We start from the raw sequence: 72089 nt of genomic DNA, 5'->3' as shown, positions 1-72089 counted from the left end.
TGAGACAGCCATTCACCGCCTTTGTTCACAGTGGGACAAGTGGCTCAACAACCAGGATCTGTACTTCTAACACACAGGTACTGATTTGTGTAATTATATCTCCAGCTCGTTTCTTTTTGAACACGTAGATGGGTACGAGGATTAGTCATACAGTTTTAGTATCACCTCAAAGCAATGAAATTACATAATTAATTTTTAGTTCGTTTACAAGATCATGTATGCAGCTGTGGTGAGTACTGAAATACCCGTGGCGCAGTACCGCAGCCTTCCGCTAGAGTGATCAAAACGTAACGATGCAGTCGATTTCTAAAGTGGAGGTCGTTTCCTGCGTTTGAAGGGGAATAACACTGCATCAGTCCATCCTGAACTGGAGGAACTGCTCGGGACCAAAGCACCGTCACGCGCACGGCGCTTACGAGGGAAACTCACAGTCGTACCATCCTCAGATTTACGGGTCAGATGCTCCAGAACTAATAGCCCGTCAAGAAACGAACACAGAAAGTATGGAAGTATGAAAAGTATGAAAACATGAGGATTTATTGAAGTGTGAAAAAATGCGAAATAGAACCAGTAAACGGTTTAACTTTAAGAAGTGTAATATCGAGAGAGAGTGAACAGCCGCTGTGTCTTGGTCGAGTGGTCATGGTGCTGGACGGTAAACCGGACGATCGGTTTTCAAAACTCCCTCGTGCCATTTTACTTTCTTCACAACATTATGAACTGTTCGTCCGCTCATTGAAATGTTTATTTTTCTATAGTTGTCATACTATACATTGGTTATAGAATATTAGTCACGTGGTACGAATACGTTACCGTCGCAAGTAAACGTGATGAACAGTGAGAGCAGGCGAGATACCACATAGACGTCTCGCAGAAATGATAAGAACAAATAATCGGGTGTGAACTGTGTTACAGCAAAGGAATTCAAGAATCAAGAGTTCCAAAACGGGGCGCAACTTCCGAAACGGGGCGCAACTTCCGAAACGGGGCGCAACTTCCGAAACGGGGCGCAACTTCCGAAACGGGGCGCAACTTCCGAATGTTTTGACAGAGCACGGAGAAACTATGACTGTGAAACTGTTGCGTTCATTCGTTGAAACGTTCCTTGGGAGTAATCACATTCACACCCATCTGAACACCTAAATCGGGCAAGGAGACATATCTCACTCGCCGTACAAATTAGGTGCGTCGACAAGAGATTCCTATAATTTGACACACGTACTGTCACTAATGCCTTGCATGACAGACATGCTTTCCTGTGGAGGATTCAGTAGACTTGACGCCTTGTCATCAAACATTTGCGATTCCCATTCCAAAGCCACTTCCTTTCGGTTGCTAATAGAGTAGTTGTGCAGAATCAACTCGTTTCAAACGGACGTTAGACCACGACGCGCGCGCGGGCGCGCGTACACACACACACACACACACACACACACACACACACACACACACACACAGCCGGCCCTAGTGGCCGAGCGGTTAAAGGCGCTACAGTCTGGAACCGCAAGACCGCTACGGTCGCAGGTTCGAATCCTGCCTCAGGCATGGATGTGTGTGATATCCTTAGGTTAGTTAGGTTTAAGTAGTTCTAAGTTCTAGGGGACTTATGACCACAACAGTTGAGTCCCATAGTGCTCAGAGCCATTTGAACCATTTTGAACACACACACACACACACACACACACACACACACACACACACACACACACACACACACACAAATTTGAATATAAGGACGAAAAATGAGGCACGACGGAGGTTTGAACACAACTCGCCCGCTTCTAGTGCAACACCGTAACCACTTGTCTAAGACGCCACTGATCTTTCAGACTGCTCTATATCGCACTTTCTATCCTTGCAGCGTTCACAATTCCTATTTTGCTTGGATCAGTTTTCAATATCGTCCACGACGTTTTGGAACACAAGAGTCGCTCTCCGCTAGGGAGTGCTTCTGTTCACACCTGTTCAGCAAGCCCGCCGAACTAAGGCTGCAGTGTTGTCCGTACTACTAGACTGGCCATGACGTCATTGTCTCGGCTCCAACATCTGTTCCGCTGTTGTCATGAGACTATTTGTGAAACAACTGTGCTATCGTGTTACGCTTTCGGCTACACAATGTGAGGCACCTGAGACAGGCCAACCCCGGTATACACAGTGTATCCCAGTTCCGTTATGACTGCGCCTCTGAAAAATAAGTCGTGGAAGATGTTCATACTGTATTCAATGAAAATAGCTATAATGAATTCTACTCTGCTTTTGTAAATGATGAAAGTCTATGTGAATGCAGCTTGCCGCTAACTTGGTGTAATGTTTTGTCTGTACAGAAGTGTATCTGTCGCCTTTATCGCTCTTTCCCTCTCACACATAAATCGGTACAATAAAGTCAGGGCTTCGTGTTTTCTAGTTAGGCTGATCCGTGAAAAGACAGAGAAACAATTATGCTAATGGAGGATTCTCTCACTCTCTCTCTCTCTGTCCTTTGTGTACAGTTTAAATATATTATTTACGTGAAATCAGCCTAGTAGAATCTCTGGTGGAGCCCTTCGTCTTAATATTCAGCGGCTGGCTTGCTAGAAAAGATCTTTACATTTGTTATTATTATTAAGCGCTGCATTCAGTTGGGAAAATCGATCGTTTGAACAATTCATTCAGATTACGACAGATCTAAAATTTCAGATGTGGACGAAGCCTTTTTGGACGATTTCAAAAAAACTCAGAGATTGCAGGCTCTCTTCGTCACAGCTGAAACTTCCCAATTAATTACAGGGCCCAGACAATCATCAATGGTTCAGACAGAGAACTCATTCGTCATTCACTCTAGAATAAAATGGTCACAAACCTTATTTCTGAGGAAAATTGTATATTGAATCCATTTCCGTACATGTTCCGTTTTCTGTTGGTTCCAAGTCTCATGTAATTTTCTTTTACAGGTTTTTCTTTCTCTTTATCTATCACGCTAGCGGCACAAACTTTCCTAGCTCGCTTTAGCGCGAAGAAGAGTAAATAAATCTCCTTTAGCAATCCGACAATCTTCCAACCGATACTTCCGAAGCTGTTCCTCTCTCTCTCTCTCTCTCTCTCTCTCTCTCTCTCTCTCTCTCTCTCTCTAATAACCATGGAGCATACGTTTCTGTACCTCTGTTGTTCCAAAGAATAAACGTACTAGAAAAATACCTTGGCGTCGACGAGCTGTCGGCGTATATATTACTAGAAAATCTGATCAGATACTTTTCAAACGTAAATACATGTGGATGATTTGATTGACCATTATTAATTATTGCGTGGTAGAGGGTAATTTTCCGTGGGGAGATTACAATGCCCCTCGCAGCGAGCGAAGTTTGTGAGCTCAATTTTGATTCACCGAACACACTTCGCGAGCTATCTATTAGCGTGGATAACCCGGAAGTGATGATTGTCAGTCCTCTGACTGAAAAAGAATATTATATTTGAGACAGACGAAGAAAAGAAATGTTGAAGACAGAAGAAATGAAGAGACCGGTACCGCGGCTGCATTGCTTTTACGTGCATCTAGGTGTTATATTTGCTGTGCACAACCAAGGAAGATGATCTTTCATGAACTGATGTCAGGGTCTACCCATTCGGGAACTTTCTTAAGCAGGGAAACCTTGGAAAACCTCTTAAGCCTAGACCCCCAGCCTACGGTACATAGAAGATAGGAAAGCCTATAGAAGAAAAAAAAAATTTTTTGAAATAGATCTCTAAAGGAAAGAGAGGGATCAATTTGTATCACGATTTGGAGAAGAGTGGTTTGTGCCTCTAGCAAAAAAAAAAAAAAAAAAAAAACGTTTTACAATAAATAACGTGAATTCTCGTTTTACAATCTTGCTCCTGGTACAATATCTTGCGGTGCTAAACTCCCCTGGGTCTTGCATGTCCCCGACGTCCACATTTGTAGTCGGTCTTCTACGCGGCCCCCTCTGTAGTTGATCTTCTACGCGGCCCACAATGGGAAGAGTAGAAGGAACAGGGGTACTCGAATTCACATGCAACATTCATTCCAAAAGAATTAGCAATGACCAAAAGGAAAACTCTTCCTGTAAGAGAACTGATTAGGTTGCACCGTCCAAGATTCTCCTTTTTGAAAGCAAAATCCTTATGGCTTCATGGATCCTTTTTGTTACGACGTACTTCAAGGAATTCAACCATTAACTAATGATGTTGCCAAAAGCATCATCCGATTTACTCCCTTTTGAATACTCCTTTTGACTTTGCCTCCTCACTTGTGCTTATAAGTCCAAAAGTTCTAACACATTTTCTATCAATGATTTGTTCTTCGTAATTTAAAGGATTCATGTAACTTACTATAGATTTTGGATTCAAATCATCGAATAATGGAAAGTGTAGTTCATTTTATACCAAGACATCATCCATATTTCCTTGATAAGTCATATAATTTAGCTATACTTAAAACTTTTTATTCTAAATACATATATTTCTTCGCTTGAGTGCTGAAATGTAAAAGTTATTAGCATTGAGGAATGCGGATTCGCTTCTTTCAATTACTCTCTGATTCATACGGTGTTCATCCATGCCCATATATGGAAATGGATTTTTCACACAAAATTCCCAAACGAACACGAACCATTAAATTACTACTGAATCTATGAATATTACTTTCTTTAATCATTCATTAATAAATTAAAAACTCTTAACTTCTAATTATAACACCTATTCCTTTTAGAGTTCAACATGAATCAGTTTATCCTCGCGTTTGGTGCGAGTCTCTTACAAAGCATATCTGTATGGTCTATATCGATTTTAATTCTCGCGCCGACGTCAACTGTCTTGCGCGGGAAATTATCTTTGCGGCGTTAACCGTCACTCACGATTCACTACCACAACACATCCCTTCACACGTTTACACATGTAAGCGTTCACATGAGATTATATATGAATATTCACTCGGAACCTCGTTTGATTATTCCGCGTCATTTGCGGGAAACATTTCATTCTTCTTGGAGGTCAGTTAGATCCTTAATCATTCTTGATGACATTAGCAATGCTAAAGTTCTATGTTCACCCAAACCACAGGTGAAGCCTATCTCCACTATCTTCTTTACAACACTCGATAATAATAGTTAGTCACTATTTCTATACTCTATGTCACTGATTAACTATTTCAGTTTAAAGGTTTCTATCACTACACACACAGTTTATTGTTATGTTTTTTACGATCGTTCATTTCTGTCACTCGGAACACCATTCCTCCCTATCTTCTAATCTTCATTGTACTTTTTTAAGTCGTTATGAGAAAATAACCCTTTTATTTTGTTCGATCCCGGGTATGCTAACAGATAAGCCCCCGGATTCGGAATTTGTAGGATAATGTATGGTCCAGTATATAGTAACTCCCTTTTCTTTATACTTTTCTTTATTACGGATGATTTGGTATGTCGTTTAACTAGTACCTTCTCTCCGACATGGTATGTCTGTACCCTTTTGATTAATTTGTCATATCGTTGTTTTCTTTGATCAGCCTTTTTCGTCATATTTATGATAGCTTGTCTTATTTTTTCTTCCCAAGGCATCTCAGTTTCCTGAGTTTTGGGGATATGGTCAGTCCAGAAGTTTTCCTCTTTTGCTCCGAACATCAATTCACAAGGTGTATATCCAGTTGAGGAGTGAGGCATGTTATTGTATATCTGCTCAAACTCTTCCACATAATTTGCCCACGCAGTTTGCTTATTATGGCAATACGTCCTCATAAATCGATTGAATTCTCTAAAAATCCTCTCAACCAAATTGCCTTGTGGGTGGTAAAATGATGTTAGTATATGTTTCACACCGACTTGAGACAAAGTCTGCTTCCATCGGAGTCCCGTGAATATTTTAGCATTGTCTGTTATGATCGCCTTAGGTGTACCAACATGTGGAAGATAATCCCTTATCAATCTTAATACAATTACTTTGGCTGTAGCCGCCTTTATCGGGTATAGCTTTACGTATTTCGTACACACATCGAGAAATGCCAACACATATTTAACACCACCTCTTGAAGTAGGTAACGGTCCACACAGATCGCATGAAATTAATTCTTTTGGTTCTTGTACTAATATTGAGCATAATGGGTGCTTAGTCCCTTTTGAATCCGGCTTTGTTTTTTGACATATTATGCATCTCTTTAAGACCTCATGCACTCTGCGCTTTATGTTGGGAAAATAACAGTACCCACTTATTTTGTCTGCACATTTTGTCGCACCGAAATGTCCCCAGGTTAAATGAGTGAACCATACAAGTTTCTCTATTTGTGCCTCAGGTATACAAACACACCAACGGACTTTGTTGGGCCTTCCACAGCGGAAAAATAATACGCCATTTACCAGCTTGTAATAGTTTGCCATCTGATCCGAAGGTTGCTGTTGTAACCTTTGAATGACACTTCCCCATTGAGCATCCTTTTTCTGTAACTGGGCCATATGCACACACAAATTGATGTAGTACGTCTTAAATGGATTTTCCTGCAGCAGCAATACAGGGAATTCTGAGGAATTATTTACTTCAATCTCTTTTGTTAAACCCTGCGGTGACCTTGATAGAGCGTCAGCAATAATGTTTTGCTGCCCTGAGACATGTACGATCTTAAACTGGTATTGTTGCAGAGCGAGCGTCCATCTAGCCAGCCTGGGGTGTAACAGTTTACACGTTTGTAAAAACGTTAATGATTGGTGATCGCAATATACGATACTCTTCGACCCATATAAATAATAATGAAATTTTTTAAATCCCCAGACGACCGCAAGAGCCTCTAATTCTGTCGTCGTGTACGTTCGTTCACAGTTGGACAAAACACGACTAGCAAACGCAATAGGACAAAAGGTAAGCTGTCCATTTATCTTGCGTACTTGGAAAAGGCACACTCCAAGACCCACATTTGACGAATCTGTTGACAAGTAGAATTCCTCTTGCATGTCCGGATGGTACAAAAGCGGTGCATTTACTAATTGCTTCTGTATCTCTTCAAATGCTTCTTGACACTCTAATGTCCAGAGCCAGGGCACATCCTTCTTCAGCAAACTATTTAGAGCTGCTGCATTCATGGCCTGATTCGTTATAAATCTTCTAAAAAATGAGGCAAGACCCATAAACCCTTTTAATTGCCTCCTATTTCTCGGTGTTGGAAACTTACTAATCGCAATTAGCTTCTCCTTGGTCGGTAAAATTCCCTTTGCGTCAACTATATGCTCCAGGAACTTGATTCTGTTTAGTGCAAAATGGGATTTCCGTAGGTTAGCAGTTATTCCCATGGTTTTTAACACGTCCAACACCCGACTCAGTAAGGTAATATGCTCCTCCCAGGTCTTCGATGCAATAAGCGTATCATCAACAAATACTGTTATCCTGCTTCTTAGTTCTGGGCCTAGAGCATAATCTAGAGCTGCTATAAAGATTCCAGCACTAATGTTGAGTCCGAAAGGAACTACAGTAAATTGGTAACTTCTTCCGGCATAAATGAAAGCTGTATATTTCCTTGATAACTCATCCAGCTTGACCTGCCAATACGAACTCCGCAAATCGATGCTCGTCAAATATTGGACATCCTGGAACCGTTGTATCAGTTCGTCTATGTTTTCCGGATGTGTTCTCACTGGAATTATGATTTTATTTATTTCCCTGGCGTCGAGTACCAGTCTCACAGTTCCATTTGCTTTTGGCACGACCAACAATGGGGAGCAGTATGGGCTTGTAGAGGGTTCGATCAAACCCCATTTCAACATGCGATCTATTTCTTTTTGAACTTGAGCCTTTAACCTCCAGGGAACAGGATAGAAAGTTCTACAATACGTTTCGTGTGGCTTAACGTAGAGATGGCATATGTATCCCTTAATAACTCCTGGCCTTTCGTCAAACACGTTTTCATACACTAATAATAATTCTTTGAGCTGCTTCTTCTGCTCTTCAATAATGCAGTCGGATTCATTTAACTTCTCATACACTAATTGACCGAAGTCTCCTTTGACTTGGAACTCATTATTTACGTGCTGTTTAGAATTTTGTGCAGTCCTGATTACTTGCACACTGATCCCACTATTATATTTTCTGGTAAGGCTTTCCCTTTTCAACAAGTCCAACTCAATTTCTTGTTTATTTACATTTAACCAAATTTTTCCTGTTTTAAAATCTATTCTGCATCCGTATTGACGTAGGCTGTCGACTCCTATAATGTAGTCTACCACCAAATTTTTTACAACAAGGAATGTGCTTAATATTGCTACATTTCCGACTTCTACACTAAGTAGTGACTGCACTTTTACATTAGCCGATCTAGCCCCAACGGCGCCTATTATTCTGCAATTTTGAACTGGAAAAATTGGTACTCGTCTTATATTTCTGATCTTGTTGAATAGAGCCTCCGAAATAACATTCGTGGTTGCAGCTGTGTCCAAAACCGCCACTATAGGTACAGTCTCCAAAATGACTTGCACTTCGGCTACTGCCACCTGTTCCTTATCCTCATCTTGGAGTTCTAAGTCCCCGGTCAGTTCATCTGCCAGTAATCGTCCATCATTATACGTTAGCATGGGTACACATATCCTGTTGCCCCTCAACCAATTGTTGACCGCTCCTCCGGGGCACGAGTGGGTCCTTACAAGTTTGTTGGATTTTGATTCGCCTGGTGGTTGACATCGTCCGTCACTTCGGTAATTACCGGTTGATTCACCGGGTGATTCGTAGATGTCCGTCCCCACTGATGTTAGTTATTTGAATCTATTCCCCCCGGTTGATTCCACTTTCTATTACTGTTATTGTTCCAGGCTTGCGGTCTGAAATTCCTTTCGTTCCCCCATACGGGATTGTATCGTTTCCCATTCCTGTTGTTCCTTGGATAGCCCCTCGCAAGACTATTGCCGGTATTATTATTGAGATTTTGAGGGGTTTCTCCACTATTTATCGATCTCTGTGCGTTCCCTTGCCTACCATTTGGCGGAGGTTCTATCTCCCTATATTGGAATCTGTTGTTACGGGCTTTCTGGTTGCTCTCTTCTATAACGTCTATATGATCTAACGTCGTGAGGAACGACTCCAGGTCTTTATCGTTGCTGTAAATTAATTGATTCCGTATACTAGTTGGTAGTCTTGCCTTAAGTATGTTTATTATGTCTGCCCGCATCTCGTGGTCGTGCGGTAGCGTTCTCGCTTCCCACGCCCGGGTTCCCGGGTTCGATTCCCGGCGGGGTCAGGGATTTTCTCTACCTCGTGATGGCTGGGTGTTGTGTGCTGTCCTTAGGTTAGTTAGGTTTAAGTAGTTCTAAGTTTTAGGGGACTGATGACCATAGATGTTAAGTCCCATAGTGTTCAGAACCATTTGAACCATTTTTTGTTTTGTTTATTATGTCTGGCAAAGGCATAGATCTGTCCCAATATCTAATTTTGTTTATATATATTTCAAAATACTTCCTAAGGCTTCCTTTTGAAAAAGAGAAAGGCTCTGGGTAGAGCACCTCCTGCCTTAGGCGTTCCTGTACCCCTTCTGACCAGAATTGTGCTAAAAACGCTTTCTCAAAATCGTCATATGTCGAGCAAACAGAAGTCATGTCCGAGGCCCAGATCGCCCCCGAACCTTGTATATACCCAGTCACGAAACTGATTTTCTGCCACTCCGACCAATTTCTGGGTAGCACTCCTCTAAAACTTCGGATAAAAACAATCGGATGGACCCCCCTTTTGTCAGTGTTAAAAATCTGGAATTGCCGATGCTTTATCATTTTTTCTTCGGCATGGCAAAGGCTTTCGTAATCTCCGTCAGATAAAACTTCACGCGAACAACTAGCTCGTGGCAATTTAATATTCGAGTTACTCACACAAGTCGGTATCGTGTGCGAATGTGCAGTAACTGGCTCTACAGACGCTGCCAACTTCTGCTGCTGGCCGGTATTCATTTGTTCTGAGCCTTGTTGTGAAACGCGTATCGACTCTTCTATCGTTTGTTTCCAATGCTCGAAATCAGCACCTAACTGCTGTCGCACTTCCTCAAGTCCTTTCGCAAACAAATACTCTTCCTGTTTGCCGCATAGACTCTGGAATGCTGCTTCAACATTTTGCTCAACGTTTTCACACATTAGCCTTTTGTTTTCTAATGTGATTTCGGATAATTTACCCGTTAATACATTAATTTGGTGGTCTATAACGTCTTGACGTTCGGTCAGATGTTCAACACTTTCCTTTAGGTTCGTCTGCGTACGTGCCAATTCGGGAAGTTGCGCAATTGCACATGACATGGCATCTTGCTTTTGTACTAATTGCGGAACCATTTCCACCTGTTCCCGTACGGTATCTATCTTAATAGCCACATACTCCTTCATTTCTACACGTACGCGTTGAGTAGATTCCTCACATTGAGCTTTAACCAATTCTATTTGTGCAGTTAATTTTCGTTCCGTCTCTTCGGCCTGATCTTTAAGTTCCTTTGTCTTCGCCTCTATCCGCTGCTCTAATTCGGAAAAACTGTCATGTAACTGCTGCTTAATCTCAGCTTTCAGATTTTCCTGCCCCTCAGTAACTGAGGCTAATTTCGCATTCAAATCACTTTGCCCCTCGGTAACTGAGGCTAACTTCGCATTAATGTCGGTTTTCATATTATTCATGCTCTCGGTTATCATCTGCATCTGTCTCATGATAATTACTAATGGATCTAATCCATGTTGCCTACTTGCTGTTACATCTCCAGCCGTGTCTACCGGGCGTTCTATTGCGCTATCTGTGGCGATCGGTTCTACAACACTTCTTACTACATCACTATTGTCCGTGCTCACAGCTGAGGGCTGTTGCGTGTTGCTCTGCTCTGCTTGACTCATCTTAAACATTGCCCTAGTTAAAGCCATATAAATGTTCTACAGTCAATATATATATATATATCTCCCTTCACACAAGAATACTTCTGTGGCTACTTTCTTATAGTGTATCCAGGTAAATGCAACTACAGCAGATCAATCAAACTACATGCAGCATGAACAGAATTAGTAAATGTTCAAATCCACGTCTACTTCCTCAATAATAGCAAACTTTAATAGAAAATTATAGATCTGGCATTTTTTCTGCGCCCAGCGTGCTGATTTTATTTGTAGATCCACTTAATTTGCCTGCGAGTATTTCTTCTCTTTTCCAAGTTAAGTTGTCTCGTCGTAGTTCACATGAAACAGAGAACAAAATTATTTTAACAACGTCCAAAAACGTGTCCTGTCACGGATTGGCCATTATAATGAATTCTATTCTGCTTTTGTAAATGATGAAAGTCTATGTGAATGCAGCTTGCCGCTAACTTGGTGTAATGTTTTGTCTGTACAGAAGTGTATCTGTCGCCTTTATCGCTCTTTCCCTCTCACACACAAATCGGTACAATAAAGTCAGGGCTTCGTGTTTTCTAGTTAGGCTGATCCGTGAAAAGACGGAGAAACAATTATGCTAATGGAGGATTCTCTCACTCTCTCTCTCTCTCTCTGTCCTTTATCTGTGTACAGTTTAAATATATTATTTACGTGAAATCAGCCTAGTAGAATCTCTGGTGGAGCCCTTCGTCTTAACATTCAGCGACTGGCTTGCTAGAAAAGATCTTTACATTTGTTATTATTATTAAGCGCTGCATTCAGTTGGGAAAATCGATCGTTTGAACAATTCGTTCAGTTTACGACAGATCTAAAATTTCAGATGTGGACGAAGCCTTTTTGGACGATTTCAAAAAAACTCAGAGATTGCAGGCTCTCTTCGTCACAGCTGAAACTTCCCAATTAATTACAGGGCCCAGACAATCATCAATGGTTCAGACAGAGAACTCATTCGTCATTCACTCTAGAATAAAATGGTCACAAACCTTATTTCTGAGGAAAATTGTATATTGAATCCATTTCCGTACATGTTCCGTTTTCTGTTGGTTCCAAGTCTCATGTAATTTTCTTTTACAGGTTTTTCTTTCTCTTTATCTATCACGCTAGCGGCACAAACTTTCCTAGCTCGCTTTAGCGCGAAGAAGAGTAAATAAATCTCCTTTAGCAATCCGACAATCTTCCAACCGATACTTCCGAAGCTGTTCCTCTCTCTCTCTCTATAATAACCATGGAGCATACATTTCTGTACCTCTGTTGTTCCAAAGAATAAACGTACTAGAAAAATACCTTGGCGTCGACGAGCTGTCGGCGCATATATTACTAGAAAATCTGATCAGATACTTTTCAAACGTAAATACATGTGGATGATTTGGTTGACCATTATTAATTATTGCGTGGTAGAGGGTAATTTTCCGTGGGGAGATTACATAGTCTCTCCCTGAATCAATATACAGCTGAAATCGTTTTGAAACCGTTCTGAAACCCTCACCGTAGTTACATGAAGATGGTATCTGTTGTTTTGGACAAGTCCGAAAGAACAGATACCATCTTCATATGGTTAAGGCTAACCGGCCATTGACCTTCTTCTGTGCGGATGCACACCCATTGCCCGAACTCCTACGCGACTCGGTAAGATTGTCTGCCGTGAGTAATGAGTGTAATTAGCAGGGGCACTACAGATGCAGTGTGTGGACACTTAAGTTGGTAACGTGGGTCTCACAAGGAGCGTGCAAGGGATAAATCCTTGCAGTTGCACTATCCTCTGTGCCCTCGGTAGCTCAGTTGGATAGAGCGTGTGCCATGTAAGCAGGAGATCCCGGTTTCGAGTCCCGGTCGCGGCACACATTATAAATTGTCACCGTTGATGTATATCAACGCCTGTCGACAGCTTAGGGTCTTGATTTCATTATCATCTCACTGTAGTTTTTTTAAACTGCGTTTAGTACTGCAGTATAATTTTCTCGGATGTCGTTAACTGCGTCGTAAAGATATTCTCTATTTGCGACCTTCAATTTGGTAAACAATCAGAAGACGGCTGGGGCGGATCCGGCGAAAATACAGTGGCTGATCCAGGACTTATGATCCGTTTGGTGGCCAAAAACTCGCTCCTGATCTTCACTCTGTGGGCTGGGCTGTTGTTGTGGAGAAACGACCAGGAACCTGCCTCTCACAATTCGACCAACTGTCGCCCACAAACACAGTACTTAACGCAGAGTTCGATGTTATCACCCATTACCCTACCAGTGTCAGACACGCACTGCTACAATCGCGGCCAGAACGCTTGCAGCAGCGATGCTATACTCCGTTCATCATAAGAATACTAAACTCCTCCCGACCGGCCACCGTGTCATCCTCAGCCCACAGATGTTACAGGATGTGGATATGGAGGGGCATATGGTCAGCACACCGCTCTCCCCGCCGTATGTCAGTTTCCGTGACCGGAGTCGCTACTTCTCAGTCAAGTAGCTGCTCAGTTTGCCTCACAAGGGCTGAGTGCATCCCGCTTGCCAACAGCGCTCGGTAGACCGGATGGTCACCCATCCAAGTCCTAGCCCAGCCTGACAGCGCTTAACTTCGGTGATCTGACGCGAACCGGTGTTACCACTGCGGCAAGGCCGGTGGCATCATAAGAATACACCTGACGTAAACAAACACAAACGCGATGATTGGTCAGAAGCAGTAGCACACGTACACTGGTGGTGTTACGCTCTTGGAAGTAGGTCCTACTTATGTATTAGATATCCTATTACTAAGTTACGTTAAATGACACTTCAAGATATTCATATGAATTAACAGCCATCAACGTTTTCTTAATCACGCTTAAACTACGCAGTTTTTATTTCAAAAATCGTGTACAGTCACAGCCTCTGCACTGTTGTGCTCTGATTGTCGCACTGTTATCGCAGCATGAAAATGGCTGAAGTTGCTTTCTGTTCCGTAGTGAAACGCGCGCGTGGAACATCATTAAAAAGTGCCAAGAAATAGACTTCTTAATGTTTTTCGTAAATTTACGGAGATAATAGGTTTTGAAGCGCTGTATATGATGCAGCTGAGGAAGTGTTCCCAGCATTGTATATAACGCAGTAGATGTACAAACCCACATTCAATGAGTAGTGAAGTCGGTAGTGTAATGGAATATGAACCAAATTTGCTTATTTGTGCGTTGGTTCAAATTTCACCAGTATCAGTTTTTTTCTCGTTAATTTTGAGATACCTACATCTCATAATTGTAAAACTCATACTTTTTTTTTAATAATGCAGCCGGCCGCGGTGGCCGAGCGGTTCTAGGCGCAGGAGTCCGGAACCGCGATGCTGCTGCGGTCGCAGGTTCGAATCCTGCTTCGGGCATGTATGTGTGTGATGTCCTTAGGTTAGCTTGGTTTAAGTAGCTCTAAGTCTAGGGCACTGATGACCTCAGACGTTAAGTCCCATAGTGCTCAGAACCATTTGAACCATTTTATGAATAATCCACGTCTTCTTGTTTCGCCCGCATCTCGTGGTCGTGCGGTAGCGTTCTCGCTTCCCACGCCCGGGTTCCCGGGTTCGATTCCCGGCGGGGTCAGGGATTTTCTCTGCCTCGTGATGGCTGGGTGTTGTGTGATGTCCTTAGGTTAGTTAGGTTTAAGTAGTTCTAAGTTCTAGGGGACTGATGACCATAGATGTTAAGTCCCATAGTGCTCAGAGCCATTTGAACCATTTCTTCTTGTTTCTAATAACACACTGAACGCGAAATTCCTATTTCCATTTCAAATAAAAATCCTTAATCATCGATGTTTTATGAAAGACTGTTCATAAAAGCTGTTTAAATTGAGAAAACATAACAATTTAACTTTGAGGCAAAAATGAAAGCCAAATCCTCTTTATTTGGACTATGTCCATCGTTTTATATCACGGAGGTAGATAAGTATCGTAGAAACATGAAAAACAATCATTTTCGCAGCATCGAGCACATCATACAAATGCTGCATTTTTACATTTGCTACTGTTCCATTACAATATGAACCCAACAGAACTGGTCTGGAGCAAAGCTGTGGGATTTGTCCCGAGAAGTAACAAGACTGTTAAGCTGCCAGACGTACTGGAACTAACGCACGCAGCTCTTTCACACATCACTGCCAAACGCTGGAGGGATATAGAACGGCTCGTCATAAAAGAAGAAGAGAAAATGCTGCGTCAAGTTGGGTTCGTGGATTCTGTTGTTGATAGGCTCGTTATCAACGTAGCAGGTGACACTTTCAGAGCTGAAATGTATTTCTCGGATCCTGATAAGGAAGGAGCTCAAAGATTACCAGACGACTGACTGTAAGTAATACCTTCAGTAGCTTCAATATGTAACTATGCCGTGAAATCCTTCGATACTCTCTTACGTTACAAGCAGCTTATCAAGAAAAATTACCCTATGGTTAAGTCAGGAATTTTCGTCATGTTTTTAATCACAATAATACGCTAGCTAAATACGATAACGAGTTGCGGTTTTCGTTTAGTCGTCTAAGGAGTGTATTGTGGGAAATTTGCAGTGTATTATTTCATTCTGTTTAAAAATTAAATGACATTCGAAGCTGTTTTCCTCCTCTTCTCGTCTCATTTTACGTGTAAGCTGCAGCTGGCCACATCACTGCAGGCTAGCTGTACCAGCTGACAGCGCACTGTTGTTAGGTCACTGCTGTTAAAACTAATGCGCCGGTAAAACTGTTGTCCCGTATTATCGCTAAATCGATGTGCGCGTGACCCACAGCATAAAACGTACCCTTATTATCGTAATTGACAGTACTCGAGTCAGCTTGGCTGCAGTCGCACGTGAAACGGAAATCCAGTGAGGTTCCTGCAAGCTAGGAAGAATACATAGTGCAATGTTTACTGAAACCTGGTTATCAAGGGAAGGCAGGATTGGGTTAAGATTGTGCACGGGGTCGTAATCAGTTACTATTGGTTGCCCTTTACACTTGCACACGTTCATTTTTAAAACAGTAATTCAAGACTCAGCAATAAATAAAAAAAATACCACACACCAAGGAATAAACAACTGTGTACATAATAGTGTTTCCAGTGTGTTAAAGTTTAGTAAATAACCATAAAATACAGATACAGCTAATGTTTGAAGAAAGCAAGCCACTGTGATCATGGCTGAAGGCCTTGCACTCCAGGAACGGCAATTATATAAAAAAATTGAGAAACCTCCTGTAAAACAGCAAATACAAGGAAAGGTTAATTAAAAGAAACGAGGAAATGACCACCAAATGGGTGAAATAAGATGATGGTAACTCTGACGTCCAATAAACCAAATGCAAGAATGGAACAACACGCCAATGCGAGAGCTGGCGGTCTGCACTACGTCCCCAGAATACTGTGTTTAGAGCGCCGAAACGAGAAGGGAACCACTGCTACCAGAGTAGAAAGCACTCCACTCGCTCCTCTTCGCCTCAGTGACACTACGAGCGGGAACACGAACCCAAGTCATTGGAGGATATCGAGATGTCACAATGGTGGAGGTTTCTCTACTTGAGTTGAAATGCACTCATCTTAAAGCCTGTAGGATCTGGTTTACGAAGAGGTCGTGCACCCTCGTGACCACAGCCCTTCCACCCGGCAGCCCATGCGTGCTGCCAACAGTCCCGGCATGTTCTCGCACTGCTCGGACCTGGCTCCTCCTGAGGCTGCAAGCGAACTGCCACACTCACACGACACGGAAAAACGACGACGTCGCCCCAAAGATAGGGCTAGAGTTAAAACGTATCGATAACCGCCGCTGCTGCCACTAGCGGACATGCAACGCTTGCGAAACGAGTGGCACCAGTCAAGACGAGAAGACAAGCAACTGCAACCATACCAACTAAAGGATACTGTCTGGCCTCCAACAGAGGGCGGAAACCTACAGACAACACAAACGTGAGCCGCAGCACGGCTCATATACATCAGCTTTACTCTTATGATGGATTATAGCTAGTGCTTTCTCTTTACCCCCGTCTGTTGTTCAGACTTGAAGGTTCTTAACACCACAACTCGACACGAGAGAGTAATGCAGTTTCGAATTATAAGCGAGCTGTTCTAACCAAACTGGGGCACACTGTGTATCTAGGACGAGTAAATAAACTGAAGAACCAAAGAAACTAGTACACCTGCCTAATATCATGTAGGGACCCCGAGAGCACGCAGAAATGCCGCAACAGGACGTAGCATGGACTCCACTAATGTCTGAAGTAGTGCTGGAGGGAAGTGACACCATGAATCCTGCGGGGCTGTCCATAAATCCGTAGGAGTACGAGCGGTTCAAGCTCTCTTCTGAATAGCACGTTGCAAGCCATCCCAGATATGTTCAATAATGCTCATGTCTGGGGAGTTTGGTGGCCAGCGGAGGTGTTTAAACTCACAACTGTGTTACTGGTGTCACTCTCTAGCAATTATGGACGTGTGGGGGTGTCGCATTGTCCTGCTAGAATTGCCCAAGTCCGTCGGAATGCACAATGGACATGAATGGATGCAAGTCATCAGACAGGATGCTTACGTACGTATCACCTGTCAGAATCGTATCTAGACGAATCAGAGGTCCCGCGTCACTCCAACTACACACTACCCACACCATTACAGAACCTCCACCAGCTTGAACAGTTCCCTTCTGACATACAGTGTCCATGGATAAATGGCATTGTCTCCATAGCCGTACGCATGCATCCGTTCGATACAATTTGAAACGAGACTCGTCCAACCAAGCAACGTGTTTCCAGTCATAAACTGTTAAATGTCGGTGTTAACGAGCCTAGGCGACACATAAAGCTATGCGTCGTGTGGTCATCAAGGGTACATGCGTGGGCCTTTAGCTCCGGAAGCTCGTATCGATGATGTTTCGTTGAATGGTTCCCACACTGACACTTGTTGCTGGCCCAGCAATGAAATCTGTAGCAATTTGCGGAAGGGTTGCACTTCTGTCACGTTGAACGACTCTCTTCAGTCGTCGTTAGTCCTGTTCTTGCAAGATCGTTGTCCGGCCGCAGCGATGTCGAAAATTTACCAGATTCACGGTACACTCGTGAAATGGTCGTATCGGAAAATCCCCACTTTATCGCTGCCTCGGAGGTGCTGTGACCCACCTCTCGTGCGCCGACTATAACACCACGTTTATAGTCACTGAAATGTTACCCTACCATTGTAGCAGCAGTAACCGATTCAACAACTATACCAGACACTTGCTGTCTGATACACGCACTGCCGACCACAGCGCCGTATTCTGCCTGTTAACATCTCTCTGTATTTGAATACCCATGCCTATACCCGTTTCTTTGACGCTTCACTGTATATCGAGATATAGCGGAAAATATGGCGAAAATCCTGACATTCGAAAGGAATGTTTAATCGTTCATAGTCGCCGAATTACTACACCGATTCGCTTTTTTTTTCCTGATCGAATCATGTACCTTATTCTGTGTCATTTGTAAGAAACTCCAAGAGCACTTCAATTACATAACATGTACGGGACTAGATCGAATAATAGCAAGATAACAGCGCCGCAATCCGCTGTCCCGCCATAACAGAAGAGGTTCACAAACGACTGCCCTGTTATACCAAATTGTAACACTCCGGTTTAATCTACTGACTTATCCCGCTCGATCGGGATCTGATAGCAGCCCAAATAGATAATAATTAATGTGACCGTGTACCTAATGGGGCTGGCAATCGGATTGGACTGCTACGGAGATGTTACATTCCATTTTGTCCTTCTCAAATGCTGTAATAAAGAAATGTCTGGTGCCAAGAAGAACGACAACACAGCTTCATTAATCAATGACCTATATTTATCACAAAAACACAAAGTAAGGAGACAGCCACTGCCTTCGTCGTACAGAATTAATAACGGCTAATCTCAGCACAGGCCCTTTAGTTATTCATTATCGTCACACGCAATTTTAATCATTGTAATCCAACACTACAATCCAACACTGCAATCCAAATGATGCCGGCGCGGTAGACGCGTAATTACAAATATCGGCACAAAAATATCACTGAATCACACTAGTAATTATACTTTTTCACTTTCCCGAATATTCCTAACACAAAGGGGTTAAACCACGGCGATGGCCACTCCCTTTGTCGGTACGGTCTTGCATTCCAGCAACAGACCTCCACCCGGCTCGGCCCACAGCGCGTACCACACACTACTGTCTCAACACTCGCTCTCGCAACCCGACACACACTATCGATTGTTTGTCTTGTCGACCTGTGCTGTCGCAAAACTTATAGTAAGGGCCTACGGACCCCTTACATCCCCGCCCTCGAAAACTTCTTTGAAGCCACAGGTGTAAAAGAATCGGCTAGGGAATTAGACATCACTACATATGAACAAAACACACAGTGCAAATAAGTAATGAAATTACAATCACCAAGAAAATCCTTGACTCCGGTAGTGGGCTGCCTCTACAATAATAATCTACAAAAAGTTATTACATCTCAAAAATATGGCATTGTCCAAATAACACACAACATCAATCCTACTTACTTAACATAGCATGGTAAATATTTTTTATAAACTTATCTTACCAAAAATTTCCAAAAACTCTTCACTTTCAAAGGTTTGTACGAGTCATTAACTACATATCATTTATAACTTGCTATAGCAAAGACAAGAAAAGAAACTAGTTGAATGCCAGCTACCCCTTTGGTATGCCGTCCTTTCAGTGGGGTTTGTGCCGTCCATACTACTATCACTCTAATTTATAATTCACTTGGCCAACACACATAAAAGTTAAGGAAGAAATTCACAACTTGTTCATTACAGATTCCATAAATTTAAATGCTACATTGTACCGCTAAGCATGTCTTACATAATCATTTGCAACACTACAACTAATGTGGTCACCCAATGAAAAATTTTAAACGACTGATCATTTCATTTTGCCAAACATTACTGCCATATGTGAATTGTTATGAAGAAAGCTTAGATGAGAGGTACAATATTTCCTGTTATATCCACATTAATTCAAATCCACTATATGGATATTTGTCATTCATTACTCAGTGCCAGAATCCTGCTTCTAAAGCTTGACCTACGTATAACCATAATTGACTCTGATAGCTAATTGGATACATGAATTACTAATTATTCATTAGTTACACTTTGTTTTATCAGCATACTTCAGATAAACATGTATACCTACAAATAACTTGCAAACAGATGTTGCTCATGTGCTAAATGACATACTTCAATATTTCAAACATCTCATACTCCATACTCTTCATTACACATAACTTAACACCAACTTCAACTGCAAATACATATATATCTTCAACCTATATCAATCCTCCATATACTTCAATACTTCAAACATCTCATACTCAATATACATCATTATTTCACATCATTTATTCGAACAACTATCTCCCCATGTATTTGCTTCTTCAAATGTTCATCTACTTACAAGCTGATACACTACTTCAATTTTCTTACCACAGTTGACCTTTTCATGTCTCATAAAACAACTCTATAAGATTACACAAAATCTTGTTTGACCAATTAGCTTCCCACGACATTTTGTATACATTAGCTTTTTTATCTGGTTCTCATTTTATTGCTTCTGGCACTATTCACTTTGTAATGTACTCACACTAAACTGAGCTTTCAACTTATTGATTCTTTGACACCTCACACACTACATCAACAGTAACTACTTATCCTTATTTTAAGTCAACTATAATTTTACTACATGGTTCCTGACTGAATTACTTGGATGACCACTACCAATCCTAACTACTACTCACTAACTTTCTTAACCTAAGGATAGAGAAAGATGGTAGAGGAGTGACACTTGAAATTAGAAATAAAGTCTCACCCAGCTGGGAGTGTACCAGTCGCCACTTGGTATACCAGTAAAAGAGTTGCTAGCTCCCTACACCTAACTTTCTTCAACTCGTACCTCTTCCTCATCTGGGTTATCCCTGTTCTCGTTCAATTCCCACAAATGTTCGGCAAACTCTCTCAACGTTCCTCTCCATGTATTAAGTGATTTGCGATGGAGTAGGTCCTCAATTGCTGCACACTGATGACTTTTGGACCAGTATTTCTTCAAGAATTCCTCTTCAAACTGATCATAACTAGTAGTCCCTTCCTTCTTCCTGACTCCCCAAGTGAAGGCCTCACCTTCCATTCTATCTATTGCAAATTGAATCTTGTCTGAGTCTTTAAGATGTGCTGGGAAAACTCCTTTTAACCACTTCATAAATATCATTGGGTGCAACCCTCCTTTCGGTCTAAATTTCTGCCCTGTATTATTTTGGACGTACCGATTATCACTGCTCATCAAGGTAACGACTTTACCTTCCCCAACGGTTAAAGTGGTATTGCTAATTCGTTTATCAATTTATTCGGTCTTGCTCTCCAATTGCTGCACTCCCTGTTGTAATTGCCTGACCTCCATTGCAACCCTCTTGTTATCCTCTTCCCGTTGCACGGCTATAGCATTTCTCAGATTGACAGCTAGTTGGTTTTGCCTATCTCCTATCCCCTTAACTGCATCATTGCATTGTTTCTGCATCTGTATCACCTCGGCGATCCCTTCTCCCAACTCGGCTTTAGTTTCTTCAACATCGTCTTCTATCTTTTTTGTCAACTTTCCTTCCATCTTCTCCACGTCTCCCTGGACTTGGTCTATGCTCTTCTCTAGCTTCCTCTCTCTCTCGTTGATGTCCATCTTCAGTCGCTCTTGTAACGCCTGCATTTCCTTCTTCAGACTACATTCCATCTTCATCTGCGATGTTTTGATCTCTTGTGCTATAGTTTCCTGTAAATCTTCCCTTAAAGATTTTCGTAAATCTTCCTTTAGTGATGCATTGTTTTCTCGTAAACTTTTCTCTACTGATTTGTGGAATTTTTCTTCCCTTTCTCGTAAATCTTCCTTTAGTGATGCGTTGTTTTCTTTTAGCAAGGCTGCCAACATCGACCGTATATCTGCACCCTCTGAAACTGGCTTATTTCTCATCGTTTGTTCCTGTGTCTCGGGATAACTGGTTGAATGTGCTAATGGGCTATCTAATGACACTCCATAATCACTGATTCCTGAATCATCTCTGTCTTCCTGTCCTATCCCTTTCCTTTCAACTACTGCCTCACAAACCTGCTTATCTTCAATAGACATGTTTGTTTATTTTTAGTGCACAGATAAGTAATATAGAATAACCTCTAGTAACCCAAAACACTCCTAATTACCATGAAACTAATCAAACAGTACCTGAAGTATTTTTCAATTAATCCCTAAATTGATACAATATGCAGGAGCATTGAACATAACAACTCTCAAAACCTAATCACTTCAAATATCAATTTTCACATACACAGCTTATGTAAAATGTTTTAAATAAGATAAATCATAGCATTCATAAAATCTATACATATAAAATCCCCCAAAAACAATAAGCATGTCTGTATGATTATCATTTAGACAGCGCAGTATGCATAAATAAGTATGCTCAATTTCAGAGTATTTTTCGCAAACTTTTCGGAAATTACTGCAATTGGGCACTTTTCCTAACACGCAATTCAGTTTACATACGTTTATTTACCGCGAAAACTGCACTTTGCAATTAAATCTTATGTCAACCAGTCGTCTCCACTCACCAACCGACGTTACCATGAGTCGCGATGTTTTGACGTTTGAAGTGGGCGTGGCGCTGTACTGCCGCCGGAACCGCGTGAAGTCGCGCTGCTCACTGTGGCTGGACGTCGTAGTTCTCTGTCGGCCGCTCCGTGGCGCTGCAGGCGGGCGTAGTTTGTAGTTCGGCTGCTAGATGTCGGGACGGCGGTCGGTGTAGTGCGTCTGTGCTTGAACTACTCTTTGCACAGGTAGTTGGGATGATGTGTGAAATCACCTCGCAGATCGAAACTCTTTGGCACAACTGCTACATGGGTCTGTGTGACGTCACTCAACAATTGCGTCGCCACACGAATTGTCGTCCGCATACCAGTTTATGGGTCCGCATGAAGCTGTCTGAATTTCACTATTCAAAAACAATTTCAGTCACAATATTACTATTAAACACTTCCATAAAGCTTTCGTGACGAATACTTGGCCCGTTTGTCGTGATAATGTTCACACGTGTCTTTCTTTGGTGTTCACTTTTCACAGTTTTTCGCGCAGATTTACGCATTTGCACATTATAACACAGTTTATTGACACTATTATTCTCATCTAAAATGGCAAGAAAAAGTTTAGTCACAATCGTAAGGTGCTATTACTTCGTATTGTTCAAAATGCACTGTTTCTTGTCGCGATTTGAAAGTTTATGTTCTGTCTCGATCCAACATTGAAAAATTTTTTCTCACGTTAAATAAGATAATATTACCTATTGTTCTTTATGATTCGTCCGAAAATTGCACTTGTCCTTTCACGGTAAGCCAAGGGTGTAACACTCCGGTTTAATCTACTGACATATTCCGCTCGATCGGGATCTGATAGCAGCCCAAATAGATAATAATTAATGTGACCGTGTACCTAATGGGGCTGGCAATCGGACTGGACTGCTACGGAGATGTTACATTCCATTTTGTCCTTCTCAAATGCTGTAATAAAGAAATGTCTGGTGCCAAGAAGAACGACAACACAGCTTCATTAATCAATGACCTGTATTTATCACAAAAACACAAAGTAAGGAGACAGCCACTGCCTTTGTCGTACAGAATTAATAACGGCTAATCTCAGCACAGGCCCTTTAGTTATTCATTATCGTCACACGCAATTTCAATCATTGTAATCCAACACTGCAATCCAACACTGCAATCCAAATGATGCCGGCGCGGTAGACGCGTAATTACAAATATCGGCACAAAAATATCACTGAATCACACTAGTAATTAAACTTTTTCACTTCCCCGAATATTCCTAACACAAAGGGGTTAAACCACGGCGATGGCCACTCCCTTTGTCGGTACGGTGTTGCATTCCAGCAACAGACCTCCACCCGGCTCGGCCCACAGCGCGTACCACACACTACTGTCTCAACACTCGCTCTCACTCTCGCAACCCGACACACACTATCGATTGTTTGTCCTGTCGACCTGTGCTGTCGCAAAACTTATAGTAAGGGCCTACGGACCCCTTACAAAATGTAAGCAAGCTCGTCACCCACACGTGAAAATCCGAATCACCCCCCCCCCTTTACGGTAAGTTGGACCAATGAACAGCTCGTCAAAAGCCGATGTTGCATGAGAACGGGGAGAATGTGTACTGAAGTGTGCAAAAGAAGGAAGACAGGCACAGTGAACGGTTCAAGCTTAACAAGTGCGATATCGAGCGGAGCTGAATAGCGATGATGTCGTGGATGTTGGACTGCAAATTGGGTGATCTATGTTCAGTTCTCCTTCATGTCCATTTATTTGTTATTTTTTTAACAAAATTATGGACTATCCATGAAAGCTTGTAGTCAAGGGAAGGCAGGAGTCGGTTACGATTGTGGATGGGGCCATAATCAGTTACTATTGGTTGCCTTTTACAGTTACACACAGTTAATTTCAAACCAATAATTCCAGACTCAACTATAAATAAAAATAAAAAGCACACATTATTATTGAAGGAATAAACACTTGTGTAAATAATAGTGTTTTCATTGAGTTACAATTTAGCAAATCACTATTAAATACAGATAGTGCAGATACTTCACATGAAGTGTTGAGTGCTAGTAGGATGTTTTTGTATGGTCTGGCTCACTAGCTCAAAATAAGAAATTGCTCATTAACACCTGCATTTTTTCACAAAATTGATCTAATTATCTAGAACATACAAAAACATCCTACTATCCCTTTTACCTAATAATAATATAATATAATATAATAAAATAATATTATAGCTATAGTAAAAAATCATTTATTTTACATAGGTGAATGTAATAAAATAATTAAAATGAATTACTTAACAAAGTACATTACTTTAAAAAATCATATTGAGAATGTAAATAAATAATTAAAATGTATTGGTTAACCAAAGTAAATTTTGTACATAGTGAACTCTATATCATGAAATTCATTAGTTCTTTATATTTCAGTTTCATTTGTCCCTTTTTAATTATTTCAAGTTCCCAAGAATGAATTATTTTGTAATATCTATTTGGTAAAATAACTTTAAAATCACTATTAAGCTCCATACAAATTTTTTCTCTGTATTTAGTATTTAAATATTCAGTCAGTAATATTGTATAATATATTTATCTCTAGTTCAGTTATTTTTTTAATTTCTTTCAAGACACTAACATCATTGAGTTTATTGGTTATAGTCTCTGTTTATATAGAAAATTTTTTATTAGATTTATATATAATAATTTTTTTTATTGAGTAATGACCATATGGTAATGTATCTATTTTATCTTCCAAAACATATCTTTTATTATCATGAAGACTTAGTGCTTTTTTGTTTACTTCAATTGTATATATTTCATGTTTTTCACTTTTATTTAAATTAAATTTTGTACATTGTTCTATATTGTTAAACAAAGAATATTTATAATCTTATAAACTTATTTGGTTTTTAAGAACAAATTTTTAATTCCTTTAGATTTCTTTTCTATTTTGTCACCAACTTTATAAGCATACATCTTTTCTCTGAAACCACAAAATTATTCTATTATTTTTCGATTACATTCATGTTTCATTTTACCAACAACTTTCTTGGTTACTTGTGGAATAACATATATACTATCTGTTGGATAATACTTGTATCAAAGTAATCAATGATCGTTTTATTTTTATTCAAATGAATAGCACCAAGATTTTCGCTGAATATAGTTCTGTGTTTAAAGTTTGGTTTAGCTACAAGTTCATCACATACTTTACCATTCGAAACTAATTTTATATCTTGTCTATTTCTTATATTTCCATTGTTTTACCAACTACGGAATTATTCATTAATTTATAGAAATCTTTTCAAAATCATTTGTAGCTTTAGTTCATAACTGGGTGTTTAGATCTATATACTTCTTTAACCAATCAGATTGTCTAATTTTAAAACTTTATATATTTTTGTAAGTTGCTTTCCTAAAGATAAATATTGTTTAAGATTTCTATAATGTACTACATAATTACACTTTTCATCTGAAGTAGTTATCAATATACTTTCATTTGTACCTGGAACAACTTTTGATTCAGGAGGTAATGGTAAATCTTTATGTAAATCATGTAATTCTTTTGGATATTCTAGATGTACTTCAAATATATAACCATTTTCAGAATTGTTTGAAATTTCATTTATTTTTGTAAAATTAAAATTATTTGGTTCTTCCTATTTAAATCTGCTATATGGCAAATATTGGTTCATAGCATAACCATATAAATTAGATGCATCTGGATACATTATACAATATGATATTTCATTATAATTAAAATCTTTTAAATAATTATTTCCTTTTATGTATCTTTAGCAATATTCTGAAATTCCACCTCTTATTTCTTTTTCGATTAGAAGCATATGATAATCGTATGATAATTCAACTTTTTTATCAGTTATTCTTAATGTTGCATCCCAAGATAAACCTGGGGCTGTAAAGTACCAAGATGGGTCCAGATTATATGTATTTATACTTGTTTTTCTAAAATTTTCAAATACATAACTTAATAATAACACATCAGTTATTAAGATATAAATCATGATATACAACAAGATCTTTTAAATTGTACTTTTCCTAAACTACTTTTGCATGTTTATAATTTTCGTCACTTATCACAATCTTTTAAATCACTATAAAATTTCTCTTTTCTTGGTAATTGTGTTTCTTCAAATTTTTTCTAAGAATCCATGTAATCATATGGACAAACACCAGTTCTAATTATTAAATTAAATAACTGTAGAAAAATACATTTTGATACTTTTTAATTGATTATTCTTTAAATTTGAGGAAAGGTTATCAAGTGAAGAAGCGATAAATCTAAATGTATAAAATATCATACTAAAAGTAAGATATTTATGTTCATTATTTGATATTAATTCTAATACTTTATTATCATAAGCACGTTCTTTTACAAAAAGATGAGAATCATAAACTGATAAATTATGTAAATAAATAGGTACAAATTCAGGTTCTTGTAGTTTTAAATTACAATTATTACATAATGGAACAATATATTTTCCAGTTAAATGATCATAATGACGAACTTTTTTATTCTTTTTAGTATAATGACATTTACATTGTGTACAAACTGTAGATTTATGATACATTTTTTATTCATGAAGTGTAAGTGGTTCCATTTTTTCAATTTCAGAATATATTCTTCCAATTTCATCAACTTCAGTTTTTATACGTTCTATAAATTTCTTATGTCAAATTGGTCCTCTATAAACAACAGGATCTTGATAATTTACATATAAATATTCAAGATAACAAAATCGCCATGGTTCATGTCTTTGATATTTAATTTTATATGGTATTTCTGGATTTCGTTCACAATTATCCATCTTTAAAAGTAAATTTTCAAAATCAGCATAAATTACACATGGAATGTTTTGTGTAGGTTTATGATTTTTAAAATATTCAGATTCTCTTTCACCTTGGATTTCAACTTTAAATGGTTTATTAGTAAAATAATTTCTTGTATGATTATCTAATTTTTCTTAACTATTAAAATGTAAAAACATAAATGACAAATTTTACTTCACTATGTTTAGTCATTTGACTTCATACAAGTCTAGATATGTTTTACAATAATATGAAATACCATCTTTCTTAAAATAAAGCAGATTTAAATGTTTTTCCTTTTTACATTTTGTAATTTTTAATAGATACACTTGATAATTTTCATCATCAAATGAATAAACATTAACAGATACATTATTTTATTTTCTATTTTTGGAATTTTTGGAATAAGATCAAGTAGTGCAAGAAATTCATTATTTAAAGTTTTTTGATCAAGATCTACATTTTTATGTTTTGTTATTCTTTCAGCAGGAAACAAAGCTGATTTTACAGCCAACAAAAACATCTTTGATTTTCGTTTTTCACATTAACACATGCTTTTTTATTTTTTATATTACCAAGCATATCAAAATAGGATGACCCACTTAGTGGAACGTATTTTTTAGTTGCTAGTTAGAAAACAATAATTCTATTTAATGACCAACCTGATCTTTGTGCTTGAAAATTATATTTTTTTTCTGAAATATGTTTTATCATATTTGAATTTTTTATTAAAATCTAATTCTGTTAAAATATTATAGTTGGGTGTTTGTTGTACAAATTCTTGAATTTTTTCACCTGTTTCACCTTTTTTTAGTATATAATCATACTAGAAATTAAAATTTACCTTTACAGCATGACCTACTTTCAAACAGTCGTTAACAATTCTAAAAATTTTTGTTTTTATTGCATTTAAGAAATGATAAGGAACAAGTAAATCTATACTATTTTCTAAATTTATAGTTTGATATCACTCTGCAAATGCCTTTTCAATGAAGTAATTTTTAATTGTCTTTCTATCTCTTGGTTTTACGAATATATTTGTAGAAAATGGATATAATCTTTTTAATTATTTGTTTTCTGTAGTTAGAAAAACATCATAAATGTCATAGAAAGGGTACTTTTTTCTAATGTTTTTCACTACGTTTAGGTTTATAATTATTAACAATATTTGTATTATGTTGTTCAGGTATATAAATATTAACAATATTTTTATAATTTTTACTTACTTCGTTTACATAATTTTTATGTTTTTCACTTATTTTAGACATATTTTTATCAATATTTATATTATTTCTAGATGTGTGATTTTCACTTACTACAGGCATATTATTTCTAACTATGTTTGGATGATTACTAATAATAACTGAATAATTAACAATAATAAATGTTTTTAAATCAGTTTTACATATACTTGCATAAATTATTTATTCTACAAAATTCATGAAGTCTAGCGACAGTTGATTTTTATAGTGAAGCAGCAATTTTACTTTCCATTTTGCTCTAATGTTTAATACAAAAAAATTTATTAGATTATTAAAAAAATTTTTGATTAAAATGATAATTATTTAATAGATGGATAAGGATTATTTATAATATGATTAATCGCAAAACGAAATAGTTTATCATTTAGTTTAACAAATAACTAGTTTATTATTTTGTTTTTAAATGATTAGTTCTTAAACAGTTGGTTTTTAAAATAATTAGTTTACCATTTAGTTTACTATTTAGTTTAACAATCAATTAGTTTGCTCTTATTTTTATTACAAAAAGAATTCATTAGATTTGTAAAAATAATTTTTACAAATAGTATGATAATTAATAGATGGATAAATAATTAATCATAAAGGATTGTTATTTAAAGTTAAATCATTCTTATTCTTACTGTATTCTAATGTACATTTCTTACGTTTATTATTATGTTTATCTTTATATGATTGATATATATATAAACAATCTTTAATCTCTTGACAAATTTTACAATTCTTTTTTCTTCAGTTATAAGTTTTTCATTAATCATTGTAGATTCATTTTTCCATTTGCATGTGTTCTTCACTTGGATTTCGTAATACATGTTACTTTATATAATATTTAGCAACACTTTTTCCACATACACAAGGAATTCGATTTTGATTCTAATTTTTTAACACGATATTTATTTCAACATGGCCTATATATAGTTCTATAAACATCTTCTGTATATTTTTCTAAAGTAAAATTATCAATTTTTTTCTCTGTATGACAATATTTACAAAATTTAGTTTGCACAGAACAATCTTGCTCCATTTATATAGAAAAAAATTTATTAGAAGTGTTAAAAATAAATTAATAATCAATATTAGGTAATATCTTGCTTCAGCTAAAGCATCAAACATAGCATTACCATCATTTATTTCAAATTTTTCGGGTGCTTTACTTTAAATAATAGTTCTACAAACCGGACAATTTTCTTTTTCCTTCCACCATTCGTCAATACATTCTTTATGAAAAATATGATTTCAACTTGATCAAAAAACTGATTATTATTTTCATTACTTAAACAAGTAGGACAATCAAAATGTTTTACACATACCTCAATTAGTACATACGGTCTTTTAGTTTAGTTTGCATTTCAATTTTGGTTCTCCACTTACAAGAAAATAATATTTATGAGAGTTATAAAAAAGTTAAATTCTCAAATGTTTTTACTGTATGTTTCAATATATTTGTTACTTTACGAATTAATTCAGATATTTAATGGCAATCAATACAATTTTATTTAATGATAAGTACAAACTACAACTTACAGCTGCTATGTATTTTTTGTAAAAGTAAAAAAAAATTCTCTTAAATGGAACCGATTGTAGATATCAACAACAAGTTTTCATGATTATTGATGAAGAAAATGAATCCATGGCTTAAAGGTAAAGATGTTGGTGTGATTTTATAATACAAAAACACAAGTAATGCAATAATCAAACACATTGTTTCAGAAGGTATAGCAATTTCTGCTAATATTTTTGAGCATTGCATTTTGCAAGCCCACATCAAGAACTGATAAACAAACTTTTTTCATCAATGAATCTGGATTGTATTAATTAATTTTAAAATGAAGGAAAGAAGAATCTTAACAATTCAATAGATGGGTTACTCAAGAAGTTTTACCATCAATTAGAAGACATGGAGAATATAAAATTAAAACTTTTCACATAGATCGAAAAAATATAAAGATTATTGTATACAACAACTTCAATAATTGAATGAATTAAACACAGAAATAATTCAATTAAAAGATGATAGAATTAAAATGAAAGATGATCATATTCAAAATCTTAGAGAAACAGTTAATACTGCTTCAGAAATAATAGGTAAAAGGAGTGAAGAAATACCACTTGTAGTTCCTAAAACAATTGATAAGAAATTAAGCATGACTTTCATTCTTTTAAAATTACCTGATGATTAATGTGAATACAACTACTGTTATGTCATTAGAATACATCGAAAAAATTTACAGATACTACTATATAAAGTCGAAGATAGACATCCAAATTTTGAAGAAATGTTAAGATTGAATTTTAATCCTAATTCAATAAATCCATATAAATGAATAAAAGAAAATTTAATTATTGTATGTCACCTGAACTATTTCAAAATTTTGAATAACTATACACAAGGACAATTGATTAATGATATAATTAGTCTTCATCAAACTGAACTACAATAAAATTACTTTATCTTTTTTTCCCAACTGTTGTGTTAAATAACAAACCCTAACCACTTAACATAAATTTTATTATCTTTCTTTTTTAAAAACTTTTCAACCTAGTATACATCTGAATATTTTTTTTTCTGTATTTCTTGTTCATAAAAATTTACTTTTATATCTTTCAATTTATATCTAATTGGATTTAAATAAAAAACGTCTTCAATTCCAAATATTTCTGTTAACCAGTTATCTGTAGATCCTTTTTCAAAAAGACCTTTACGTTTACTAATTCTAACTGTAGCTTTTTTTTTTAAATTTAGCTCTATTATTAGATACAATTTTTTTTATTTGTAAATTTTTCTCATTAACTTGTATTGGTTTCAGTTTTATAGTCTGATGTACTGTGTTATTGTATTCATCAATTAGATCTCTAAGTAAATTTAATCATTTATAATTTCCTTGTAAAGCAAATTTCTTCCACATCTTTTCTTCGAGTGTACTGTTAAATTAGTCAACAACAGATGCTTTTAATTCTGATAAAGTTGAATAATGATTAATGTTATATATGTTTTCATTAATTCTTTAAATTCTTTGTTATAAAATTCTTTACCATTATCTGTTTGTAATTTATTTGGCTTTCTATCTATAAATTTTTTTGAAAAGAATCAACTACAATTATAGGTGTTTTATCTTTAATAGGAACAGCCAATGCATGTTTTTAAAAAACATCAATTACTGTTAATAAATATTTGTAACCTTTATTCATTTTTGAAATTCCTTTTAAATTACCTGAATCCAACTCTACTAGGTCAGCTTGCCATGAATCATCTATACCAAAGGAAACAACAGTTCTTCTTTTTGAAATTCTTTCTAATTGGTTTATGTAATTCAACAATTTAATTTCCACGTATAGTATTATCATTGCTTAAACCTTCACTATTTACACAATTATTTTAACAAATTTACTTTTTTAGATTCACATATTGTGCAAAGAAATGCAATTCTTTGTCTTCCATTCCTACTTGTTACTCTCTGTGGATGAGGTGTATCAGTAAACTTTTTACATTTTAAACAGTAAACATGATAATCATGTGAAGTACGATTTTCCATTTATATAGAATAAAAATTGATTAAAATTTAAATAATTCCACCAAATACAATTATATTTACAAATACTGGAACCGTTTTAAGATAATCTTCCAAATTTATAGCGTAAAATTTGATTGATTTACCATGATTGATTATTATTATTTATTTATCTTTTCCCCAATGGTCTATTTAATTTTTCTGTAGGCAGTATCCATCTTGCCCCCTAGTGAGATAAGCCTCAACATCCTTACATTTGTCCTCTTGCCATGACTGCTTAGCCAGTATGCACTACCTATCGATCTCATTTTTGGCACATTTGTATTCCTTTTTGCTTGCGTCTTTTTTTGTATTTTTATATGTTCTCCTAGCATAGTATAATCAATTGAAATGTTATTCATTTATATAGTTAAAAATGTAATAAAAATTTTTCAGACTCCAATTCAACATAACTCCGTAAAAGCTTCACTCAGCAATTTTTCTTTACTTCCTTTTATTTGCGTTCTAAGTTTATTTGTATTTTTTCATTTTCACACCAGCCTGAATCTGTGATATGTTTATGATAATAATCCCTTCTAACTTTACGTTTTTCTCTAGGTCTCTTGTTTTTTCACGATTGTAAGGGTATGTTAAAAGTACATTCAATGAATTTGACTTATCACATTTTTCTATTTCATTCTGCTCTTCAAGTCCGAGTTCTTTTCTTGATGAAACTACAACTGACTTAACATATTCAGTTCGAAAATTTTCAATTCCTTAATATCTCATATGAATTGAAATAGGTTTTGGAATTCCGTTTCTTACATCACATCGATGTCCTGTCATTCTTAAACATAATTTTGTTGTTATACCTCCATTGTATATGTAGTTGTCATTGCTGTTTGTAATCTTGTAAATTGTACTGTGTAGTACATTCACTTGAGTACAGGAAGTTTTATTAGAAAAAAATAATAACAAACATTTCATAGAACCCTACCATTTTTATCAACATCAATTATCATACCTAGTTTCTTTTTACCATACATAATACCTCTAACTGCTGTTGTTGCAATTTTTACTTTCAGACTGGTATCACTTGCATGCACTCTTTCTTTTGCAGCTAATGGAAGTTGTTTATATACTTCATGTCTAGATTTTAAACCTTTATGATCTCTGTATGCATTGTTATGTTGTTGGCAAGCTTCATCTAATGGATTAGTTGCTGGATCAGCATTTGTTAGTCTTTCTTAAAGTTTACTGTATGGTCTGCAGTAATTAAATCCTGCTAGATGCATCTCAGGCATTGGAACATTATTTAAAACCATATTTACTATTACTTTTCCAAATTTATCACTTTTCGAAAAAGTATTTGGAACATTTTTTAAAAATCTAATAAAATATGGTATTCCTTTTGGATTATCGATTTGTTATTTGTTAAAATTTGTACAATACTAACATTTTCATTATCATAAATTCTTATTTCCAGCTAAACCTGCACAATGAATTACTGCTAATCTATCAATTAATGGTATAACATCATTTAACCAAACATATTCAGTTGATTTATATGTATATTTTTTAATTAAACCTTCGCCTTTTTTTGTTTTTCAAGAAAACTAAAATCTGAAGATTCTATAGTTGATTTTCTTCTTAAGTCTGGAAAATAATCTTCAACAATTGGTGTTATTAGATATAAATGTTTACTACCTTTACTTGATCTTATTTTATTTGGATTGTTACAAAAATATAATGCTCCTGAATTTAAACATATATTTGCATAATTTGGTAAATCTTCACCATTAATTTTTCATTTAAATCATCTATAGTTAGTTGTTTTTCAGTTAAAAGTCCCATTAATCCATCTGTACCTTCATATGCTTTTTCACCAATTTTTAATTTATCACCAATAAATTCTACATCAAGTTACCAACATATTTAAACATACCAACAGGTTATAATCCAAATACTTTATCCTCACTTTGATTAATATATTTTAACATTATTTCACTAACATCAATTTTTTTAATTTCATTTATCTTTTTACTTACTTTTTCTTCTTGATTTTTATTAAATGTATCTTTACTTTCTGATTCAGTTAATGCATAATCATATTTTCAAGTAATATCTTCAGACCAATCTGCTGATTTTTTAATTGGTGATAAATCTTCAAAACCTTCTATATGACGATATGGAATGATTTGTTTTTCAACTTCTCTATTTTCTACAATTGCTTTTAAACCATTATCACCTAACCCTTCAAACCTTGTTTTTCTTTTTCAATAGCATCAATATCAGGTTGATCTTCCTTTTTTATATTTCTCGTATTCTGTTCTTGGTTGCTTATTCCCAAAGCTTAAATTGTTCTTTCAATTCTTCAGATTTCTTTCTATTCTGTTTAGTTTTTTAACAACTTCATCATACTTTGCAAACATTTATTAAGGAAGAAAAACATATTTATATTTAACATTTACATTTATGTTTATGTTTAAGGTTATGTTTACATTTATGTTTATGTTTATGTTTGTTTAATGTTAAAGTTAATATTAATGTTTTTATTTAATGATTATGTTGTTAAGGTCCGCCCCTGGTAGCTGAGTGGTCAGTGCGACAGACTGTCAATCCAAAGGGCCCGGGTTCGATTCCCGGCTGGGTCGGAGATTTTCTCCACTCAGGGACTGAGTGTTGAGTTGTCCTAATCATCATCATTTCATCCCCATCGACGCGCAAGTCGCCGAAGTGGTGTCAAATCGAAAGACTTGCACTAGGCGAACGATCTACCCGACGGGAGGCCTTCGTCACACGACATTTCCATTTCCATGTTGTTAAGAAATGTTGTATTTCATTTCTAAATTAACCTTCTTTTGGTTTTCTAGACATATCTATTGTGAAAACTCTGAACTCATTATTCCAAAATTTACTACACATTTCTTCAAAATTATCAAACTTTAAATCTCCACCAACAAACTCATGATAAATATGACTTAAATTTGTATCATATTGTCTAAATGTATTTAAAAAATTTAAATTATCTCTAACTGTTTTGATATTTTTGAATAAGTTATAGGTAAGTAAAACCAATTGTAAGTAGGCTGTTTAGGTTTTTTTATTGGTAATGCCACCTCTGTATGAAAATCACTGGCTGTGCTGTGTGCAGTCTGTGGCTGCTTTGCATTGTTGTAATACTCGCCATTGTAGTGTTAGGCAGCTGGCTGCGAACAGCGCGTAGCGTTGCGCAGTTGGAGGTGAGCCGCCAGCAGTGGTGGATGTGGGGAGAGAGATGGCGGAGATTTGTAATTTGTCATGAACTGCTATATTTATATATGATGATATCAAGGTAAATACATTGTTTGTTCTCTATTAATATCTTTCATTTGCTAACTATCCCTATCAGTAGTTAGTGCCTTCCATAGTTTGAATCTTTTATTTAGCTGGCAGTAGTGGCGCTCGCTGTATTGCAGTAGCTTGAGCAGCGAAGATTTTTGTGAGGTAGGTGATTTGTGAAAGGTATAGTTTAATGTTAGTCAGGGCCATTCTTTTGTAGGGAATTTTGAAAGTCAGATTGCGTTGCGCTAACAAAATATTGTGTGTCAGTTTAAGCACAGTCATGTATAATTGTTAAAAGGGGACGTTTCATATGGCGACCCTGCCAGGATACCTCACTGGAATCTTCTGATTTTTTCTTGTAGTTTGTGTAATTAGTGTAGATTTTGTTTATTGCTAGCGCTTAATTGTAGAGAAAATCTCCTTTGTAGTTGCAGTCTTTCATTGTTGTACAGTAAAACAGTTGTGGCATGCATGTAGATTTGCACCAAGTATTTCGCAGCTGCAATTAACTAGATATTATTTTCAGTGCTATGTTAATGTGTTCTCTTATTTTTGCTCTTCAAATTGTGTTTTTCTGTGTTATCGTGTGAAATATTGTGACAATTATGGCGTGTGAAAAACGTAATACTAGGCTCCAAAGTAAACTGAGAAATGACAGTGAAGACGAAAGCAGTGTGTTAGTGCCACCGAGTAGTGAATTAACTGATGTTCAAAGTAGTAATTTGGTAATTGTGAATAGGGAAATGGAGCGGGCTGCAAACAATGGTGTAGACAGTGAAACAGGTAGTGAACAGGGAAGCATTATCGATCGATCGGTCGGCAACAGCTCGCCTCAGGAATCCGAAATGACAGGACACAATTTCGCAAATACTGTAGATTCAGGTTTTGGGTCATCACCGTTTTCTCAAATAAGTCAAGACACATTTTCTGCTTGTCAAAATGTGAATGTTGCCGGTGCAAATGCACTGCCGAAAAGCGTAGAGAAACAGATTCCAGACACTAATACATTATTATTGCAATTAATGCAACAAATGGAACAAAATCAGAGACAAACACAGCAAAAGCTTGAAAAGTTAGACACAATGGAACAACACCAGAGACAAACACAGCAACAGTTAGACACAGTGGAACAAAATCTCAAAAAGTTAGACACAATGGAAGAAAATCAGAGACAAACACAGCAACAGCTTCAAAAGTTAGACTCATTGGAACAAACTCTTGAACAAACGCGTGAAGATTTAACTACTGAGTTACATCACATTGAATCGAAATGTCAAAAAGTCTGTAATGACGTAAAAACACAAATTTGTGAGCATTTCCAACCTATGTTTTCGCGGCCTTAAAATGTATTACAGAAGCACGAAGCAGCCATAAAAGAACTGCAAACTATTGTTCATGAAAATCATGAGACCTTGCAAGCTAAAATTGACTCAGTTGCATCTACCGATTCGGTTACGCAACTTGCAAGAACTCAGGAAAACTTAAAGAACACAGTAGATACCCTGAAAATTGGTTCAGAAAGACACATGGAGGAAATAAGTACACTATCGGAGAAAGTAGCCGAACTTTCGGATCAGGTCACTAACTTATCTACAAAGGTAGATGATGATCTGAATGACACAAGACCCGTAGCCTTCACTGACACAGAAGAGTATGAACAAATAAGAAAATTCAAACAGAATCAAAATCAAATCAATACACAGTACAAAAGAGAAATCCGGGAAGTACAAGATCAGCTGACACAGGTAATACAAGAATTACGTATTTCAGAGGACACTCGCGCTCCAATACGGGAAGAGGGACATAGAAATACGGAACAACCACAAAATAATAACACAGGACACTTCGGAAATTATGAAAGAAATTGGCAAGGCGCATTGGATTTTGAGATGGAACGGCCGACACGACCTAACAATGACCGATATGCGACTCGCCGACATGATGATTTTGACTATAAGCTGTTCATTACTACACGTAAATTCAAAACATTTAACAATTCTGGCAACGACATTCATCCACAAGCATGGCTCCATCAATTCTCTCATTGTTTTCCTCCCAACTGGTCGTTGGAACACAGATTAGAATTTATGTGTGGCTACTTAGAGAATGAACCAGCTGTAAGAATGCGATCGGTAATTCACGATTGCCACAGTGAAGGAGAGTTTTACCATGCCTTCCTCTCAGCATATTGGTCTCAAGCCACACAAGACCGTGTAAAACATAGCATCATAATGATGAAACGTTTCGAACAATCTGAATTTTCCGGTCTTATGAAATATTTTGAAGACATGTTGCATAAGAATCAGTATCTTTCAAACCCATACAGCCCCTCAGAACTCATCCGCATTTGCTTAATCAAACTGCCTGAACATTTACGACATATTATTTTGGCAGGACGTTGCAAAGACGACATTGAAGCATTTCAGGGACTCTTACAAGAATTAGAAATTGACACTGACAATCGCGGAACGCGAAACCAGGAACACAGCAATTACAGGTCACATCCGTCGCAAATCCGCGATGAAAGAAGTAATAACTTTACACGACATGGCTATTCTCACAACACAAATCGTGACCAAAACAGACACTACCCGTATGACAACCGTTGGCAGAGTAGTAATAACTACAGGGAAAGATCACCTCTCCGTGGTAATGACTATCACAGAGACAATAAGATAAACAGACAATACAGGAACCAAAATAAATACTATCAAGGGAGACAGAATAACTTTAGACGCAACGGACCAGCGCGGAGTTACGATTCAGGGAGAAATCCTCCACCACGTGACCGACAAGGAAGAAACTACGGAATCTACCGAAATGACGACAGACGATATGATCATAACGACAGACGTCAATTGCATCAGAACTGGCGGGATTCAAACAGAGCAGGGCCCTCTCGGCAAGGCGAATTTGTAGAAGTTAGGTCTCCTAATCCCAATAACGACGCGCGCCAACAAAGAGACAGACAGTGACTCGCACAGCAGGCAGCCGCGTGCGCCAGGTGGCTCAGAGAAAAATAACATAGACGCTAACCTTGAGAAAAACTCCAGTATTCTTTACAAACGTATACCGCCTGACAATTGCATTCAAGTTCAAACTCTGAGTACTATGAAGAGTAAAGGTTTACACCACATTTCACATGCAAAACCGTTTATTGAAAGATAATCTGCTTTTTAACTTAGTCTTTGTCATAAAATTTTTCGCTTCACATTACTAATATGCTTTGTCAGACTTAGAATCTGTTAACATACAACAATGTTTGAAGTTAAATATCCAATCAAGAACCAAGAGAACTTATTTAAACAGAAATGACGAATGCATTGTTATAGTGAACAGACGTCACAGTGTTATTGTGTGTGTACATTCTTGCTGGTTAGTTGTACGATTACGTAACGACTATAAGGCTCACATACTTAGAACATTTATCAGTACTGCTAATGAGATTTTAATGCAACATTTTGGTTACCTGAAAATACATTCTGTATTTAAAGTGCTTTCTGAGAGATACCAGATGACACAGAGGTTAGTTTATGTGACAGCTACACGATTTTTATCACGACGCTACTAATGAGTGACAATTTACAATGTTGCTTTTGCGGTGTATCTGTTTTATATCTGCACAGTTTTCTGAATTCTTCTGGAAAGTAAAACATATTTTAGTAGTAACTTTTGTGGTATAGCTACAAGGAGACAGCTTTTCCGTAGCACAACAATACATTACAGCACAGTACTTTCTTCATCACAACAATAAGCGTAATAACTACGATATCTATACGCAAAGCATTTCACTTTTGTTTATCATGAGGTAAGTACATTGGCTTCTGCAGAACTTAGCTTTCGGAGGACGATAACTACGACACTTCCACAGAGATTATGTTACAAGACGCACAGTTTAGCGCTACAGTACACGTATTTCAGTGATCAATTTTATACTTAAAACATTTATTTTTAAAGATTTTTGAATTACAAAGAAAGTTTTCCGTGATATATTTCATTCCATTGGTGTAATCTGTAACACCTGAGGGTATAATTACATTAATCCTCAGGGGGGTACACGCTTACTTTGTGTACCATGTGTGTGGCAACCACAAGGAACCCTAGCTAATATGGTATTTGCTTATACAACTTTACACATCGGTACCATATTTCTCTAACACACAAATTACACAGCTATCTAAACTTTTTTTTATTACATCAGTGACACATGTTTACGCAATTACACAGTTGGATAACTTCACACTTATGAAATTGTTTGTTGTCTGTACTTTGTGAAATGTTCATATTTTTTCGGAACCATTGTGATACTATGAGAGCTTTGAATGATATATTTGGTAAGGGAGCATGATTTTTAAAGTACGTTTGAGGTAGATGACACTATTGAAATGAGCAGAGAATTTTCTATAGGTTTTGACATTATTGGAGCAAGCTACGACGATTTTGAGATTTCACTGAGGTGTTATGATGTTATTTTTACGACGACGATGTGTATTATGCTGTTGAGGTATGTTTATGATCAATAAGATGATGATACCGTATATGAGGAATTTGATTATGCTACGTGTTTCTAATAGGGACTCTGATTTATGAAAAGGATGTTGGAAACCAAGAAACGTACTTTAAGAGTTATGAAATGTGTGTATATATGCGTGAATGTATTACAATGCAGACGAAAATTTTTTGGACACTGTTATATTTACAAGATTTTGTTTCTACACATTTGTTACGCAAATTTTCGACCTGTGAAATGTTTATATGAGACTGTCACTGTAGCGGAAACTGCTGTCGTAAATATGTCGGTAAGAAAGGTAAGTGACCGTGACGTAATGCGTTGTGAGCGGCCAGGTGTGCCAGTTGCCTGGAGGAAAAGCCATTATTGCGAGCCCTTTTCAGCGGCACAGGTAGAAAAAAAAGGGGACGCCATTAACCTCGCTTCTGACATTCCTTTGTAGAAAGCATCGCAAAAACGACACGGTCGAACTTGAAAACATACGATTACACTGGATGCCTAATGAAATGACGAGAAATATTTTTATGTCTATACACCTGATTATGACTATTGTCTCTCTAGTTGAGAGATTTTTCTACTAACTTATGAAATGCCACATGGCTATTGAATGATGTTCTTATGCTTTGCTGTGTACATAGTTGGTTATTTCATTTGATATCTAGTTTCTAGCCGCACTGCTGCATTGATTCAAATAAAATTTTATAGATGTACTAATATAAATATTTTCTGTCTACAGATCCAGTAAATAATAGTTTTGTGATGTATTTCAAAAAAAATGAGGGAGCACAAAAAGATATTTCCCTTCACAGGAACTGCATACATAATTTTCTTTACAATATTTGGTAATTTATTTCATAGAGTAAGTTATCGTGATGCATCACCTTAGTGTTAATATGTGCTTGAGCTATGTCATGTTTTGATATAAGTTATTACATTTGCTGCTGCTAGCTTTACCAATCTGTATTTTTTGTCATTGCTGCTTGTGTTAATTGTTTTGTGCTGCTGCATTGCCTCGTCCCTTAGTTTAGCATCTGAGCTCAGTAGATTTAAGTTAGCTTAAGAGGGGGTAGACTATAGAAGAGAATGAGTTGCGATGAATTGGAAGAAATGCATTGAGAATCTATACAAAAAAACGTACAGAAAGCAGGTATAGGTAGGATTTTCTTGGAAATAAATGTTGAGGTAAGAAATGTGTAAAACATATAAATACAGAAAGCATGCTTAGATAGAATTTTTTTGGTGGAAACAAAGGATGAAATAAGAGGAAAGATATATGAAGTTTTGGGTTGGACTGCAGTACCAAATGTTACACTGAAAACGAACCCTGTCCTTTCCTATTGGTGTTATCCCATTACGTGTTTGTGTACCCTTGTGTATTTGTTTTCTTCCTGTCTCTGTGTAGTTTCATAGAATTTTTTCTTCTTTTAATATTAAGCTACATTCACTATGATGAGGAATACTGTTATCCTCGAATATAATTGGCATTAATAATATGTTATTTACTTTGTAAAGATGTTAGACATTATTAATTCCGTTCTGTTTAGTGCTCATGTGTGAAGTTGATGTTTCGAAAGCTATTCTGATCTTTTATGTATGTACTCATGTCATAATTCCTGTAACACTGACGTATATGTCTATTTCTATTCTTTTGTAACGCCTGTTTTACTACAAATGTTATCTGTATTATTATGTTTTTAATGATGTGTTTTGTACCTTTGTTATTGTATTCTTATGTTATAAAATTGTAATTGTCACCAGTTCATGATATTATTAACTTGTTAATTACATTTCACTGCACACGTTTCTGTTGGTCATAGTATATGGACAATATGTGAGAAGTAGGGACTGATAGTGTTTGCACGTGTGTTAATAATTCAGCAAGGGACTGGATAACAGCATTGCTGGTTCTAAGGACAATTCCAAAAACGTTGTGAGTGCACAAGTGGTGGTTTATGGACTTGCTATATTCTCCGCAAGACTCTTTCATGGTGAATGTGCACCTGCACAATCGCAACAGATGGCTGCTGGCCATCTTTACAAGGACTACAGTGGGTCTGCATCTATGATGACCCACCAACGCCATTATTTCTACGAGGACTGCAGTGGGTCTGCACCTCTGGTGGCCCACCATTACCATACTCTCTACCAGGACTGCAGTGGGTCTGCTCTGTGATGACCTACCTACCAATATTCTTCCAAACTACGACTGACTCTGCTGTGGGTTTGCTCTGTTGTGGCCCATTACCTGTCAGCATGTCAAGAGTCAGCACTGTCTTTCCGTTGGAAGGACAACACTACTTCTTCAAGACTGCATAGAAATTTAATGTTAGTCAGGGCCATTCTTTTGTAGGGAATTTTGAAAGTCAGATTGCGTTGCGCTAACAAAATATTGTGTGTCAGTTTAAGCACAGTCATGTATAATTGTTAAAAGGGGACGTTTCACAATCTATACCTTTGTGCCTACCTCTAGTAAAATATTATCTTACAATATCTTCATTGTCTAGAATAAAATCATCAGATACAACCGAATTTTCTTCACATTCATATAAAAGAATAATTTCTTCATCATTTTCAATAAAAGTATGAATTTGTGTTTTAATTTTATCTTCAATATTTTACATTGTTTAAAAATTCTTGATACTTTGGTTGATCTCAACATTTTGAATAAATATAAAAGTGTTTACTTTTATTCCAGTTCAACCATCATGGAGCTAAAATATAAGTATCAATCATTGTCATTTTTCCACAACCACTTGATCCAATTATTGCATATGTTATAGAATTTGGTAACAATTTATGAAGTTTGTTTTTCAACTTATTTTCTGTTATTCTTACTATAGGTTCCCAACCTGTTTTGTTCATTTATGTAGTAATTTTTTGAGTCCTAAATGAGTACATTATTTCAACTTAGTGATTAATCTTCAATACTTAGAAAAAGGTTAACTGTTACAATGCATGATAGTTATTATAATGTTTCATTAGTACATTTTTATTCAAGTTTTTTAACTCTAAATATTACAACAAAAAATAATAGACTTTATTGTTATGGAGAAACGATAGAAATTCCTGTATGTCAATATAGTTTTAAAAATTATTAATTTGGTAAAGCCTAATTTACATATTAAAGCAGATGAAACTTTAAACAGAATAGCTATTGAAAGTGATGTAAAATTGTATATGTATATAAAAGATAGTATTGGTGGTTTACTTGGTTTTAGTAACCAAGTTGTTGAAGCTGATGAAAGAGCTGGAGCTAAAGATGTTCCTAAAATAATTCCTTTTTGAATTAATAAATATAAATTTTTATCTTGCTGATGGAATGTATGTAAAACATAATGATTATTTTCATAAAGAAACTAATATTATTGCTTTATTTAACATAATGCAGAGTTTGGTGGACCAGTAATATATGAACCAAAATATCCTGTAAATGTCCCTATTTTTGATACAATTCTCTATGAAATGAAGTACTTTATCCATTATCATTACTTTTCGGATTTTTTAAAGATTACAAAGAAGGAGACTTAACTGTAGTTTTTATATGCAGTTCACCTTCTGGAGATGTAATTCTACATTTGTCTGATGCAAATAAGGCTGGAATTGAAATAAAAGATACACTTCGTAAAGAAGGTATAAATATTACAGTATCCATGGAAATTTGTGTATGTGTTGTTAAATATGAACCAAATTATGAACTGGAACAATGTGAAAATATTTTTAAAAATCCTAATATTCCTATTTCTTTTTGCAAACTTCAAACAGAAGAAGTTGCTGGATTATCTGGTAAAAACAATTTTGAAGTAGATATAACAAATTTCTGTAACTCTACAGAATTTTATATACCTTTTTTGTTGTATTTCAGACTAATCTTAAAAATAATCAATTAGTGGATACATCATTATTTGATCATGTTAAACTACAGAATATATATTTAAAATGGTAGAAATGAAGTTTTTCATCAAGAAATGTGGAATATTAATCCGCCAAATAATTTTCTAAAAGCATATGATGAAGTTTTAGATTTTAAAAGAATTACTTTACTAGAATCAGATATTGATATTAATCTATTGAGTTTTATAACTAATTATCCAATTTATGTAATCAATGTGAAATGTAGAAAGAATGTTGTAACTACACAGAAAACAACTATGAACCTTTGTACAACTTCTAATGATAAATGTCCAAATGATACTCTTACTTATGTAATTATTATGGTAAAAAGTATCTTACATATGATGCACAACATAGATTACTTACTGAAAATTTTTAGTTATTAATATTTGCTTCTAAATAATTGAATGAAAACCTAAAAGAAATTATAAAAGTGTTAAATTCATGCTTATATACATTTCTGAAACATTTTAAGAAAGATAGAAAATTAAAAACTGAAAATTTTAGTATTTTTTAATGATAATTTTTCTGGATAGCTCTTTTTACGTAGATTATGTTATCAATTTGAATTTTTAGAAGCGGTTAATATTTGGCTGAGAAATCTACACTTAATCTAAAGTCAAAAAGTGCTGAGTCATGGAAATCGACTTTTTTGTTTATTAACTTATTTTGGTCAAATTCGGTATATGGCCTACTGTAGTTTCTGGATGAACGTATTTGAAGAAAAAATTGTTTTTTTTTTCATTTTATAACAAAAAATTGAGTTTGTAGCATTTTATATGTTTCAAGCTGTACTTTCAGAACAGTAGAGACATCTGTGAGCAATAGTGTGAACTAACTAGATTCTAACTATATATACGTTCTTCAAGCTCCTTTACTTCAGCCAAACTTCACACAATCGTTGACCAATGAGAGTGCGCATATCAGTGGTCATTATAACGTATTTGTATGAAGAGTACTAGCCATTTGGCTAAAACATCCAATACACTTGCCTATGTACTTAATAACAGCCCAAATAAAAGAAGTGGTTCTGTTAATTGAGAACTTAGCCTTTGTGTAGTGCTGTGTACATAGGGTCAGAGGACTCTGAAAAACAGAAAAATATGTGTAGGACATTGTGGGGTTGTTTTGCAGTTTTTGAAAATCAATAAAATTTTTAATATAATTTACTTTTATTAACTAATACATTTTAATTTTTTACTTATGTTCATAATATGATTTTTTAAAAATAATGTACTTTGTTAGCTAATTCATTTTATTTATTTTATTACATTCACCAATGTGAAATTTATGTAAAATAAATGATTTTTTATTGTAGCCATTATTACATTATTTTATTTTATTATATTATTATTAGGTAAAAGGGATAGTAGGATGTTTTTGTATGTTCTGGATAATTAGATCAATTTTGTGAAAAATGTAGAATGTGAGTGTTAATGAGCAATTTTTAACTTCTTATAAAATTGAGCTAGTGAGCCAGAACAACCAAAAACATCCTACTAGTGCTATTGACAAAGGATTTCACACATGAGGCTCATAGTGGAATTGTGTGCTTATGGAATATCGTCTGTTATGTGACTGGTTTTGTGATTTCCTGTTAGAGAGGTCGCAGTTCTTCGTAATTGATGGAAAGTCGTCAAGTAAAACAGAAGTGATTTCTGGCGTTCCCCAAGGTAGTGTTAGAGGTCCTTTGCTGTTCCTTATGTATATAAACGATTTGGGAGACAATATGAGCAGCCGTCTTTGGTTGTATGCAGATGACACTGTCGTTTATATCAGAAGATCAAAACAAAGTGCAAAACGATTTAGAAGAAATATCGGAATGATGCGAAAAGTGGCAGTTGATCTTAAATAACGAAAAGTGAGAGTTCATCCACATGAGCGCTACAAGAAACTATTTCAACTTCGGTTACACGATAAATCGGTCTAATCTAAAAGCCATAAATTCAACTAAGTACCTAGGTATCACAATTACAAACAGCTTAAATTGGAAGGAACACACAGAAAATGTTATGGGGAAGGCTACCCAAAGACTGCGTTCTATTGGCGGGACACTTACAAAAAGTAGCAGACCTACTAAGGAGACTGCCTACACTACACTTGTCGGTCTTGTCGGTCCTCTTTGAGAATACTGCTGGGTGGTGTGGGATCCTTACCAGATAGGACTGACAGGTACTTCAAAAAATTTCAAAGAAAGGTAGCACGTATTGTATTATCGCGAAATATCATAAAAATAAAATAAGGGAAATCAGAGCTCGCACTGAAACATATATGTGTTCGTTTTTTCCGCGCGCTGTACGAGATTGGAATAATAGAGAATTATTGTGAAGGTGGTTCGACGAACCCACTGCCAGGCACTTGAGTGTGATTTGCAAGTATCCCTGTCGATGTAGGAGGATTTATTTCGTTTATGACTATTTAAACACTTGCTTTTATAAAGAAATTGTGTTCTTGTAAGCCACTAAACATGGTGATCATTGAACACCTGTATCTGTTAGGTTCAGTTTATGGTGCATCCTCGCTACTGGTATCTCGTTAGTCGCCGATGGCGCATTGAACCCCGTTGCCTTCCAGTAGCGTTCTTACATTTAGACAGCAGCCTCGCTGCCCGCTGCTCGCTGGGAGCCATATCCCTTCAGCTGATCACATATCGAGAAGAGTGCTAGCAGAGTCAAATGCGGCACTACTGAAGTGATGTGGAAGCCGCCAATCAAGGCTGCTCAAGATACAGGACACACATCAATGGTTGCAGTGCGAACCACAAACAACCTGGATGCAATCGCCTTGGGAGGCTCGTAGAAGCAGCGGAAATGGACTGGTGACACACAGTTGGTTTGATTCATCGCTCCCTGGAAATTGTGGCGAGTAGTGAGCAGTGATGTGGCAGCAGAAAGGCCTGACTACAGGGAAAAAATATGTCTGAGGCGGCAAATCTGGTTAGTTGCAAGCCACTATTGTTGTGAGCATGCTTGGAGAGTAGTTGAAGGTCGGGAAAACGATGAGTAGGTGACAGTGTGTTGGACTTCTTATCACAGAACGTACAGGATGGAGGCTCTGCCCTTCTGTAAGGCAAGATAAGGTGTAATCTATGGTTCTCGCTTCCCACGCCCGGGTTCCCGGGTTCGATTCCCGGCGGGGTCAGGGATTTTCTCTGCCTCGTGATGGCTGGGTGTTGTGTGCTGTCCTTAGGTTAGTTAGGTTTAAGTAGTTCTAAGTTCTAGGGGACTTATGACCACAGCAGTTGAGTCCCATAGTGCTCAGAGCCATTTGAACCATTTTGTAATCTATGGTAGGTCTCTTGATCGAATACAAGAAACAATGGTTGAGAGCACAGCATTTTTGAACATGATGCTGTATAGCAGACGACTCAAGATGTCCCCTGTTAATGCAGTGATGTCATCAGCCACGACTACAGTGGTCATGAAATCATTGAGGTTGGACCATTGATCTATGGGAACATGTGTCTTGTTGCACCATGTTGATGGTCATATCTAGATACGCCATCATTCAGGCATATGGCTGCTCAAAACGCAAACTGCACCATGGGTGCAGGCTGGTGGCCACAGTATTGTCCTGTTGGGGGAGATTCACCTGGTCTCCCATGGGACCTGTGGTAGTAATCCAAGGCACAACGATGGGTGTGGGCTACATCAACATTATTGCGGACCACCTGCTTCATGCTTGATGTATTCCATGATGGCGATGGGATCTTACAATACAATAACTGTAATATATCTACCTAAGGTGGCAAAAAAAAAAGAAAAAAAAACAGAAACATGGCCAGATAGAATATGCTTCAAAAGTTTATTAAAATCAATCAATCATCTCTGAGGTGAGGATATGTTAAACACACAGACTTCAATAAGGTTAAGTCTTGGATATTTATCGAACACAAAAAAAAGCTCTGACCTTTCTGTTGTAAAATTTGAAAATTTAATGAACAAGGACCTGAAGTTAATGATGTTCTCTTGACAAAAAATATAATGGTAAAGGTCGCTAGCTATCTTCATATAAGTTTGTGGTGAAGCACTTGCAACATCGAAAGATTTCTTGTATAATTGAAGGGCACAAATAATCTTATTTATTGATTCTTCCGTTACTTCCTGATGCAAAAATTCCCTTTTTAAGATTGAGTAACAAGTACATTGTTGTTGTTATACTTACTTTTATTTCTAACTAATTTTAGGGTAACTGGGCCATCCTCAGTATACGACTGACTGGCATCTGCAAGGGACACTAGTTATTATGTAACCAAACGTTATAACTAAAGATACAGTTCACTTGCACAGTGTGTTGTGCATTAAACTTTGTTTTTAATACCGAAATGACGCACACCACAACGGACAATATTAAACGCAATAAATAGACAATATTACAGGTTGTATGTTTACAGTGTTAAAGTTTGTAACTTCTCGACATTGCTTGAGAAACTGTTGTGCACCAAACCCGTTTTTCAACATTGTAAATTACATTTCATGCAGTGGACAATATTAAACACAAATAATGTTATTGTGATGGAGACTGTTAGGGTATCGTGGATCATTGCAACTTTCCATTCAAGGACTTTGGATATGAATATTACACTACCAAAGTTAATAAGAAACATACAGCCGATGTTCAGAAGGTACGACAAAATCTAGTGAGATGTCAACAGTTAGCGCGAGAAAATATTATTTAGCGCAGTGCCTGGTTACAACAATGATGTGTATGTCTTCTGCTGAGGAGGCCATGTCGGAGGTTGCAGGTTGTGGAGATAGGCCCAGACAATGGTGGCGCCGTACTGCTGGCTCCGACTCAGTGCCTGATGGGTGAAATGTGAATGCATTCGGCACCTGATCCAGACTCACTCAGAGTGCTCTCTTGGGGGCCGTGCGCTGGTGTAAGTACAGCCCCTGGTGCCAGGACGGTCTTGATTCCTGTCACGTGGCCAGTGCAAGAAGGAAGTCAGCAGTGCCAGAGACCTATGCCGGCGCTTAGGTCACCGTCTGGTGGCCGTGTGTAATGTGGCAGCCTTCGTGTGTCGTCTGCCACAGAGCTGGCTACCTGCATTGCTTGCATGTAATGCGGGTTGCTGGCACCGTAGGCGCAAGCCCACGATACAGCAAACTGGCTACGTCACAAAGCCAGAATGAGGTCTACGAGAAAGACAGGCCGCGGCTCGTACGTCACGAAGGTAGGCTTGCGCTCGCTCGCTCAACTCAGCAGACAAACTACGTGCCTACGCCTGTTAACTCCTAACTAGATGTGTACGTACAAACGAGACTTGCGTCTTCTACTGCAATCCGATGTTCTGGAGCCTTAGTCTTATTAATTCTAGTCGAAAGTCCATAGCACTCCGTCCGTCTTCAGACCACGAGTGGCCTACCGGGACCATCCGACCGCCTTGTCATCCTCATGGAGGATGCGGAGAGGAGGGGCGTGGGGTCAGCACACCACTCTCCCTGTCGTTATGACGGTTTTCTTTGACCGGAGCCGCTACTATTCGGTCGAGTAGCTCCTCAGTTGGCATCATGAGGCTGAGTGCAGTCCGAAAAATGGCAACAGCGCATGGCAGCCGGGATGGTCACCCATCCAAGTGCCGACCACGCCCGACAGCGCTTAACTTCGGTGACCTCACGGGAACCGGTGTATCCATTGCGGCACGGCCGTTGCCGCAAGTCCATAGGCCGCCTCATAATTTGTTACGGCTGTACTGAGGTACAATAAAATTAAAATTGTGCCAACATGATTATCAATTGCATAAGGCACCTTGTTGCGATAAACAAGCCATTATACGAGAATGAGATATTCACTCTGCAGCGGAGCGTGCGCTGATATCAAACTTCCTGGCAGATTAAAACTGTGTGCCGGACCAAGACTCGAACTCGGGACCTTTGTCATTCGCGGGCCTGTGGCTAAGCCATGTCTCCGCAATATCCTTTCTTCCAGGAAGAGGAGTTTCTGTCGAGTTTGGAAGGTAGGAGACGAGGTATTGGCGGAATTAAAGCTGTGAGGACGGGTCGTGAGTCGTGCTGGTGTAGTTAAATTGGTGAGCACTTGGCCGCGAAAGGCAAGGGTCTCGAGTTGGATTCTCGGTCCGGCACCCAGTTTGAATCTGCCAGGAAGTTTCAAGCCATAATACTATTTCTATCGAGTATTGACCTTAAATCAAATTTTTATCTAGTACTGTTAATCACTAAGACTTCATAATAGCGGATTCCCGTAGTACATGCAATTCTCGTTAGTACGCACACACCCAAATGCGAGTTAACAGGTTGGGAAACGCATTTTTTCTGTTAAGCTCAGCGAACGAGCGAGTTCAGGCCTACATTCGTGTCGGACGTGCCGTGGCCTGTCTTTCTCGTGGACCTCGAGACAGATTCATATGCTGCAAATGGCTCGAAGCACTGTGGGACTTAACATCTGAGGACATCAGTTCCCTAGAACTTAGAACTACTTAAACCTAACTAACCCAAGGACATCACACACATCCATGCCCGAGGCAGGATTCGAACCTGCGACCGCTGACTGTAATGCCTAGAACCGCTCGGCCACCCCGGCCGGCCACAATCATCCGTCACTGGTATGAGGAGCATGATAGTGAAATCATACTGTTGCATCGACCACCACGTTCGCCTGATATGAACCCAATGGAACACATGTAGGATGCTATCAGGCATCAGCTACACGCCGACAAATTACCTGCCCTTTACTTAGATACTGCGTGACCTGCGCGTAGACATCTAGTCATGTAGCTCTGTAGTCCGTTCGAATGTATACCGTGAACATGGCTGGTCTACTTCATTCGAAAGGTGGACCAATACGCTGTTAATCAGGCGGCCGTAATGCTTTGGATCCTTAATAAAGGTCATAAAGTCCCAAAATAATCACACTGTTTTACTTAAAAATGACACTAATTCGCTGCCAGCCCAAGAAATTGCTCCCCTCCCTTCGCATCACCCTGCAACACTACTGTCCATTAAAATTGCTACACCACGAAGATGAAGTGCTACAGACGCGAAATTGAACCGACAGGAAGATGTTGTGATACGCAAATGATTAGCTTTTCAGAGCAATCACACAAGGTTGGCGCCGGTGGTGACACCTACAACGTGCTGACATGAGGAAACTTTCCAACCGATTTCTCATACACAAACAGCAGTTCACCGGCGTTGCCTGGTGAAACGTTGTTGTGATGCCTCGTGTGAGGAGGAGAAATGCGTACCATCACGTTTCCGACTTTGATAAAGGACGGATTGTAGCCTATAGCGATTGCGGTTTATCGTATCACGACATTACTGCTCGCGTTGGTCGAGATCCAATGACTGTTAGCAGAATATGGAATCGGTGGGTTCTGGAGGGTAATACGGAACGCCGTGCTGGATCCCAATGGCCTCGTATCGCTAGCAGTCGAGGTGACAGGCATCTTATCCGCATGGCTATAACAGATCGTGCAGCCACATCTCGACCCCCTGAGTCAACACATGGGGACGTTTGCAAGACGACAATCATCTGCACGAACAGTTGACGTTTGCAGCAGCATGAACTATCAGCTCGGAGACCATGGCTGCGGTTACTCTTGACGGTGCATCACAGACAGGAGCGCCTGCAATGGTGTACTCACCGACGAATCTGGGTGCACGAATGACAAAACGTTATTTTTTCGGATGACTCTAGGTTCCGTTTACAGCATCACCATGGTCGCATCCGTGTTTGCGACATCACGTTGAACGCAGATTGGAAGCGTGTATTAGTCATCGCCATACTGGCGTATCACCCGGCGTAATGGTATGGGGTGCCATTGGTCACATGTCTCGGTCACCTCTTGTTTGCATTGACGGCACTTTTAACAGTGGACGTTACAGTTCAGATGTGTTAAGACCCACGGCTCTATCCTTCATTCGATCCCTGCGAAACCCTACATTCCAGCAGGATAATGCACGACCGCATGTTGCAGGTCCTGTACGGGCCTTTCTAGATACAGAAAATGTTCGACTGCTGCCCTGGCCAGCACATGCTCCAGATCTCTCACCAATTGTAAACGTCTGGTCAGTGGTGGCCGACCAACTGGTTCGTCACAATACGGCAGTCACTACTCTGGATGAACTGTGGTATCGTGTTGAAGCTGTATGGACTGTACGTGTACACGCCATCCAAGCTCTGTTTGACTCAATGCCCAGGCGTATCAAGGCTGTTATTACGGCCAGAGATGGTTGTTCTGGGTACTGATTTCTCTGGATCTATGTACCCAAATTGCGTGAAAACGTAATCACATGTCAGTTCTAGTATAATATATTTGTCCAATGAATACCCGTTTATCATGTGCATTTCTTCTTGTTGTACCAATTTTAATGGCCAGTGGTGTAATTTCACGGGACTGTTGCTTCTGACAGTATACTGCGTAATGATCGCCGCCGTTGGCAGTTCCCCCACTGCAGTAGCGCTCTCAGAACCAGGAGCTCGCTTTCTCAGTTTCGCAATTTCCTCTCCGGACGGCATCGCCGCTCGCTACGCCATCGCGAATCGAATTACGGCTGCATTAGCAGCGCAGACAGCCGGCGAATGAGCATTCGCTGCCATCCTCTTCCGTTCCGCGAAGGAAACCCAAAGCCGGGCGTAAATTTGCACGACTCTCATCTTGCTGAGATCCCTTGTATTCTGGCATCTCTACTGCGTGCTCGCGGTTCAGTCTAGGACAAGAGCTGTCATCGCATTCACTTACGCCCTGCATATTCACCATGTTTTGTTTATTGTGTAATGTAAATACAGCGCATAACAACAGTGGAAGGCGCGTGCAGTCACAAATGCAGAACAGGGCATACAATAAACCCACGACGACAGCCACCATACCACCACCACGTCCGCTCCCGGTAGCTGAGTGGTCAGCGCGACAGACTGTCAATCCAAAGGGCCCGGGTTCGATTCCCGGCTGGGTCGGAGATTTTCTCCGCTCAGGGACTGGGTGTTGTGTTGTCCTAATCATCATCATTTCATCCCCATCGACGCGCAAGTCGCCGAAGTGGCGTCAAATCAAAAGACTTGCACCAGGCGAACAGTCTACCCGACGGGAGGCCTTCGTCACACGACATTTCCATTTCCATACCACCACCACACGCTGGAATGAAAGCAACGGAGCAATGTTTTTTATAATATAAACACAGAACGAAGACCTCTTTCGCTCTGGGAAGAGTATTTCATACACAGGGTCATGAAGAAAAAGTGAGATATGCTCAGTGAGAAAAGCACTAATACGAGAACAATATCCCCCCTGACTGACAACATAAAATGAAATGTTAGAAACATCAGGGTGCCTTACTGTCTCATCATCCTCCATATCTCCCCGTCCTAAATCCGCACTCCATTGCGAGCCTCTACAGTTCTCAAAATCGTAACCGCCGCGCGGGATTAGCCGAGCGGTCTAAGGCGCTGCAGTCATGGACTGTGCGGCTGGTCCCGGCAGAGGTTCGAGTCTTCCCTCGGGCATGGGTGGGTGTGTTTGTCCTTAGGATAATTTAGGTTAAGTGTGTAAGCTTAGCGACTGATGACCTTAGCAGTTAAGTCCCGTAAGATTTCACACACGTCTGAACGTTAAAATCGTAACCTAGTAACAAGTTAAAGTGCGGTGGACCCCAAGGACGAGCTGACTCAAAAATTATCGGAGAAGTTGAGACCAGAAGTGTCTACAGAAGAGTCAATGCACAGACATAAAACATAGGGAGCACAACAAAAAATCTGCAGTCGCATCTTTTAAAACAATGTGAATATCAAGTTAAACTAAAGCTGCTGCTATGAAGCACTCCGTATTTACAATGCAATAACTAAAATTTCCTTCATTTATTTGTTGGCTACTGGAGATGCCTAGTTGCTTAAGGCTTTTGCTGTATTAAATAGGAACAATCTCGTAATGTTCTGCATTTTTTTTTTTTTTTTCGGTCACTCACCGGCTTTGGACCATATTTATCCCCTGAAGATCGCCTAGGAAGAAGAAAGCTGTTTCGTGACCAGAATAAGTATTACTTTGCAGAATATTAGAAAAGTATTTCCTGTTTAATGTTGTTGTCATATTGCAACAAGCACCGTATGAACTTTCGTTAAAGTTATTCTTGTCTACTGGGCGAACACCATAAATAAAATATGCAAGAGCAGCTTCCTTCAGATGTATAAAGCTTTTGACAATGTTGAATGGACTGCACTCTTTGAAATTCTGTTCTTGTCAGGGTTAAAGCAGAAGGAGCGAAAGGAAATCCACATTTTTGCAGAAAGTAGACTGTAATGCTAGGAGTTAAAGGACATGAAAGGGTTGCAGTAGTTAAGACGGTGGTGATTGTAGCCTATCACCGATGTTATTTAGTCTGTACATTGAACAAGCTGCGAGGAAAACCAAGCAGAAATTATGTAGATCAGTTGAGCGGAATGGTTACGGTGATGATACATTTTAAAGTGATCGTCATCCAAAATAAAATAACAGTTATGGAGTGCAGAGGAATTAAATCAGGCGATGATGGAAGAATTACTTTAGGATATGCGACGCTAAAAGTAGTCGACGAGTTTTGCTATCTGGACAGCTAAATAACTGACGATGGTCGAAGTAGAGAAGATATAAAATGCAGAGTGTCAATAGCAAGAAAAGCATATCTGAAAAAGAGAAATTTATCAAAAGCGATTTTAGTGTTTTCTGAAGGTATTTGTTTGGAGTGGAACGTTGGATGGAACTGTAACGTGAACGATAAACAGTTCACAAACGAAGAGAGTTGAAGTTTTTGGAACGTGGTGTTACAGAAGAAAGTTGAAGTGTGGATGGGTAGCTCCAACAACTTGTTGTTGTTGTTGTGGTCTTCAGTCCTGAGACTGGTTTGATGCAGCTCTCCATGCTACTCTATCCTGTGCAAGCTTCTTCATCTCCCAGTACCTACTGAAACCTACATCCTTCTGAATCTGCTTAGTGTATTGATCTCTTGGTCTCCCTCTACGATTTTTACCCTCCACGCTTCCCTCCAATGCTAAATTTGTGATCCCTTGATGCCTCAAAACATGTCCTACCAACCGATCCCTTCTTCTAGTCAAGTTGTGCCACAAACTTCTCTTCTCCCCAATCCTATTCAATACCTCCTCATTAGTTACGTGATCTACCCACCTACCAACAACTTACGAGGAGGTAATGAATAGTATTCAGAAAGGAAGAAATTTATGGAGCAACTTGGCTAAAAGATGGGACCTATTGATATGGTAGGACATACCCTGTGGCAACAAGGTGTGGTCATTTTGCTAATAGACGAAGTGTCGTAGCAGGGGAGGGAGGCGGAGGTGAAAAAGGTGAAAACTGTAGAGGAAAACCAAGATTACTAAGGCAGTTCAAATGCATGTAGGCTGCAGCAGACATGCAAAGATGGCTTGCAGTGGATAGACGAGTGCATCAAACCAGTCTTGCGAATGATTCATTCTCCACATCACAAGCCCGTACTTAAAACACGTGTAAACATTATGTCAATAAACTGAATTCAGTACACAGCCTGGTAAAAAAGGTGAGGCATTCAGATGGGGAGGAAGAAACGAAACTGAGAGCGTATGTAGTGTTAATACAATGATTATAAAATGGTGTCAGATTTACAAAGAATTTGGCATTATGAGACCACTTGTCATTATTGCATTGTACTCACCAGGCGTGAATGCACCCACTGACTCGGGGGTGGGAGATGTGTCATAGAGCCGTTCTGTCCTCTCCTGAGGCAAGCTGGAGCTCAGTTATTGTGACTGACTCTTGATATCGACGACAGTGGCACTGGGATTGAGCCGTGGTAAAATTTTTCTGTTTTGAAGAGCGCGCTGCAGCGCGTAGTGTGAAGCAGTCGCCCTCCGTTTCTGGCGGTGGGCGCCACTGTGGCTATCTCTGCTTTGGTGTCTCCCTCTGGTGGGAAAGGGGAAAGGTTGCCTATTCACGTGCATTTAAGGGGCGCTATGAGCTCGCTAGGTGGGGGAGTCTAGTCAGTTGGTCAGTCGGAGTGAGGCTGGGTCAGTCTCGCGTCACCAGTTGTTGGTCTGTCTCTCGTTCCCATTTGTACGGCAGTTAGTGTCCGTCTCTCGTCGGTGTGCTAGTATGCCTGTCGTTTGGATCAAACTTTAAAGCCAGAAAATGAGAGTCTCGCCACTCCGCCAGCAACGGAGCTCAGCCAGTGGTCGCCCGGTCGGGTCTGAGTTCCTGCATCTGAGTCTGCGCGTTAGGCCGCCAGTCTGCTCGAGTTTGCTCATTGGGGGCTGGATGGATCGGTTGGTCGGTCGCGCACTGAGACACAAGATGACTTGTCCGTCTTGAGAGACGGCGCATGTGAGGTCGCCACGTGAGTCCAGTGGGCCGTGCCGCATAGAAGGGGTAGTGGCTTCGCGGTCGACACGAGAGCAACAGGAGTCAACCCACGACATCGGGCTGGCCGGTGCGAACTGCGACGCCTTGAGACGGGAGATCGGAGCGCCTTCCTGCGTCCGTTGAAGCGGCTGGCAGCGGACGGTTCGTGAGAGCGATTTTGGGTGCTGCGCCAGGTCTTCTCGAGAAATCGCAGTTTATTAGAAGTTAAGTGATTGGTGATATGTTGTTTTCTTGGTGAGGTCGCCAGCCGTTTTACTTTGGGGTCGTCCCACCATTCTTCTCCGTTTTCCCACCCGCAGGAAGGTGGTTGTTTATAAACTGGGTGGTCCGTTTTTGCCTTGTGGAGTAGGGGCGGGTTAGAGCAACCTGCGGTTCGGGTTGTTCAGTAATCCCCCTGTCAATCTGCCACACGTTAATAGCTGCCTCTGTCATGTTTGTCGGATTCGGTGTTAACTAATTTATTGCTTAAGGTGTAAAGGCCGGATTCCTGAAATATGTTTTTATCTTGCCTATCATCTTGAGAGGCGGTATATGTGTAATGTAGAGCATGTTTGTACATTTTGTGTAAGACTGCATTTCATGGTTTTTTTTATTTAAATGGTCATTTTATTATATAAAGTTGCCACCCTTCCACCGGAAGAGATTTCTTTTAGAAAACAAGTTGCACTTTCGGTGGCAAGTCATTTTTTTTTAAAATGTGTACCATTTCCGTCACTCCTACGGGGTGCATAGCTTATGTCTTTGTGTGAGTTGTTAAAATTTATAGTTTAAAGTAATCTGGTGTGTTGCAGATTTGCACCAGTGTAGTCTTTCAGAGGTGGTTGTGAGCGGTCGTCACTACGGCCGTGTTGAAAGGGAGCCGCAAGCTACTCAGCCCGAAAACTCACACTGTCAAAAAAAGAAAAAAAGAAAAAAGTTATTTCTGCCTCTGAATAAATTGGAACTTGATATTTAGAGGGTGCTTTCTATAATTTTTAAATCTGTGTTTTTTTTAATGAAAAGGTTTTTAGGAATAAAATTTCCATTTGTTGAAAGAAATTTGTTTTCATCAGTTACCCCAGGCAACTACTTCCACTCTCACATAGTGTGATTACATGTGTTAAAGTTCTTGATAAATCGCTAGTAAATTAAGTAAATTCTTCAAGCAAAGATTTTGAAAGTAAATCCACGGTTCAGGGATATGGCTGACATCAGAGTTCGTTCCTCACATGTTCGACTGGGACAGATTCTGGGATCATGCTGGCCACGGGAGTAGCTCAGTGATGTTCCATGAGTGGACGATCATTATCCTCTTGAAAAGTGGAATACTGTCGCACGAGGGCTGACACATGAGGACGCAGAATGTCCGTGATGGACCACTGTGCCATTACAGTTGCTTAAATCACTACCAGCCATGACCCGATGGCGCCCACACGGTCAGGCCCGGAGTTACACCGCTGCCCCTCTCCAAAACAAGAATGGGACATTGGTCATCCAGATTAGTGTAGAATCGTGAGTCATCGATCAGCAGAATGCGTCGCCTTTCAACAGCAGTCTATCATTCCCGGTCACAGCTCCAGTTCAAACACAGTCGTTTTGTGTTGTGGTGTTACTGGCAGCCTACGCATGGGACGGTAACTCTCGTCCGGTTGATGTTAGTCTCCAATCGAAGGTGCGGGGTGACACACAACGAAGGAAAGTGTCCATTACTTGTTCTCAGGTGGCAGCCGCAGTCGTGTAGGGGCTATGATGTGCTCGATGCACAATACTGCAATTTTCTACATGAGCGTTGAGGACTAATAAGCGTGACCTCAAATTTCTAAACGTTCTCGTATGAGACCACTGTCATATCCGAACACCCCATACACCTGGAAGCTGCACGATTCGACCAATCCGCCAAGTGGAGATGCACAATGCAGAATTGTAGCAGAACACAGAAAATGCAACACTGAACAATTTGAGCTTGGGTGCCTGAGGTCGGAGATGCCGGCTTAAGGAGAATGGAAGTAAACTTGTCAATAAACTTATCAGTTGCTTTGTCTAGCATTAATGTTTTCCAGCTTGTTTACAACGAAAGTCCGTACAAGTTTGCACATACTGTGCTGTTTATTTACGTCTACGTTATGTATTTCCTGCAAGGAAACAAGGGTTTCTGGCGGCGCAAATGGTTTCTCCCACCATCTCTACATCTTGGGCCTGTTGCCCTTCCGTTCGTTGAAACTACGAAATCGCTGGGGCTCATACTCGATAGGAAATTCTCTTGATCCTCTTATGTATCTTACGTGGCAGACAGTTGTACGCGGTGAAACGTCCCCTTTTGAAAAATTAAACATGACTGTGCTTAAACTGTCACGCAACATTTTTAGCGCAACGCAATCTGACTTTCAATAATCCCTACAAAAGAATGGCCCTGACTAACATTAACCTATATCTTTCACAAATCACTTATCTCACAAAAATCTTCGTTACTCGAACTACTGCAATACAGCGAGCGCCACTACTGCCAGCTAAATAAAAGATTCAAACTACTGAAGGCACTAACTACTGATAGGCATAGTTAGCAAATGAAAGATTTTAATAGAGAACAAACAATGTATTTACCGTAATAGTCATAATATATATAGCAGTTCATGACATCCAGTCATATAAATTTCAAAACTCCGCCATTTCTCTCCCCACATCCACCACTGCTGGCGGCTCACCTCCAACTGCGCAACGCTACGCGCTGTTCACATCCAGCTGCCCAACACTACAATGGCAGACAACAATGAAAACTAGCCACAGTCTGCATACAGCACAGCCAGTGATTTTCATACAGAGCGCTACGTGGCGTTACCAATAAGAAAACCTAAACAGCTTACTTACAGCGGTCCCTCAATGTCCTACGTGTCCTCCATGGTACTTCCTGGGGTGCCGATCGAACCACCCTCCTCCATTTGTACCGGTCCCTTGTCCGTTCGTAACTCGACTATGTGTGCTTTGTTTATGCGTCTGTACGCCGTCTAAACACTATCCACCATCATGGCATCCGTTTGGCCACTGGCGACTTTTACACGAGCCCAGTTGAGAGTGTATACTGAAGCTGCTGAACTACCACTGTACTACCGCCGTGACTTTCTCCTCAGCAGGTGTGCATGCCGTCTGTCTGCCATGCATGGCCACCCCTCCTATGCCTCCTTCTTTGATGATTCCTTTGGCTGTCAGTATGGGACTCTCCTCTATGTTACCTCCTGGAGTCCGCTTTCACCACTTACTACGGCGGATTAACTTCACACTACCTGCAGCTTTCCCGGTGGGTGTGAACGCTTCAGTACCTTGGCTTCGTGAAGCGGCCCATCGCTTCCTAAGGACACTACTCCAGCCTCGGTCTATCGCCTTCAGTTCAATGACCTTTGCATGAAATTTCGCGATAGTAAAAGGTACTAGCGGAGCTCTTCGCCTTGTATGAGGCCCCGGAGTACATCAGGCGACACAGCCTTTTCCAATTGCGTCCTCTGCTCAGACTCACTCAGTGCCCTTCAAAATCTCACCGCCCATTCCTTAGTGCAGCGGGTCCAGGAAAAATGTCACTTGCTCACTCTTGGTGGAGCCAGTGTGATGTTTCTGTGGGTTTCTGGTTATGTCAGTCTGCCAGGAAACGAGGCTGCTGACGCTGCTGCCAAGGCTGCAGTCCTCGTACCTCAGCCCACGGGTTGCTATATTCTCTCCGATGATCTCTGCGTTGCCGTCTGTCAGAGGGTGGTGTTCCTTTGGCATCGCCAGTGGTCCTCCCTTCACGGCAATAAGCTCCGGCTTGTTAAGCCTGTCCCGGCGCCTTGGACGACGTCCTCTCTCCCTTCATCCGGGAAAAGACTATTTTAACTCGGCTGCGTATTGGGCACTGCCTTTTTTAGCCATCGTCATATGCTAAGTGGCGCTACCCCATCACTTAGTACGCATTGCTCCCAAATTTTAACTGTCCACCGCTTCCTGATGGAATGCCTATGCCTTTTTTACTATTTACGTTCCAGCTTGGGTTTGCCTATTGATTTATCAGCTGTTTTAGCGAATGACGCTGGGGTTGTCGACCGCGTTTTACTTTTGATCCGTGAAGCAATATGGCGACGGCCATTTAATTTTTAGTTTTGGACGTCCACTTCTGTATGGTGTTTTTTCTCTCTTTTTCCACGCGCCTGTTTTAGCTGCCTGCTATTCTGTCCATTGGGACTGACGTATAGTCATTTAACTCTGTGTTCGTGTTCTCTAGTTTTGCCTTGGGTGCGTATCACCCCAGTTGTTTTTTGCGCCCTAAAGCAAAACATACAAAGGGAACAGGGGGGACGAGTCTGATTACCAGGAAGTCATGATGCAGGTTTTGTTTACTTGTCCATAAGGTGGCTTTCTTGTATTTACGTTGTCCCATGACAGAACGTACTATGAATCAACGACAGATCCGTTCATTACAAATTTTGGAAATTTGCGGTAAGGTCTTATAGGACCAAACTGCTGAGGTCATCGGTCCCTAAGCTTACACACTACTTAATGTAACTTACGCTAAGGACGACATACACCCATGTCCGAGGGAGGACTCGAACCTCCGACGGGGGAAGCCGCGCGGACCATGACAATAAGCCCTTGACCGCGCGGCTACTGAGGGATATTCAGAGACTTAAAGTACAGTAGGATGGAGCAGTACCGGTACAGTTTCGTAGAATTCACTGACACGCACCTTGTGTATGGGGAAAGTACGTTGCAATGCTCTCGCTGCTGAAAGGCTGTACAGGGAACGATTTATTAACAGGCATCATCCGTCACGACGATCCAAGAATGCGGGAGACTGGTTCATTGGAAAGAAGAAACTAGGGACGTGGCAACATGAGTATCACTTACACACAAGATTTTGAAGAGGTCGTCTGCGATGCCAACTGATCTGGAAACACTTGATTATTTCCTGTGGCGATGTGTAAAGTCACTTGCGTATAAATTTATTTGCCAGAATTGCGGCTGCTTATGACGTGATTCGAAACACACCAGGGATGTTTGTCAGGGTGCGTCACAATCTTGTTCGCCGATGTGATGGTTGCATTGAGGTTGATGGCCGTCAGTTTCAGCACATTTTGTAAAATACAGTAGAAATGATATGTTTATTGTGTCAATGATTTTATTTGCAGTGAAGTGTAACTAATGTAAATGAAGAAATTCATAGTAATGTGATTTTATTGCTATTACGTCCGCCCCGATAGCTGAATGGTCAGCGTGACGGACTGCTGTGCTAATGTGCCCGGGTTCGATTCCCGGCTGTGTCGCGGATTTTCTCCGCTCAGGGACTGGACGTTGTGTTGTCTTCATCATAATTTCATCCCCATCCAGCGCGCAGGTCGTCCAATGTGGCGTCGAATGTAATAAGACCTGCACCAAGGTGGCCGGACCTGCCCCGCAAGGGGCCTCCCGGCCAATGACGCCAAACGCTCATTTTCGTTCCATTCTTATTATTTCCTTTAGTTGACTTCTCCGAACCCAGGTTCTCTACCTCAAGTTGTTCAGTGGAGCATTCTCTATGTCCTGTTAAATTTTTGCAGTCTTACGTAAACACCCGGAATGCGCCGCCAGATCTGTTAACACGAACGACAGAAATGTACTCTGATGGCCCTCTCACAACGAATAAGACAGCAGGTGTCTGGTGTACTTCTTAGATGGGTTACTGCTGCTACAATGACCGGCTATCCGAGATCTGATGGTTCAAATGGCTCTCAGCACGATGGGACTTAACATCTATGGTCATCAGTCCCCCAGAATTTAGAACTACTTAAAGCTGACTAACCTAAGGACATCACATACATCCATGCCCGAGGCAGGATTCGAACCTGCGACCTTAGCGGTCACGCAGTTCCAGACTGAAGAGCCTAGAACCGCACGGCCACACCGGCCGGCATCCAAGATCTGAGTGAGTCTGAATGTGGTGTTACAGTCGGCGCACGAGCTATGGGACACAGTATTTCCGAGGTAGCTTTGAAGTGTGGTCTTTCCCTTTCGATCATTTCACGAGTGTACTGTGACTATCAGGAATCCGGTAAAACATCAAATCTCCGACATCGCTGCGGCCAGAAAAAGATCCTGCAAGAACGGGACCAACGACGACTGAAGAGAATCGTTCAGCATGACAGAAGTACAACCCTCCCGCAAATTGCTGCAGATTTCAGTGCTGAGCCATCAAGAAGTATCAAAGAAACATCATAGATATAGGCTTTCGGAGCCGAAGACCCACTCGTGTAACCTTGATGACTGCATGACACAAAGCTGTACGTCTCGCCTGGGTCCGTCAACACCGACATTGGGCTGTTGATTACTGGAAATGTTGCATGGTCAGACGAGCCTCGTTTGAAATTGTTTCGAGCTGATGGATGTTTACGGGTATGGAGGTAACCTCTTGAATCCATGGACCCTGCAAGTCAGCAAGAGACTGTTCAAGCTGGTGGAGTTTCTGTAATGGTGGGGACATGTGCAGTTGGAGTGATACGTCTAGATACGACTCTGACAGTTGATATGTACTAAGCATCCTGTCTGATCGCCTGCATCCATTCATGTTCATTGTGCATTCCGACGGACTTGGGCAATTCCAGCAGGACAATGGTACATTTGCTACAGAGTGGCTCCAGGAAAATACTTCTGAGTTTAAACACTTCCGCTCGCCGCCGAACTCTTACATGAACATTATTGAGCATATCTGGGACGCCTTGCAACGTGCTGTTCAGAAGAGATCTGCACCCCCTCGTACACTTACGGATTCATGGACAGTCCTGCAGCATTCATCGCGTAAGTTCCCTGCAGCACTATTTCAGACGTTAGTGGAATCAACGCCACGCCGTGTTGCGGCGCTTTGGCGTGCTCGCGGGCACTCTACACGATATTAGGCACGCGTACCAGTTTCTTTGGCTCTTCAGTGTAGATCTCAATAGTCTATCTACACATACGCACACGATAATGCGATGTTTTCGATATGACACTCGTCTCACTGAATTTCATTTCCTGATCACCGTCTTAGTAATTGTAACAGAAAAGTGGAAGGGGTTAAATAAGAAATATATTAGAGCAAATAAGCCCTCGGTCACAAATAATAAGTCAAAATTGACCAGGTTTCGACGCTACTATGAGCGTCGTCTTCAGAATTAGACTAACTGCTGTAAAACATATTAGGTATATAACACATTAATAAAATTACTGTTTGTACTGACTGGAAAAATATGCAGTACTTACAAGTCACATATTAAAAAAGATCTAAGTCGGAAAGGCGACGTCATGAATAGTTGTAAGATGGCGAGCCGCTAAGGGCTGCTCGTACTTTAGTGAACAAGGGTTGCAACAAGACTCTTAAATAAGAAAGAAATTGGATGCCAGCTTTGCAACGTGAGAATGACGATCGATTACTTCCAATCGAGAATGTTAGCAATACCAGCGATAATCTCGTAGCCGACGTCACATGACAGACTGTGGTGCCCTCTACACTGCCTATAATCAGCGACTGTGAATAATAATAATAAGAAGCACGAGTAGCGTTCTATTAAGAAGAGCTCATGATTGCAACTGAGGCAGAAACGAGACTCTTGTTGTATTGTCGCTCGTCGTATTGTTCCAGTGGGAACAACGATGTCACACGAATAAGAGTTGCAACGCGCCACTGTTATTGCAATGTGACGTAATTAGTGTACCCCAACAGTCTGCGACTAGTGTAATCCATGGAATAATGCGAAAGTGTTCAGATGTCTACGAGCGATGTAACTGAGGCGGGACGTGGGGACCAGCCCCGTATTCACCTAGGGGGATATGGAAAACCGCCTAAAAAGCACATCCAGGCTGGCCGGCACACCGACTGCCGTCGTTAATCCACCGGGCGGATTCGATCCGGGGCCGGCGCGCCTACCCAATCCACGAAGCAGCGCATTAGCGCTCACGGCTAACGTGGCGGATCAATCGAGAATGTCAGCAACACCAGCGATAATCTCGTAGCCGACGTCACGTGACAGACTGTGGTGCCCTCTACACTGCATATATAATCAGCGATTGGGAATAATAGACAATAATCGCGTCCTCTTAAGAACAGCTCATGATTGCAGCTGAGGCAGACCTTGCTGTATTGTCGCTCGTCTTATTGCTCCAGTGGGAACAACGATGTCACACGAATAAGAGTTGCAACGCGCCACTGTTATTGCAGCGTGACGTAAATCATATCGTATCGGCCGAGTGTGAAGTGTTCCGACACAAGTAAACCAGTATCCTGCATTCATACAGTTCCGCACTGTCGCCTGATAAACAAAGTAAGAGCCTACGGAATATCAGACCAGCTGTGTGGCTGGATTGAAGAGTTTTTAGCAAACGGAACACAGCATGTTGTTCTCAATTGAGAGACGTCTACAGACGTTAAAGTAATCTCTGGCTTGCTACAGGGAAGTGTTATGGGACCATTGCTTTTCACAATATATATAAATGACCTAGTAGATACTGTCGGAAGTTCCATGCGGCATTTCACGGATGAAGCTGCAGTATACAGAGAAGTTGCAGCATTAGAAAATCGCAGCGAAATGCAAGAAGATCTGTAGCGGATAGGCGCTTGGTACAGGGAGTGGCAACTGTCCCTTAACATAGACAAATGTAATGTATTGCGAATACATAGAAAGAAGGATCCTTTATTGTATGATTATATGATAGCGGAACAAACACTGGTAGCAGTTACTTCTGTAAAATATCTGGGAGTATGCGTACGGAACGATTTGAAGCTGAATGATCATATAAAATTAATTGTTGGTAAGGCGGGTACCAGGTTGAGATTCATTGGGAGAGTCCTTAGAGAATGTAGTCCATCAACAAAGGAGGTGGCTTACAAAACACTCGTTCGACCTATACTTGAGTATTGCTCATCAGTGTGGGATCCGAACCAGGTCGGGTTGAGAAAGGAGATAGAGAAGATCCAAGGAAGAGCGGCGCGTTTCGTCACAGGGTTATTTGGTAAGCGTGATAGCGTTACGGAGATGTTTATCAAACTCAAGTGGCAGACTCTGCAAGAGAGGCGCTCTGAATCGCGGTGTAGCTTGCTGTCCAGGTTTCGAGAGGGTGCGTTTCTGGATGTGGTATCGAATATATTGCTTCCCCCTACTTATACATCCCGAGGAGATCACGAATGCAAAATCAGAGAGATTCGAGCACGCACTGAGGCCTTCCGGCAGTCGTTCTTCCCCCGAACCATACGCGACTGGATCATGAAAGGGAGGTAATGACAGTGGCACGTTAAGTGCCCTCAACCACACACGGTTGGGTGGCTTGCGGAGTATAAATGCAGATGTAGGTTTTGTTGTGACCTGGTCCTATGACATTCGCTCGGGGTGCGCACGAAGATACTCCACGACTGAAGACCTCTCTTCGGTGACAATGACATGTTGTACCCTGTTGGCTAGGAACTCGATTTTTTTTTTCTGCTGAAGCAGTGAAGAGCAGTCAACATGGAATGGGAAACGGTAGATGTGGCAGGCGGGCTGCGTGTAGCTACAGCGGGGCATTTCTTTTCCTAAGCCGAGCGCGGTCTGGGCTCGCAGCAGACTCGACTGCCCGTGGAAATGTCGACTCGCTTTGTCCACTGAGTAGCGAGTGTTCGCTTCACAAAGGGACGCACGTTAAATACTCCAGGCGTCCTCCGCTGTTTAAATTCTGCTACAGCTCTGTGTGTCCGTGGGGGTCGGTCTCTCTCTCTCTCTCTCTCTCTCTCTCTCTCTCTCTCTCTCTTTCTCTCTCTCTGTGTGTGTGTGTGTGTGTGTGTGTGTGTGTGTGTGTGTGTGTGTGTGTGAGCGAGGGCACACATTAATTAACATTGCTGTCAAGTGTGCTTCCCTTAGAGAACGGAACCCCTAACGTCAGCGAATTTCATTTATTTCGCGTCAGTTCTAAAATTCCCCGGAGGAGCAACCACGAGAGCGAGAATATTGGTTTCGTAATGTCTTCCCAGAATGAAAGCCGAAATATCTACACCGTATCTCCGACACGTGTGTGACCATACACACGTACAGCTTGCGTCCGAAAAGCTTAGAGACTGGTTTTATTTGTGAAGTATAAGCGACGTCAGCGCCGTAACTACGGCGACAGCTTGAACTAATAGCTGTAAGCAACACAAATGAAATACTTATGTTTTTGGATAGGGTCCGACTTCAGCAAAACACTGACAAAATGTGGAACAAAAGTCACTGTAGAAACACAACAGATCAGAAAAACCACACCATGTGGTAAAAAGGTATGAATTTATAATTTTGTTTCTTCAAATATCGGTAATTACGATTTAAAAACTAATAGTTACATGTATACAAACAATAAAGAACATTCTTTATCTTTAACAGATGAAAAATAAAAACCCACTGAAGATGCTGCAACTGCAGTCAAACATGTTTGGGTTAAAAAAGGAAATTGTGTTTTGCTAAAGGCGGACCCTATCCAAAACCATACTTATTGTTAAAGCAAACACGAAAAAAAAGAGCTTCAACCCCAAGATGATTAACACACATGCTTTTGGCCAGTCAGCTGCGAGCGGGCAGTCGCAAATTGCAATGGATCAACAGCTCTAAACCAAGCGTTAAAGAAGTTCTCCACGATTTTTTGAAGAAGAGAAAGGCAGATGCAAACCGCATGTAAACCATCTTCCGTCTAATATACAACAGAAAGAATTTGTTCTTTTTGTGGTTGACAGTGGTACAGTAGTCAGTCCAACCATACACTAACCAACACAGGAAATTATAGCGTACTTTAAAGTATCATTGACTTGTTTTCTGCCAACGGCCTCACTCTCAAATTTAAAACGATACATCACATTCAGGAATGTAGGTTATCTCGGCGAATTTCGATTGTGAAGTCTTCTCGGATTATTAGCCGAGTCAAGGCGTCACTATGCGGCAGAGTTTCGACAACTTTCCTATTCGTCATCTTTAGCCAAAGCGTCCGGTTCATGTCCACTTCGAATTTTTATAAACGCTGGACCCTAGGCTACAATGCCTCGTACGCAGCGGCTGACCCAATCGCATCCCTCTTATCTCGCCAAAGATGTCAGAAAGGAGACCTTCGTCGTCCTTGCCAAAGCAAAAATGTCGGAAACTAACAACGCAGGACGACACACGACCTCCGAGAAGACGTAGTCTTGCAACAGCTGACAAAGACAATGCTATGATCGAAATTAGAATTATATTAATATCTTCAGCTGCTAACGGGCGTTGATATATATCAACGGCGACAGGTGAAAATGTGTGCCCCGACCGGGACTCGAACGCGGGATCTCCTGCTTACATGGCAGACGCTCTGTCCATCTGAGCCACCGAGGACACAGATAAATAGTGCGACTGCAGGGACTATCTCGCGCACGCCTTCCGCGAGACCCACATTCTCACCTTGTATGTCCACACACTACATTCGTAGTGTCCCACCCCAACACACTCACTACTCGTGGAAGACATTCTTACCAAGTCCCGTAAGAATTCGGGGAATATGTATGCATCCGCACAGAGGGAGGTGTTGCCAGAACTATAAACTTATATGGGTACGGTGTCTGTTCTTTCTGACACATCGGAAAGAATAGACACTATATCGGTATAAGTATAATGCTATGATCAGTTGACTACTCGCATTGGACTGAGATGCTACTGCAAGATCCAGATTACACTGATCACACGAAACTTTATGACCACTGCCCATCTTGCATTTGGATGACGCCGGGTGTCGTTGCGGACACGTGACTCAGAAACAAAAGTATGTAGGCGAAGCACACACGGACGGAGAATCACGCTAGCGGAGATCCGGGCTGCATATTGTGAAATCCACTGAGATAAGCGACTTTGACAAAGGGCAGGTTATTATTACGCAGAGCCTGTGAACGAGTATCTCGAAAGCGTCGAATGTTCACGTGCTACTGTCTTGACCATCAACGGAAAGAGGTAAAAGGACAATGTAGCCACCACTAGGCGCTGAATGGTTGGACGTCTACGATTCTTCACAGAACGTGGGGCTCGGAAGCTTTCCTGTTCTGTAAAATAGGATAGATGGTGATCTGTGGCATCTCTGCCGAAAGAGCACACTGCTGATGGACGCACAAGTGTTTCGAAGCGCGCCGTTCATCGTACATTGTTGATCATCCCTACGTGTTCACATGCTGAGCCAACGACATCGTCAATTACGACTGCAGTGGGCACGGGACCATCGGGATTCAACCGTCGTTCAATGGAAACGTGTCGGCTGTTCGGGTGAGTCATATTTTTGCTACACTAGGTCGATGGTCGCCTCCACAAACGCCGTCATTGAATTGTACGACGGATCGAAACGTGCATCGCGCCACGGACACAGGATGCTGGGAGCAGAATTATGCTGTGGGATACATTCTTCTGCGATTGCATGCGACCTGTTGTAGCAATCGAACACTCGCTGACAGCTGAAAACCACCTGCGTCCCATCAGGTTGATGTCTTCAGTGGTTTGAGGAGAGTTATAGCGAACTCACGTGGGTGTCTCGGCGACCAAAATTGTATGGAACCCATCTGGGTCGCTATCGGACGCCATCAACCAGTACGGAAATCAGCGGGCCCCTTATGTATGTGAATTACATCACCTGTGCGTAGAAATCTAATGCCACATACCTCCACAAACCTACCAGAAAACTGTCGAATCCCTGATACGCATAATTCGGGATGTACCCTACTGGCCATTAAAATTGCTACACCACGAAGATGACGTGTTACAGACGCGAAATTTAGCCGACAGGAAGAAGATGCTGTGATATGCGAATGATTAGCTTTTTAGAGCATTCACACAAGGTTGGCGCCGGTGGCGACACCTACAACGTGCTTCAAACTGTAAATTCCAGAGTTTCTGGTGACGCTTTTCTTAAATTGAAGAGCGAAACAATCAATAAAACATATAAAAGTGCGACTTGCGGCTGTACCCGCTCCGGAGACACGACAGATCGCTACTGAACCAACAAACATTCCACACCAACCAACCGCCAACGCCTTGATGTTACAGCCAGCAGACCGAACCGCAACCAAGGCCAATTGCTTCGTTGGCTCAAATTTGCAGCCCATAAACAGCAATCAAATCTCAGCCAACGAAGCGATAGGAAGTCTTTCGCTGGCACAGTGTGAACGAACATGCCTCATCACAGTGTAAGAACACTGCTTGTAGAAAGATCCTAAGTGACAGGGACAGGAGATGGGTGTCACTCCTGGTCAGTGACAATGAGTTTCAAATCCGATAACTCTGTCAGTGCAGGTCTGTGTTAAGCATTCTTTGGGTGTCAATGGAATGGCGTGCAGTGGACATTTGGAGTCAGGTACTTGGCAAAAAGCCATCACAGTGTCACATAAAGCTGCAAATCTTTAATGGTCCAAGCATCACAGAAACTGGAGAATAGCTGACTTGAAGTGTGTAGCATGGGGTGACGAAGTCCGGCTTTTCTTCTTTTCAGTGTAGGACGCTGACGGGCCAGTGAGGCGTTTAACCTGCAGTGTGCCTACGCCTACTCTGCTAGCTACCTGCAATACAGCCCAGCTAAGTGGGCAGCCGACTTCCTAGCAGACAACCCATGAAGCCCGCCATACTCCACACGGTTACTGGATGGCAATCGAGGCATTGTCAGGGGACGCTGGCCGCATGGATGTTCTCCTTACGCCGATTGTATGACAGAATGTAGGACCAGCTGTATTTAGGCCAACGCTCAGGCCATCAGAGTGGAGGGATAGGATGCGCTTAACTCGAACATGGGCCGAATGCAGTCTCATTCCATAGATCAGGAGTTCACTCTGGTGTCATTGCAAAGCCATCGTCGCAGTCTGCATCTATCCGAAAAACTTTCAGCGAGGTTGTACCTTGAAGACGTGGACAGCATTGCCATGACTGGCTGTTAGACTCGGCAATATTTCTTTACCTAACTGCTGACGTTCAAGACTTATACTGTTGTGCGTCCCTTCTGGAAGTCAGCTTTGGCTTGTTTCCTCAGGTCATTAACTTATGGATTTCTCTTACCGATGGTGATAGTGTGTCTTCGTAATCAGAATTCGTTGACTCAGATCCAACAGTCCAATTTATGGTGACAGTGTTGGAAAGACGTGATTTGTGTTCTTTAATTATACAAGAGGCTTTTAGGTTCGATAAGTGTTTCACCACAAACTTATGTGAAGGAAAGTTTTGCCTTAGTTATTTTTCTTGTTCCTTAAATGTTGAAGAAAGAACTTCGTTGAACTCAGTGTGTGTTCGGTACTTCGTCCTTCAAATCGTTCAAATGGCTCTGAGCACTATGGGAATTAACTTCTAAGGTCATCAGTCCCCTAGAGCTTAGAACTACTTAAACCTAACTAACCTAAGGACAGCACACACATCCATGCCCGAGGCAGGATTCGAACCTGAGACCGTAGCGGTCGCGCGGTCCCAGACTGTAGCGCCTAGAACCGCTCGGCCACCAGGGCCGGCTACTTCGTCCTGTCCGAGCACACTGTTTAAGTTGAATGAACTACTTACGCATATTCTAGCTGGATACCTTACCTTGTACTGCCTTTGGCGGAGACATTAGTTCTGATTTTTTCGGGCGTTTTCTGTAGCATGACTCAGGCCCACCCATTCAAATCACCAAGCAGGTGGGTCAGAATATTGATTTCAAAATTCTCAGTGACCAGGCTTTGACTTCGCTTTCATATCAGGATTTGGCCGCTTTGGCCTTGCAGGATAGCAATTGCGGTTTTTACAGTTCTGTATGAATACATTTCTGGTTTGTGAAGACTCAGACAGCCCATTGCACCTCAACTGGCCCCTAGAACCACAAGACATTGACTCTACAGGATATTCAGGGGACTATTTGGAGCAGCGGGTGAGACGGAGCAGACAGCATCCTCACAGCTCGGTAGCTATACAGGGTCTTATCATTAATGAGAAGTTTCAGCTGGAAACTGCATACCTGATGAAACTTGTCTCTCTTTTTCACAGAACTGGTGCCGTTATGAAGGCTACAGCCGGTGCTACTGACGTGATGTCTCCTGGTGGTGGATAATTCGATAATTCGATGTGTGGTGTGTTTACATTTCAGCACCTAAAGCTCCCTCATAGAGTAGTCCCAAAAGTAAGGTCTCCTATTTTTTTTATAGACCTGTTTATTTGTACAATGGTTTACATCAGTTTACAGCTTGAACATTTAGCTATTTTTTGACATAATCACCATACCTGTCGATGCATTTTTGTAGACGCTGTGGCAGTTTTTGTATGCCCATGTCATACCAGCTCGCCGCCACGCTGTTCAGAAAGTTATGAACTGGCGTGATTGTTGCTTGGTATCAGGTGTAAAGTGGTATGCCCAGGTTTCGTCAACCATGACAACTGAGTCCAGAAAGTTGTCCTGTTTGGCTCTGCAAGGCGGTGAAGAAATGCGCAGGAAGCATCAACTCGTTGCCGCATGTGGTCCTCAGTCAGCATGCGTGGCACCCATCTTCCGCACACCTTCCAGTAGTTCAATGTTTCCGTTAAAATTCTGTGAGCGGTGCTTCGGGAAACCTGAGGAACAGACGTGCAGAAATCATCCAGGGTGATCCGCCGATCTTCACGCATGCTTTGCTCAACCTTCAACACTGTCTTCTCAGAAATTGACGCTCCTTTGTTCGTCGTGAATTTCGATCCGACCGGCTGCAAACTCTCTACACCACTTACGAACATTTTTGACATCCATGCAGACTCACCATACATTTCCGTCAATTGGCTATGAATTTCAATCGGCGCAGTGCCCTTTGCGTTCAGAAACCGAATAACTGCGCGCAATTCGCACTTGGCGATAACATCCAACGGGAGCTCCAGTCTCGAAGGTGGCCAAGCCAAGACTGAGCGCCTCAGCGCGGCGTGCGCATGTTTACGCACAGCGCGTGAAGCACTCTTCATAGCAGTGTGACCAACAGCCACACAAAGTTCTGTACTTATAAAAAAATAGGAGACCTTACTTTTGGGATTATTAGTATGATAACCATAATAAGACCTTTGTGGTACTTAGCTTTGAGGTGATTTTTTATTC

At 40.0% G+C, this 72089-nt stretch overlaps 2 pseudogenes; both read right to left on the bottom strand.

Moving 5' to 3' along the window:
• Window positions 1–13346: 13346 nt before the first annotated feature.
• LOC126428511 (5S ribosomal RNA) lies at window positions 13347–13464 on the bottom strand (annotated as a pseudogene).
• A 35803-nt stretch (window positions 13465–49267) lies between these two features.
• Window positions 49268–49385, bottom strand: LOC126428608 (5S ribosomal RNA; annotated as a pseudogene).
• Window positions 49386–72089: the final 22704 nt, after the last annotated feature.

The sequence above is a fragment of the Schistocerca serialis genome, chromosome 12 (assembly GCF_023864345.2).
Source record: "Schistocerca serialis cubense isolate TAMUIC-IGC-003099 chromosome 12, iqSchSeri2.2, whole genome shotgun sequence".
NCBI lineage: Eukaryota > Metazoa > Arthropoda > Insecta > Orthoptera > Acrididae > Schistocerca > Schistocerca serialis.
Note: the sequence above shows the minus strand (reverse complement) of the source record. Positions and strands in the feature narration are given on the sequence as shown.